The sequence below is a fragment of the Marmota flaviventris genome, chromosome 12, assembly GCF_047511675.1.
Source record: "Marmota flaviventris isolate mMarFla1 chromosome 12, mMarFla1.hap1, whole genome shotgun sequence".
Taxonomy (NCBI): domain Eukaryota; kingdom Metazoa; phylum Chordata; class Mammalia; order Rodentia; family Sciuridae; genus Marmota; species Marmota flaviventris.
Window position 1 is genome coordinate 98,284,861 of NC_092509.1, and position 72,089 is coordinate 98,356,949.

Consider the following 72,089-nt stretch of genomic DNA (forward strand, 5'->3'; position numbering starts at 1 on the left):
CGATAAATGATTCTATGAGAAACTTGGTATAGTTACAACTGTAGGGACCTTTAGATTAGTAAGGAAATTCAAAGGTCTTATCCATAAGATGCTGTGAAGTAATCCTGTGGAAGTTTAAGTGGGGGCAAAAGATAGAATCTATTCGCCAAAAACAAGGAGGAAACTGGAATAGAAAACATTGGTAAAATCCTGAAAGTCAGGAAAAAAGATTCATAGGAAAAGATGATACCCCAATATTTATTAAAATCTTTTATTTTCAGCATCAAAACCCATAGAACACATTAGTTGTATTGTGTGGTGTCTTACCAAGTACATCCTCTATTTGTGCAACAGCTCTGAGAGGAAATCCTTGGCAGATCAAACATGAGGGTAGTGATTCTTACACCTCCTTTTAAGCGAATAAATTAGCTTCAGAGTAATATTTTGTTTCCCCCAATGTTCTGTTTCTGAAGAGCACAGTACAGTACCCAAACCCTATTCTCGCCCAGAATGAAGGAGTGGAAGGAAGAAAAGCTGCCCCAGCCCTCACCTCCCAACCCCAAGCAAGCTTCCGGGGGACAGGTGTCCCCACCTGGCTTACCAGGCCTGCCTGGCAGGTGTGTGCAGAACGGATGATCTATGTGTTACTGAAGGTCCACGCACAGAGACTGAGAAGAAAACATTTTATAAACTTCAAGTCCTTCGGCAATGTAAGCCAGAGTTTTCCTGTGTCAAAATAAATACATTTTCCTTGCTAGAATTATGTGACTATCAAATACAAACAACTTCACCCATGTTTCCTGAAGCTCAAGATCATAGGACGGCTTGCACAAGACAACTCACCAAGGGAGGCGTTACCATCCCCAAAGGGTGATCAGTTACTTGGCAAAGAGAATAGATACGGGGAAGACTGGGAAGGGAGGCTGGGGGAATACAGTGCATGGGAAGGAAAGGCCAAAGTGCTTTTTTCTTTTTTAAAGAAAAGACGGATTTCTGTGGAAGAAAATGCTGCCTTCAAGTGACATTAAAAAATTGGCTTGTACAGGATTTGACTTTCCCCAAAATAATATGCAAAAAAATGTGCTCTACTTCCTCCATTTTCTTCTTACATTTCATCTGACATATTAACCCTGAATGCCAATAGGGAGAAATGCCTTAAACTATATTCAACAATATTAATTTTTTTTGCACAGAGAATTATTTATACCTTTCCTGCCAAATCACAATTCAGTCTTATATCATTAAAGAACAGTTTAAAAATGAAAACTATATGCCCAAATTTCTACAAATTTTGGAAAACACATTTTTAAGAAGTGGGAGGAGAGGAGGAGAGCAAAAATGACAATCAGTTCTGATTTTCCTATTTTTATAGTATTAAATATATCTGCATCTATCTAGATGTTCAGTGGGCATACCTAACTTAGAGCTGACAAAAACCCTCCAATGGTTTGACTGCAATAGCTCCAGATTCTAATAACAAATCCAAAGGAGGCCAGTGTTACAAAACTTTTAAAAAGATTTTTTTTAAACAGAACATAGTATTTGTGTTTTAGGGCTATAAGCTTATGGTGAGTTTTCTCTAAGATTGACCTAAACACACTTTTCCAGCTTAATCCAATTCTAACTTAGAACATAAATTTATGTTCTCAGCATGTCAGCTCAGTTCTAATTCTGACCACTATGGCTCTGAACACATTTTAAGAACATGAGTTTGAAAAGAATGAAATGGTATAATTTCTACAAATGCTCTGAAGAAAACATGTTTTGTTTTTTTTTTTTTTTTGCACAGTACTGGGTACAGTGGCACCCTTCCACTCAACTACATTCTCTGCTGTTTTTATTTTGATACAGGGTCTCCCTAAGTTGCTGAGGCTGGCCTTGAACTTATGATCCTCCTGCCTCAGTCTTGTGAGTAGCTAGGAATACAGGCATGTGTCAGATAGAACATTTGCCAAAAAAGCTTTCCCTCCTGTTTTTGCCCTTAGCAGAATCTTCTGCCTTTGATGTTATGAATAAATTTCCTGTTCTGAGAACAATTCTTATTCATCTCATTGTTGTACACCAAAGGCAGCATATATTTGAAAAGAACACTAATCCATAATTTAGTTCCATGAACACTCCTGAGCAGAGTACAGCAGAGCATACTGGTGTCCGTTCTATTGGCTCTTAGAAGTTTGAGGTTAAGCATCAACCAAGGTGGACTGTGAAGTTCCTGGGCTCACACAGCAAGTGGTCTTACAACTGGGATTAATACTTCTTTGTCAACACTATTTCAGCGTTGTTTGCTAACATCTGTCCTCTTAAATCAATACCCTTTTAAAAACTTGGTCTATTCTTATAACCACCTCAAGATGTATATAAAAAGTATAAAAGTTTCCTAATTCCATGTCATTTTAAAGTACTTACAAGTACCCAGTTATCTTTCAGTGTGAGAAAATGGGCATAAATTTGAAAGCTGTTTTTGGTCACCCAAAATTGGTCTCCAATGGCTGTCATGAAATGTGTTCGACCACTCTGTTTAAATATTAGTGTATGCTTGGCAGCGGTACAAAACTTCAACAGCATCTGGTCAAGATGCAGCAGGGCACTGGTCTCTGAATGCACAGAAGCGTGAGTGTCCCAGGCCTGCCCAGCTCTGCTCGATTAATTTTCTATAGTTGTGGACACTCCAGAATCTGCATTTCAACAGTCTGAATTGAGAGTGCCAAGAGGAGATTATATACCATGGGTTAAAAAATCCAAATGAGACTAAGCAATGAAATCAGGATTTGATATAAACCAAAATCTTCAGGCTCCTTCTGTCAACCTCCTTAATTTCAAGGCTCAGAAGGCTTACAGTTTTTTGATTCCAGTCTTTTGTGTGGCCCAAGTCACAGCTCTGTCCAGCCACCACCAGGGTGTACACTGTCCTCTGCAGAAGAGCTGCCTTTTCTCACGAAAACATCAATTTCAATGACCAAATGTCTTAAAGGCAATGGTGGAAATTCATTTCAAGAAAGAAGTGAAGATGACAGAGATCACAGGCAGCCTAACTTATTCAAGGTATTATTTCAGTTAGCTTTGTTAATTTGGAAAGGATCTGCCAGCTGCTTTAGGCAAAAGAGGAAAATAAAATTCTCCATAAAGAGTCATGTTTGAGTTGTAAAATAATTTTCTCTAGAGACCTTTTTTTTTTTTTGGTTAATTTGGACACAATTGTGGGAATGCAGATTTTACCTAGGTAAAAGTCATATTTGCTTTTACACACCTAAGAACTTAAATACAGGGAAACCTGTCATCTTCCAGATTCTGGTTCTACCAGGTGTCTCTCTACTTCCCTCCATTAAGATCATCAAAACCATACTACCCAATTGCTCAAAAACCTGAACTTCTTTCCAATTTTGCCCTTCCCTTCAATCTTATCTTAAAAACATATCCCCTCCAACAGAGAATGCTATTTTGGCTCAATAGACAAAGTTTTATTTGCCGCCACTCCGTAGGAGGCAGTAAGCTTTCAAATTAGACTAGTCTTGGTAAAAAAGACACAAGAGATCTTAAAGTATTTCCACAAAATTCACAGGTGTGGAGAAAGGACTACAAGGTTCTCCTCAAAACACACACTCTGGAAGCAATCCCAGCATTCACTTATCCAAATGTCACACCTGTTTGTCCTTTGGTATGGGAACACAGACTGACCAATGCTGATGACCACTGCTAGAAATGGGCAACTGCCGAGGACGCTGGAAGGTGTTTCTGCAGGAACATCCCAAGCTCTGACACTTGTGGTCTTTGCTTTTGCTTCCACTACAGAAAAAAACAAAGACACCCAAGGCCACCCTGTCCTCCACCACCAGAACTTGCTGCTGGCACTTCCAAAGCCATCTCATACCATTTGGAATTGATTGTGCTGTTTCTCTATCTTTGTAAAAATAAGTTTCACTTATTTTCTGTTGACAGTTACAAGTGGGACAGAGGCATCCTGTCTTCTACCAGCACAGTGTCCATCCCAAACTGGTCAGTGCACTGCTTCACGGTGGCCAGGACATTCAGGAGCCGCTGGTCCACAGCGTCCAGGTGAGGATCAGAGAGCACAGGGGAGATGGGATCATGGGCCATGGCAGATTTTAAGGCAGACTTTAGCACTCCATTCTTTAGGTAGTTCAGTCTGTTCCAGGTGGAAACCCTAATGCTGGAAGAAAAAGTTTTAGAACCAATTATATAAAAACCTCTCACTGTCAAATGGAGTTATCTTGCTTGGCAGCAAAAGTAAAAGAAAAAAATTATGTATAATATTTTAACTAAAACAACAAAAAAGAAATCACTTCTGTTTTGGAATTACCTCTATGTTAGCAGTAAGCCACATTACATGTTGGCTTTTTACACGTGTTTACTGCAGTGCTATTTGTAACAGGAAAATGTGAACCAATCTGAATGTCCAACAATTGGGAAATAGTTTAATTATTGCTCAACCATTCTAAGAAATACTAGGCAGCTTTGAAAATTTAATAGCATGGAAAAATGTTCATATGCTGGGTGGGGAGAAAAAGTTACTCCAAGTCTGTGGGGAGCAAAAATGTGTGTGTTATGAGAATTATTAGACTATATGCTTAGAAGCGTATAGTGTTACAGTGTTAAGAAAATTATCTTTAAATGTTCATTGATCTTTTTAATTTCCTTCTTTTAATTTTAAAAGTTTCACAATAATATAAATAGAAAAAGAATTATTTTAAGGATACCTACTTTCCTTAATTATCTCACCAACTACTATGATTTTTTTTTTTTAGTTTTTTTTTTTTTTTTTTAGTTGTTGACAGACTTGTATTTATTTTTATGTGGTGCTGAGGATTGAACCCAGTGCCTCACACATGCTAGACAAGCACTCCACCTGTGCCCACAACCCCAGCCCAACTTCTATGGTTTCAATGTTTATTCCTTCTGAAACTCATGCTGAAAGCTGAACTGTCACTGTTAAAGTATTAGGAGTTGAGACCTTTTAAGAGGTGATGAGGCTGTGAGGGCAGAGCTTTCTTATGCTGCTATGAAAGGTGGCCCTCTCTTCTCATTGCCTTTCTGCCTTCACCATATGAAGACACAGCAAGAAGGCCCTTAATAGATGCCAGTGCTCTGACACTGGACTTCTCAGCTTCCAGAACTGTGAGCCAATACATTTCTGTTTATTATAAATTACCCAATCTGTGATATTCTGTTAATAGAAGCATACAACAGAGTAAGCCACCAATTAAAGAAGACCTTTTTTTTTAATTTATTTTTTAGTTTTAGGTGGACACAATATCTTTATTTGTTTTTATGTGGTGCTGAGACTCGAACCCAGCGCCTCACACATGCCAGGTGAGCGCGCTACTTGAGCCACATCCCCAGCCCAAGGAAGATCTTTTTTAAAAAAATAGAATTTTTTCTCTCCAAAATCACCAATACCCTATTCCCCAACGTAAGTATATGAACAGCTTCAAACTGGAAAATGGCTCCCAGGGGCTCAGAAAGTACTGACTTGGGGCAGATATAAAAATGGCATTAGCAGTAATTCAGAGTTAGGAAAGGAGAGCTGATGCTGGAAAAACTTCCAACCTTTTATTCTTTCCCCAGCTCATCTTAACAAATGGAGAGACAACCCACCCACAGTACAGTGCAGGCCTTCCATTATTTTTATTTTTTAGTTGTAGTCGAAAGCAATACCTTTATTTTATTTATTTATTTTTATGTGGTGCTGAGAATTGAACCCAGGGCCTCGTGCGTGCTAGGCAAGCGCTCTACCACTGAACCACAACCCCAACCCCAAAGAGGATCTTTTATTTATCTCAGAAGGAAAGTTCTTACCACCCTGTGTGTGAAGTGGAATTCACTAGGTAGGCAGTAGGCAAGAGGCAGCCTGCTCTGCAACTAATTAGAAAAGTAAGAAAATCGATCTCTGCACTAAGCACAGAGGGACTGTCAAGCTCAGATGCTGGCCAGTTTACTTACTCAGAATTATGCCACAAATGCCCAGAGCATAAGAGCTTCCCATCCGCCATTCCCTGACCCTCATCTCAGGATCTTCTAAGGGTTCTGGACTGAAAAAGTATGAAAATCACTGCTCAGGGAGCAGGAAGTTTTAAGGCCAAGAAAACAGATCCACGGTTCTGACAGCCTGGAAGGGAAGGCACCGCAGGCACCGTGTGCTAGTGTAACTTACATGCAGCACTGATAGAGAGGGGCAAGGATGCTTCTCTCATCCAGCGAGGGGTTCCCAAAGCTGAAAATTAAAGAAAACTGAGTGAATGAGGCAGAAATACCAGTTCTCTTCTTAGGTTCAAAGCATCAGCAAATTTTATAAGAAACTCAAATGTGACTCTAGATAATTTCATGCTCCAGCAACTCAAATCACTTAAATTCAAAAGAAGTAGGGTGTGACCAATTAGACAAGGATCCGTAACAGCCTGTACCAAAGTAGGAAACAACAAATAAACTCATTTACAAGGATACTTTTTCCTGCCAACACACTGCAAGGTGCTGGATCATAACCATGGTAACAGAGCATGGAGGTCACAGACCAAAGGGAGGATGTGAAAATCCCTAAACTTGCAAAGCTTTTAAAGGGTGGTGAGAGACATAAAGGCTGCTCATATTAGGTTCCCTCAAACAGGCAGATGACGATTTGTCCTACTCCAAAATCAACAATACCCTGATCCCCGCAAGTAAGTATATGGACAGCTTCAAACTGGAAAATGGCTCCCAGAGGCTCAGAAAGTACTGACTCGGGGCAGATATAAAAATGGTATTAGCAGTAATTCAGAGTTAGGAAAGGAGAACTGATGCTGGAAAAACTGGCAACCTTTTACTGTTTCCCCAGCTCACCTTAACAAATGGAGAGACAACCCATCCACAGTACAGTGCAGGCCTTCCAATAACAAAAGGAATAGCGGCTACAAAGGTAAAATGTTTTGTCTTCTAAACTCAGGGATACCTAACGCCCAATGCAAGAGGGGGTCCTTTATGATTAATGGGAATCTCATGAATGGATCCGTACCCTCATACAAAAGGTCTGGGGAGCTTATTCACCTCTTCTACCCATGAGGACACACAGAAGGCACCAGCTATGAGGACCGGCTCATACCAGACACCAAATCTGGGGCACTTTGTTCTTGGACTTCCCAACCTCCAGAACAGTGAACAATACATTTCTGCTACTTATAAATTAAGAGATATAAGGTATTTTGTTATAGCAGCTCAAATGAACTAAGGAATTACTCTGATATATATCAAGCACATGTATTGTAATACGTATGATCTTTTGGAGGGCTACTGGGGGTTGAACCAAGGGGTGCTTAACCACTAAGCATAAGATTTTTTAACAAAATGTTCATTTTTAAAAAATATTTTTTTAGTTGTACATTTGGACATAATACCTTTTTTTATTTTTATGTAGTGCTGAGGATTGAATCCAGTGCCTTCCACATGAGGCAAGTGCTCTACCACTGAGCTACAACCCCAGCCCCAAAATGATCATTTTCACAAGTAAGAACAAAGATTTTTCAGGAATATAGACAGCCCTGGTCACTACTTGCTTTGCTGTGATAGGTTTACAGGGTAAGGCAGTGTTTGCTGGCCTTTCACTTGGGTAGCTGTCACCATTTTCAAGGAGCATGAGGTACCTGTTGTTCAACATAATAGATAGTGTCATTTGCAAGTTCTGGCCAAGCACTCTGCCGAGCAGCCACGTCTCAATTTATTCCTAGCATCCAGTGTTAACAGCATGGCCCACTCTGGACAATTCTGGGGCTCCAAGGAAGTTTTCTATTTACTACTTATTAAATGTAACTAAAAGTATGGTACTGAGCCAGCCACCATGGAAAATACATCCAGTGTACAAAATGAAAATACAATATGCTCTCCAAAGAGCTTAGGCCTAAAAAATAAAAATAAGGACATTCTATTTATTCAAAATGAATAAATTTGTTTTATTCAAGACAAAAGTCATCTGTCTTTACATATCATCGCCATGCAATTACTCTTCCCCTCGTAACAGCAAAAGCCTGGACCTAGCTAGCCACAAAAATAGCAAAATATCCTATCAAATAAATTTTTAAATTGCACAAACCTTGGGATAGAATTTAATAGTAAATACATTTCACTTTCTAGTAGAACTGCATTTCTCAGATTTGATGTTCTATAAACATCATAACCAAGAAAGAATGATGTAGGCAATGACAAATGAATAACCATGACTTCCAGTTGTCTGTGAAGTGGACCACAATTTCCATTTTTTAAAGTCCTGAGGGTGTAGGGAAGGACAGTGTCTATCAATTGTCTTCTGGATATTTTCCAGGACACCAGCTATAGTTGGATCTGAAATGTTCCCCCAAAACTCACTGGTTGAAGGCTTGGTTTAGCTGGTGGTCCTCCTGGGAGGTGATAGAAACTTCAGGAGGTAGGGCCCAGTTGAAGGAAGTAGGTCACTGGAGATGTTCCCAGTGCTTGTCCGGCTGTCCCTCCCTCCCTCCCTCCCAGATACCGTAAGGTTAGCAGCTACCCTCCACCACATGTTCCCCATGATGTTCTGCCCCTCCACAGGTTCTGAAGGAATGAAGACCATGGAATGATACCATGAGCCAAAATAATCCTATCTCTTTTAAATTATCTCCAGTATTTTTTCAGAGCAATAAAAAGCTGACTAGGTGGCCTGCAAGGGTGCACATGCTAAAGGAATGCCAACTGGCCTGTGGCACTGTTGGAGAGTCAGGAAAGCATTAGGAGGTAGGGCTTAATGGAAGGAACTGAGGTCAACATTGGGACCCCAGCCTCTTTCTGTTTCTTTGTTTCCTAGCTGTCACAAGCACCTTCTTTCCAACATGTGTTCCCACCACAATGCTCTACCTCATCATAGGCTCAAAAGCAACAGAGCCAGCAAACCTTTCTGAAACCATGAGCCAAAATAGATTTTTCCTCCTCTGAAGTTGATTTATCTCAGGTGCCTGTCACAGTGATGGAAAGCTAACACAATATGCTTGAAAATATCCTTTTATGCATGGAAATGAACAAAAGATAGTCCTGCTGGCCTTACCTTTTGGCATTATCAAGAAGGATGAGCATACTAGCGCCTTCATCATCCTGAAAGCTCTCATAGTGATGGCGGTCAGCATTGCCAATCAGGTAATCAAAGACAGAGGTGTCAATGATGTCCAAGAGGCGTGGGCCTGAGTCATATGGGGATGTTTTCTTCACAGCATCACAGTAGCTCTCATCATACTCCCACCTGATGGCAAGCAGCATCACAAGAATTACTGAGTGCCAACAATGTATCTGGCTGTTATGATCTTAAATGTCCCCCAAAGGCCATGTATTGAAAGCTTGGTTACCAGTCTGTGGCACTATCAGGAGGCAGAGCCTGGTGGAAGGAAGCCAGGGCATCAGGAGTGTGCCCTTAAAGGAGATGTCGAGGCTCTAGCTCCTTTTACTCTTTTGCTTCCCAGCTACCATGAGGTGAGCAGTTTTCCTCTACAACTTACTCCCCATCATGATGTTATACCTCCCCACAGTTCCAAAAGCAATAGAGCCAACCAACCATGCTCTCTGAAACTGCGATCATGGCATGCAATCATGGCTCTGAAACTGTTAAGTCAGAATAAATTTCTCCTCTTTCCAAGTTATCATCTTAGGTATTTTGTCACAATGATTGAAAACTAACACGGAGAGCTGGTACCAAGAAGTAGGGTCGCTGCTGTGACTACACCTTATGATATGGTTTAGAAACCTTTGGAATTGGTTTGCAAGAGGAGTTTAGAAAACGTGTGAAGAAGCAGGCTAGAGAAAGTTTGGAATGCTGAAAGCAGGGATTAATGGGAGATTCTGGTAGAAACTCACAAGACAGACAAAAGGAAAGTAAAGGTTTCAGAGGGAAACGAGGACTGTGTTGGGAATTGGACTAGAAGCCACTTGTGTTAAAATTTTGGTAAAAACTTTGTCTACATTTTGTTCATTCTCTAAGACTTTGTGTGAAGCTGGGTTCAAAGTGACAGACTAGTTTATCTGGCAAAGGAAACTTCAAGGCAGCACAGCATTTAGAGAGCAATATGGGCATTACAGGCTGCTTTTAGCCAATTTTACTGTGAGAACTGGTAGCCAAAAGCAGATAAAAGATTTCTTAATTTTGCAGTTTGTCCAGAAAAGTGTGAAAAGTGCAGGCCAAAGAGGGTATAGATGCTGAAGACATCAGTGCCATTAAAAAGAAGCCAAGTACTTTGAACCTGAAGAATATAAAAGATGGAATCAGCCAGACCCCAATAATCACAGGTTCAAAAGGATGAAAAAGTATAAACCTTTCATTTGAGAAGAGACCACTGGGGCTGGGGCTCCCTGTTCACACAGGGCCTAAGGAATTGTTTCCCTAACATTCTGTGTTCAGCCATCAAAGCACTTAGAGGCCACTGCAACTACAGATCAAGTGGGTCTGGCTACTGCTCAAGGCAGTGGCAGACCATGGTGTCATATAAGTGATTCTGATTTTGCAGGCATGCAGAATCTAAGAGTTGGGGGGTTACAGTCAAATTTCAAAGGACAGCCTGAGAGGGGAATACATAAAGGTATGAGAGTGAAACTGAAGCTTCAATGGAGACCCCAGGAAATTAGAGATGCCAGGAATAAGCAAGAGAATGGTGGGACTAAGACCCAGGTACTTCATGCCGTCTCTTCCACTACCACCAAGCCATGTTGGAGAAGCCCAAGGAGGGAGTGAAGATGGAGAATGACACATGAACCTGAAAGTGGTGGGGGAGGGTGGCTCAGTGGCACAGTTCAAGACCAAGATGAGCAAGCTGATGAAGGCCTGTGAAAAGACCTGTCAATAAGTCTGGTTACATTCAGGTTTGATAAGCAAGCAATGAATGACACTTCAGCTTAGCCGGAGATGGAAGATACAGATGCCTTTGAGATGTTCTAGCAGCAGATGGGAGGCATGGCCTTCAGAAGGACCACCCTCACACCATGCCATTGTCCTTGCCTTTGCTACTGAACGGTGAATGGATAGCCATGCTTATCACAAAGGAGTCTATAGAAGCCATGGAGAGTCACCAAAATGATCTTCCTCTCTGTTTCACTTTAAGTGCAGCACAAAACTGTATCTGCAGTGATGAACCTAGAGTTTAAATTGGGCCAGATTGTTTTGTTTAGGTAAAATAAATTATGAGGTTTGGGATCTGCTCTTGTTTTCATTTGGTTTAATTCCCTGCCCCCAAAACATTTTTTCCTTGAAACTTGTGGCCAAATGTTGGCTCTCAGTCTATAGCAGGCTCTCACCCTTGAGGCACTTGTCTTAAATTATGTGGAATGTTCATGTTCACACAATGGCATATCTGTATGACAATGTGGGGGGCAGAATTCCACGATTTGTTGTAGGTACAGGTTATTAAAATGCCAGAATTGCAAGCTTTGTCAAGCACATGGTAAAGCTGAAGAGACAATACTGGAATGCTTCTGAAAAGAAAAAAAAAAAAAAAATACCAAGTCCTTCTGTAATATGGCCCAATTGCTTACTCTTTCTCTGCTCTGGAGTGTATGCCCTGAAGCCTGAGGCCCAGGATTCTACCACTCAACTTAGTGGCCGGTATGGATATTTGGGGAAAGATCAGCACAACAGAAAGAAGCTTTTGCCCTTTTCAAAACATATAAGAAAATAATTTCCATGTTTCTCATGGTAATTATATTGAAGCCTCAAATTTCTTCTAGTATTTACTTCTGTTGAATAATTATGATCTATATAAAAAGACTAAGAGTTGCTGAACTGCCATGATGTTGTGTAATAGTTACTTCAAAGCGTGCCTGCAAAAGAAAGCAACGGGAAAGGTGACTTAGTGTTCTTATAGACTTGTGTTCTGCTTTCTGAATAGGTACTAAAATATGTATTAGTATGGTGATTCCAGTTCTTTTTTAACTTTATTTTATGGTGCTAGGGATCAAACCCAGGGCCTCATACATGCTAGGCAAGTGCTGTGCCACTGAGCCACATTCTCAGCCCAAGATTATTTTTGTTTATTTGTAGTGCTGGGGATTGAACTCGGGTCTCATGCATGGCACATGCTGTGCCACTGAGCTACACCCTCAGCTCCTGGTGATTCTAGTTCTATGAGATATTTGGGGGTCTACAGCAATTAAAATGTTTATATTTCTGCTTATTGTACTTCTATAAGGATCCATTGCTGCTTGATGGCCATTTTCTACCTTTTATAGTCACCTGACAATGACACATTATCTCACTTGCTTAAAATCTTAAAGAAAATGTTCTAGTTTGCTTTGTTTTGTTGTACTGGCTGCGGGGGAGGGGGGATGGATGTTTGTTGGCTCCATTATGTTTATTCACAGTCTGTACATTATTTGTTGTACTTTACTACAGTAAACAGCAAAACAGTTTGGCAAAAAAATGAGGTGGGGAGGGCAAAGATACCAGGAATAGGGAATGCCTGCTGAAGCTGAAGGCAATGATCATGCTTTGAAGAGAGGCCAGGTGGGCTATGCGGCAAAGCAGTAAGGGTGGGGCTGCCCAAGCCTATTGAAGCTAGATCATGTATGCCCCAGATGCCAGACATGGAGCTAAACAATTTAATGTTTGTGCTGCTGGGAGTTTGGTCATGCTTTGTTCTGATTCCTTCTTGCTATTTTTTCTATTTCTCTCTTTTAGAATGGGAATGTTTACTCTGTGCCACTGATCTTGGAAGTGTATTACTTGTTTTTTTTAAGCTAAGAATTTGCCTTGAGTCTCAGAGAGACTTTGGACTTGGGCTTTTCAGCAATGCTAAAATAGTTAAGACTTCAGGGATTCCTGGAAATGGACTGAATGCACTTTTCACCGTGAGATGGACACAGCCTTTCAGGGCCAGGAGCAGAATGTTATAGTTTGGATCTCAAATGTTCCCCAAAGGCCATGTGTTGAAGGTTTGGTTGCCAACATGTAGAGCTACTGGGAGGTGGTATAACCTGTAGGGGGTGGGGCCGAGAAGTTAAGCCACTGGAAGAGCCATTGGGACCCCAGCCTCCCTGCCCCCTTTGCTTCTGGGCTTCCTTGAGGTGAGTGTCCTCCCCTGCCATCTACTTTTTTTTTTTTAATATTTATTTTTCAGTTTTTGGTGGATACAACATCTTTGTTTATATGTGGTTCTGAGGATCGAACCCGGGCCACACGCATGCCAGGCGAGCGCGCTACAGCTTGAGCCACATCCCCAGCCCCCTGCCATCTACTTTTAATATGAGGTACTGTGCCACCACAGGCCCAAAGCAATGTGGCCAAGTAACCATGAATAATTACGATCTATATAAAAAGTAACAGAAATATTTAAAATAAGGGCCAAAATACACCTTTCCTTCTTTTAAATGTTGATTTATCTCAGGTTTTTGTCATAAGGACACAAGCTATTATTGAAACACTGGCATTGCCTTCTGCCCTTAACCTGACAGTTCTTATTTTTTTTTTTTTAAACTCTTGGACAGAATGAATGACTGGCTCCTATGCAGGATTGGCACCTGACGAGGCACAGGGGAGAATTAAGCTGTGGCTCAGAGAAGCATTTACCTGGCCAATTTGCCTTCTCGGTAAGTCCTGCCCCAGGGGTGTCGGTGTTTCTGCAGAGGCCACACATCTGGAAGCCAAAGCGTGACAGATCCCTCCATTGTGTCTCCATCTGCACAAGCTGGCTCTGTTTCTCGGCAGTAATAGCACTTCCCATAGAAACAAGTATTGTTTCCTAAAGGACAGAAAGGAGTCAAATACACTTAAGGAAAAAACAAAAGATTCTAAATTCTTCCCTAAATAATGGGGAAAAAATCAGCTAAGAGGACACAGACAGCAAAGATCCTGAACTTAATATATTTTACACATTTATTTTTTTGAATAGATAAGAAAAGCATATGGTATAAAACTTTACAAGGTCCAGAAGGATTTATACTAAAAGGTAAACTGCCATCTGGTGTAGCAGCACACACCTGTCTGTAATCCTAGCAACTTGAGAGACCGAGGCAGGAGGATAACAAGTTTCAGGCCAGCCTCAGCAACTTGGTGACATCCTGTCTCCAAATAAAAATATAAGTAGGACTGGGGAAGAACTCGGGATATAGCTCAGTGGTAAAGCATCCCTGGGTTCAATCCCTAGTACCAAACAAACCAAGCTTCTCCCTCAACCCGCTCCTCTCCCTTTCATCCTGCTCCTTTTACCTAGTTTCACTCCCAAGAGTCAAATACCACCTTATTATTTTCCTGAACTAATTAAAAAAATTTTGTTCTTCGTACCATACATACATGGAGTATAACTTCCCATTCTTTAGTTGTACACGATGTACAGTTAAACTGGTAGTGTATTCATATATGAACACAGGAAAGTTATGTCTGATTCATTCTACTGTCTTTCCCATTCCCATCTCCCCTCCCTTCCCTTTATCCCCGCTTTGTCTAATCCAATCAACTTATATTCTTCCCTCCAGCCCCTTTATAGTGTGTAAGCATCTGCACATCTGAGAGAACATTCAGCCTTTGGTTTTTTGGGGATTGGCTTATTTAACTTAACATGATAGTCTACAGTTCCAGCCATTCACTGGCAAATGCCATAATTTCATTCTTCTTTGTGGTAATATTCCATCGTATATATGGAATTTTCTTTATCCAATCATCCGTTGAAGGGCACCTAGGCTGGCTCCATAGCTTAGCATTGCGAATTGAGCTCTATGAACATTGATGTGGCCATATCACTATAGTATGCTGCTTTTAAGTCCTTTAAGTATATGTTAAGGAGTAGGATAAATAGGTCAAATGGTGGTTCCATTCCAAGTTTTCTGAGTAATCTCCATATTGCTTTCCAGAGTGGTTGCACCAATTTGCAGTCTCACTAGTAATGTATGAATATACCTTTTCCCCCACATCCTCCCCAACATTTATTGTTGCTTATATTCTTGAGAATTTCCATTCTGACTGGAGATAAAATCTTTGTGTAGTTTTAATTTGCATTTCTCTAATTGCTAGTGATGTTGAACAGTTTTTCATGTATTTGTTGGTCATTCATATTTCTGATGTGAAGTGTCTATTCAGTTCCTTTAACCATTTATTGACTGGGCTATTGGTTTTTTTTGAGTTCTTTATATATCCTGAAGATTAATTCTCTGAGGTGCAGGTGGCAAAGATTTTCTCCCATTCTGTAGGCTCCCTCTTTCTATACTTGTGTTTCTTTTGCTATGAAGAAGCTTTTTAGTTTGATAAAAATCATATACTTAAAGGACTTAAAAACCCATTTATTGATTCTTGACTTTACTTTTTGCACTTTAGGAATCTTATAGAGGAATTCAGTTCCTAAGCCAACATGATGGCGATTTGGGCCTACCTCTTCTTCTCCTAGATGCAGGGTCTCTGGTTTAATTCCTAGGTCCTTGATCAACTTTAGAGTTTTGTGCAGGGTGAGCGATAAGGGTGTAGTATCATTTATTACACAGGGATTTCCAGTTTTCCCAGCATCATTTGTTGAAGAGGCTATCTTCTCCAGTATGTTCATGGCGCCTTTGTCTAGTATGAGATAACTGTATTTATGTGGATTTGTCTGTCTTCTATTCTGTACCATTGGTCTTCATGTCTGTTTTGGTGCCAATACCATGCCATTTTTGTTACTATAGCTCTGTAGTATAATTTAAGGTCTGGGCTGGGGATGTGGCTCAAGCGGTAGCGCGCTCGTCTGGCATGCGTGCAGCCCGGGTTCCATCCTCAGCACCACATACCAACAAAGATGTTGTGTCTGCCAATAACTAAAAAAATAAATATTAAAAAAAAATAATAATTTAAGGTCTAATATTGTGATGCCTCCTGCTTCACTTTTTTTGCTGAGGATTGCTTTGGCTATTATGGGCCTCTTATTTTTCCAAATAAACTTTATGATTGCCTTTTCTATTTCTATGAAGAATGTTATCAGAACCTTAATAGGAAGTGCATTGAATCTATACAGTGCTTTTGGAAGTATGGCCATATTGACAATATTAATTCTGCCTATCCAAGAACATAGGAGATCTTTCCATCTTCTAAGGTCTTCTTCAATTTCTTTCTTTAGTGTTCTGTAGTTTGTAGAGGTCTTTCACCTCTTTTGTTAGACTGAATCCCAAATATTTTATTTTCTTTGAGGGTATTGTGAATGGGATAGCTTTCCTAATTTCTCTTTCAGCTGATTCATCATCGATGTATAGAAACACAATGATTTATGGATGTTATTTTCATATCTGAACTAATTTTGATTACAGAAAATGTTTTCCTCTGTAGCAGGACTGAAGTTGTGGCCAGTGTGCCCAGGGAAGGGAGAGAGGGAACATGCTTAGTTTGGTAACATGGGTTGAGGGTAGGTAGTTGAGGAAACAAGTAAACAGACCAAGGACAACTGGAACCAGGTTTCTCATAGAGGGAGAAGGAAGTTAAATACACAGAAAAGGAGATGGTCAGAATAAACTCCATCATGAATTAGAATTGAACCTACGGGTTTCAATTGACGTTTTCCTTTTTAATATTTATTTCTCTAGTTGTAGTTGGACACAATATCTTTTATTTTATTTATTTTTATGTGGTCTGAGGATCGATCCCAGGGCCTCACATGTGCTTAACAAGCACTCTACCACTGAGCTACAACCCCAGCCCTTAATGGTCTTAACACATACATAGAAACATAAAAAGTCATGTATGTATGTGTATATATCTGTGTGTGTACATGCATACATACATTTCCTATGTCTATACTTCAAAAGAACCCCAAAATAATGATACTAGGTAGTAATGAGCACAACCATATATTGGTTTCTAAAGACCATTCTACATTAGCTGTCTCCAAGGTAGGAGCAAGGAACAACATGCCAGTTGTAAGGAAATGCTCAGAGAATGATGAACTATTCCAAAAGCACACAAGAGCTAGTTTGTAGGGGCTCCCTCTGGCCAAATAAAAATAAAAATAAAATACTAATAAATCATAACTGGGTAAATTAAATCTGTAAATTCATAGTGACATGACTAAAGAAACGTGTGTGTATGGGTGGGGAGGGGAGTGTTGCAAAGGTCTACCCTACAATAGAATGACAATAGAGAAGCAAGACAGAAAATTGCCATTTGGCAACTATCATAATAATTCAGACAAAAATTGTCAATAAATGCTAAAACTGGTGGGTGAACATTTGATAAGGCATGGGATATTTACATAATTCTAAGGTATTTCCCTATAAACGTACTCATTAGTAAATACAAAATAATTATTAACTTTATACTGGAGAAACCCTGCACTTCAAAACCCATCATCTTGAACAAGTGATAAAAGTTGTTATCACCAGAAATGGGACTTATCAAAAAATCTGTATCATGTACCTTAGCACACATATCATCTCTCTGGTATTTTGCCAAAATTTTTAAATCATGAGTAAATATTAGATAAACCCAGATTGAGACACTTTAAGTTCATAAAATCTTAGGAGAATAAATAATTGTTAAAGACTGATGGAGTTGGGCTGGGGCTGTAGCTCAGTGATTGAGTGCTTGCCTAGCACATGTGAGGCCCTGAGTTCAATCCTCAGCACCATATAAAAATAAATTAAAATAAAGGTATTTAAAAAAAAGAGAGAAAAATTGATGGAGGCTAAAAAGAAGTAATTGACCATAACATGTGATGCCAGAATGAATTCTGGATTTATACAGAACATTCCAGAAACAACTGGCAAAATCTGAATAGAGTTCATGGATTATATGGTGATATTGTGTCATTGTTAATCTCTTGATTTTGATGGCTGAAGTGGTTATGTTGGAGAGTGTCCTGGTAGAAGGGAATTAAGTTTTAAAGGAAGCATCCAATGGAGTAATGGGCACTCATGTCTGCAACCTATTCTCAAATGGTTCAGAAATGTTAAATGAGGGATCTGAGTGACTATTTCTACTACTTTTATATAAGCCTAAAATTCTTTCAAAATAAAGTTTAAAGTTAATATTTCCTTTGCCCACCCTCAATTCCATGAAAAATAGCCATCAAATATACCAACCTTCTATACCTCAAAAGCCTCATCTATTCTTTTTTTTTTTAAATAATGAGACCAACCCTTTTGAAAGAGTTATTTATATATAAAATTTTAGTCGTTGATGGACCTTTATTTTATTCTTTTATTTATACATGGTGCTGAGAATTGAACCCAGTGCCTTACACATGCTAGGAAATTGTCCTACCACTGAGCCACACCCCAGTTCTCACCTATTCTTTTAATAACAATATTATGTGGGTGTATCCTTTAGGAGACAAACAACATTCACAGTTATTTGTATTTCTAACTTCCAGCAGAGTACATAGAAAACAGAAATGAATCAACTAAGTATCCACCTGCAAAGCTGATTATATCGCTTTCCTTCACCTTAAAAACCTTTTCAGATAAAGAAGATCTGATCTGTTTAAAAAGTATCACATTTAGAATGTTTAAAAATTATAAAAATAACATAAATTTGGGCTGGGGTTGTAGCACAGTGGTGGAGCGCTTGCCTAGCATGTATGAGGCACTGTGTTAGATCCTAAGCACCACATAAAAATAAATAAAATAAAGATCCATCAACAATTTTAAAAAATTGGTTTTTAAAAAACATAAATTTATAAATATAATTGAATCAGGAATATCAGTAAATCTTTCAGAGTGTAACCATACATGAAAATTTTAAAGACCATAGGAAAAATAACTGCTAGAAAGCTCTTTTTTTCCTCCCTTCCTTTATTTCTTGGTTGTACAGAATACCTTTGTTTATTTATTTTTATGTGATACTGAGGATTGAACTCAGGGCCTCGCACGTGCTAGGTGAGCACTCTACCGCTGAGTCACAAACCCAGCCCCTCTTTTTTTTTAATATTTTTAAATTATAAATGGGCACAATATTTTTATTTTGCTTATTTATTTTTATGTGGTGCTGAGGATTGAACCCAGTGCCTCACATGTGCGAGGCAAGCGCTCTACCACTGAGCCACAACCCTAGCCCATAGAAAGCTCTTAAAATAACAGAAAACTGGAATAACATGTAAGCCCATTAATAGACTAGTTAAATAGAAATTATGGTAGATCCATAAAATGGAACACTTTAGTTGGTGAAACAACAGAAGAATTAGGAAGCTTTTGACATGTAATATGAAAAGATTGTTAAGATATTAAGTAAGAAGAATAAGATAAAGAACTACTAATGTGTCATGTTGTATAAAAATGAGTTAATCATAAATATATTCATATTTTATACAAAAAACATACAAATTACTAATGGAGGTCACCATTGGGAGAAAGGAAAAAGAACTGAATGTATGCAAGGAAAACTTGCACTGTAGTCCTTTTTTTTTTTTTTTTTTGATTTTTTTAGTTGTACACGGACATAATACCTTTGTTTTTATTTATTTTTATGTGGTGCTGAGGATCGAACCCAGTGCCTCACACATGCTTGGCAAGCACTCTACCACTGAGCCACATAATCCCAGCCCTGTAATCTTTTTAATACTTGAGGCTCAGTGGTAGAATGCTCGCCTAGCATGTGCAAGGCCCCGGGTTCAATCCTCAGCACCACATAAAAATAAGTAAATAAAACAAAGGTATTGTGTCCAACTACAACTAAAATATAAATAATTTTAAAAAAGAATCATAACTTGGAGTGTGGCATGTTTAAGAGTTTCTAGGTCAGGTTTCTGGAGTTAAAAATATCAACTTCTTCTTCTTCTTCTTTTTTGGTGCTGGGATCAACCTAGGGTCTCATGCTAGGCAAATGCTCTATCACTGAGCAACACCCCCAGTCCATAAAATAAAAACTAGTTTAGTCAGGAAACTGAAAGACTCTGGGCATATAATTTCATTTCTCTACACATCCTCTGTAAAATGGAGATAACAGTTCCTCCACTGTCAGATTATGAAGGCTAACGAAATAATCCACAGCAGAATGCAGCATAAGCCTGACACTGTCAGAGACTAATCAATGCCAGCTATTTATTATTTCCTGATGGTAGAAATGTGGTTCTACCTACCTTTTGTGACTTCATGAGCCTGAGGTTCCAAGACTTTAAACTACTTCCTGGACATGCTAAACTTTTGAAACTGATTTTCTTATCACTTCAATTTCCATGCTTTCTTTGGGTCAACTATCCACTTTGATAATGAAAACTACACTTCAACCCAGACGTCAACATGTACTCCTGGACGTCCCGGCATGAAAACAAAATACCCCAAATTAAATGCACTCTTTTCCTCTGCTCTACCTCCTTAAGTTGGCTTCTTTCAGTTATGAATTATGTAATTAACAGCTTCGTTATTCACTAGAAGTCATTCTTAATTTTGTCTTTTGCTCAACTACCTTTCCTGGCCAAAATGTTCATCAAATTCTTTCCATTCCAATTCTTATCTCAAATCTTTCCATCATGTCCTTACTGTATATGAATTTACCCCAACAGTCCCAAGTGCATTCTGCACTCCCATGCTTATTACAGCACTATTCACAATAGCCATGACAATCAACCCAGGTACCTACAGATGGATGAACAGATAAAAGAAAATTTATCTGTTCATGAAGTCACAAAAGGTAGGTAGAACCACATTTCTACCATCAGGAAATAATACCATTTAGCCATAAAAAAGAATGAAATTTTCTGTCATTTGTGGCAGCATGAACAGAACTGGAGGACATTTGGGAAGGAAAAATTATGAAGACAATAAAAAGACCAATGGTTACCAAGAAATGAGTGGTGGGGAAGCATAAGGATTTTTAGAACAGTGAAAATATTGCATGATACTAAATGATAGACACATGCAATTATATATTTGTACAAACTCACAGAATGTACAAAACTAAGACTGAACCCTAATATAAACTATGAACTCTGGGTGACTAACATGTGCCAATCAACTTTAACAATTATACTACTTTGATGTGGGATGTTGATAATGAGGGAACCTCTGATGTGGGGGACAGGGGATGTTTAAGAAACTTCTTTGTTTTTTAATAATTATTTTTTAGTTGCAGTTGGATACAATACTTTATCTTTTTTTTGTGTGTGTGGTGCTGAGGATCAAACCCAGGGCCTCGCACGCACTAGGCGAGCACTCTGCCGCTGAGCCATAGCCCCAGCCCTGTTTAAGAAACTTCTATCTTCCAGTTTCACTGTGAACCTAAAACTGCTCTTTAAAAAATAAAGTCTTGAAAAATACGACAAGAAGATTGTGCGAAGGTGAGCCTGTTGTTAAAAACTATACCCCCAGTCTAGTCCTTCTACCTGCCCCATGCTGGAGGGTATCTAGAAGATCATCACTCCCCAAATGCACCCATCAATCCTGCATTATCATCATGTGTGTGTGTCCTTGTTTCCACTATTCTATCCCATTACTTTACCCAATGCCCTCTCTTCCTTGATGCTTAGGAAACTCATACTGACTCTTCAACACTTGGGTCAAGTGTTAAGAACTTCCTCTATAAGCTTTTTTCTGGCATCTCACCTCCCCATACTTCATACAATATAAAGTTAATCTTCTATGAGTCTCTGAGGAGTGACACCTTGGCTTTTTCTCGTCCCCCTCTCTATCCTAAACCCACAGGATTCAAGTTTGTCTAGCACAAAACTGAACAACCAAAGGTAATTAGAAAACATCTGAAACAAGTCAGTGACACCACATGCTTTTGGCTTATCTGTAGAAAAGCATAGCCTGTGCCTTATAAATTTAAACTCTGAATGTTGATTCTCACAAGTCTTTAAAACATTCAGTTTTACCTCATTTTATACATAAATCCATTCATTCTAGCAAAAAGCAAGGTGAAGGCCACAGACGCTGCTGCCCTGCCCAGAGGCCTCTTCTCCGGGCACAGCCTCAGTTACCTCAGATGCGAATTCCAACACTACCTTCACGGTAGCTGCCGCTGAACCAGAGATCTCCTGTCAACCACTGACTGCACCACTATGGCCATTGCTGCTGCCTCTGATTCCACAGCTGCCAACCTGAGATCACCTGAAGGTCTTCTTCCTGGGTGCTGCTGCCACAGAAGAAACCACTACCCTGGATGCAACTGAAGCTGAACACTGCTGACCCCAGAGATCGCCTGGTGACACTGCCCCCACAGCTGTAGTTGCAGCTGCCGCTGCAGCCACCACTACTGCTGACCCGCTGCCTGCTGCCAACAACCATGGCCACTACCACTGCTACCACAGCCTAGAGGACTGCTTTTGGGGAGACTCCAGGTTTGGTTGCACGTGGCTGCACCCATTTTGGGACACCAGCCAGGGCCTGGGGCCTGGGTGCCAGCAGGTTTACCACCACAAGAGCTTCTGTCTGGGGACTGCAGCTGGGAACTTCAGGTCCAATGTGGGGGTGCCTGCGGGTTTGGAGGAGCCTGGGGTCTTCCTGCTGAGAGTGCTGGTGGCCCTTGTCTTGGTGCTGCACCTCAGGGGTGCTCTTTTGCATGAATGTATCCTCTGGTGGTCTCTCTGCAAGTAGGAACAGCATTGAGATCTTGGGAATGCAGTGTGGCTGATCCTGAGGTATCTGAAGCCCAGATCGGTGGGACAGAAACTGGGTTTGTGAGAGCTGATCTGGGTTTGGTGATCCCAAGAGATGTCAGAGACAGGGCTGAAAAACTGTTGAACACTGACACAGTTGTACTTTCCAGCAAAATTTATTTTATTTTTTGATTTACTAATTTCTCTATCATATTTGGAACAGGATGTTTTTTATGCATCAGTGTGTGAAGGACAATGATATATGAATGGTGTTTTGTATTTTTGTTGTATTCTTATATCTTTAATTTTTTCTCTTTGTTCATATTCTTCCTCTCTCTTGTCTATTTTCTTGGATTTTTTCCCCCAACTTTTCTCCAGCAGCCAATCTCTGTCAGCTCCTCTTCCACTCTTACTGTGAATTTTTACTTCTAGCTTCTCTCTTCCTCCCTTATGAATATTGCATACTACACTACCTCTGTTCTCTCATCCACCATTTGAATTGTAAATCAAATCATTTTAACAAATATTCTGTTTGTACTATAGATAGTTACTGAACTCATCATTTTGGTTCAATGCAAGAAAGCAGTAGACACCTTAGTGGGAGTTATTAGGTTTAATGCTATATACTGCTGATATTGGTCTTACCAGTAAAGGCAAAATGCTGGAAACCTTCAGGGAGACTGTAGGTCTGCAGGGTAGAATTTATCTTGCCTTACATCCTTACTTTCAGATGGGAACACACACTAACAACATGAAAAAATAAGGGAATAAAGCACCCCAAACAAATCAACATGCTTCAATAACAGAAGCCACTAATAACACGATAGAAGAAATATCCAAGAAGGAGTTCAGATTGTATACAGTTAAATTGATATGTGAAGTAAAGGATAGTATAAGGAGCAAAAATCAAAGAAAAAATACAGAAAGTGAAAGACCATTTAACAAAGAGTTGGAGCAGAGATACAAACCAAAGGAATGCACAATCTTTTCAATGATATAATAGCAGAAAACTTCCCAAATCTAAACGAATGGAATGGAAAATCAAATACAAGAGGTTTACAGGACCCCAAATGTACAAAATTACAGCAGACCACACGAAGACACATTATAATGAGAATGACTAACACAGAGAATAAAGATAAAATCTTAAAGGCTGTGAAATTAAAAAAAAAATCAAATTACATATAGGGAAAACCAATTTGGAACTCAACTGGTTTCTCAGCCCAGACCCTCAAAGCTAGAAGGTTCTAGAATAATATATTTCAAGCTCTTTAAGAAAATGAATGCCAATCAAGAATTTTATATCCAGCAAAATTAAGTTTTAGATTTGAAGATGAAATTAAAACATTCCATGATAAAAAAAAATTAAAAGAATTCACAACTAGAAAACGTACACTACAGAGCATTCTCAACAAAATATTCCATGAGGGTGAAGTGAAAAAAAAAAAAGTGAAAACCAAAAGGAGGATCTACACTAAAGTGAAATTCAATCAAATGAGAAACTAAGACAAATCAAAAACTAGAAATAAATCAAAATGACAGGGAATACAAATCATATCCCAGTAATAATCTTAACTGTTAATGGCCTAAACTCATCAATCAAAAGACACAGACTGGCAGATTGGATTAAAAAGCAAGCCAACAAGATGCTGTCTTCAAGAGACTCACCTCATGGGAAAGACATCTACAGACTGAAGGTGAAAGGATAGGAAAAACTTATCACTCATAAGGATTGCATAAACAAGCAGGGGTTTCCATTCTCATTTCAGATAAAGTACACTTCAAACCAAAGTTTATCAGAAGAGACAAAGAAAGACATTTCGTACTTCTTAAGGGAAGTATATATAAGCAGGACATAACAATTATAAGTATTTATGCCTCAAACAATGGAGCATCTATGTACATCAAACAAACCCTTCTCAATTTCAAGAGTCAAAAAGACCACAATACAATAATACTGGGTGACATTAACACACCTCTCTCACTACTGAACAGATCTTCCAAACAAAAACTAAATAAACTATAGAACTAAATAATACAATCAATAATTTAGACTTATTAGACAGAATATTTCATCCATCAATGAGCAAATATACTTTCTTCTCAGCAGCACATGGCTCCTTCTTATGCCACAAAGCAACTCTTAGTAAATACAAAAAAAACCCCCCAAAAACCCAGAGATAATACCCTGAATTCTATCAGACCACAAAGGAATGAAATTAGAAATAAACAATAAAATAAAAAATACAAGTGACTGTAACAAATGGAGACTAAATAATACACAATTGAATGATGAATGGATAGTAGAAGAAGTCAAAGATAAAATAAAAAAAATTCTTAGAGGTAAATGAGAACACTGATAGAACATATCAAAACCTCTGGGATACTATGAAGGCAGTACTAAGAAAAAAGTTTACTGCATTGAGTGCATTCATTAAAAGAATAAAAAGTCAACAAATAAATGACCTAACACTACATCTCAAAGCCCTAAACAAAGAAGAACAAATCAACACCAAAAGCAGTAGAAGATGGGAAATAATTAAAATCAGAGTTGAAATTAATAAAATTGAAACAAAAGAAACAACTGAAAAAACTGACAAAACAAAAAGTTGGTTCTTCAAAAAATAAATAAAATAGATAAACCCCTGGCCATGCTAACAAAGAGAAAAAGAGAGAAAACTCAAATTACTAAATACAAGATGAAGAAGGAAATATCACAATGGACACGTCTGAAATACAGAATATAATTAGAAACTATTTTGAAAATTTATGTTCTAATAAAATAGAAAATATCGAAGACATCAACAAATTTCTAGAGACATATGACCTACCCAAACTGAATGAGGAGGTCATACATGATTTAAATAGATCAATTTCAAGTAATGAAATACAAAACACCATCAAAAGCCAACCAACCAAGAAAAGCCCAGGACCAGATGGAGTCACAGCTGAGTTCTACAAGACTTTCAAAGAAGAATTAACACCAATACTCTTCAAAGTGTTCCATGAGATAGAGAAAGAGGGAACCCTTCCAAACTCATTCTATGAGGCTAATATCATCCTGTCACCAAAACTAGACAAAGACACATCAAGGAAAGAAAACTTCAGACTAATATCCCTGATGAACACAGGTGCAAAATTTCTCGATAAAATTCTGGCAAATCGCATACAAAAACATTAAAAAGACAGTGCACCATGACCAAGTGGGATTCATCCCAGGCATGCAAGGTTGGTTCAACATAAGGAAATCAATAAACATAATTTATCATATTAACAGACTTAAAAGCACGAATCATATGATCATCTCAATAGATGCAGAAAAACCATTTGACAAAATACAGCACACCTTCATTTTCAAAACATTAGAAAAACTAGGGATAGTAGGAATATACCTCAACATTGTAAAAGCTATATATGCTAAATCCAAGGCCAATATCATTCTAAATGGAAAAAAATTGAAGGCATTTCTGCTAAAAACTGGAATAAGATGATGTCCTCTTTCACCACTTCTATTCAACATCATCTCTGAAATGCTAGTTAGAGCAATTAGACAAAAGAAAGAAATTAAAGGGATACAAATAAGTAAAGAAGAACTCAAACTATCACTATTTGCCGATGACATGATTCTATATCTAGAAGAATCTAAAAAATTCCACCAGAAAACTTCTAGAACTAATAAATGAATTCAGCAAAGAGGCAGGATATAAAATCAACACCCATAAATCAAACATATTCCTGTACATCAGCAAAGAGTCCACTGAAACAGAAATTAGGAAAACTACTCCATTCACAAAAGCCTCAAAAAAAACCCTGGGACTCAATCTAACAAAAGAGGTGAAAGACCACTATAATGAAAACTACATGACACTAAAGAAAGAAATTAAAGAAAACCTCAGAAGATGGAAAGATCTCCCATGTTCCTGGATAGGCAGAATTAATACTGTCAAAATGGCCATACAACCAAAAGCGTTATACAGATTTAATGTAATTCCTCTTAAAATCCCAATGACATTCTTCATAAAAATAGCAAAAGCAATCATGAAATTTATTTGGAAAAATAAGAGATCCAGAATAACTAAAGCAATCCTTAGCAAGAAAAGTAAAGCAGGAGACCATCACGATACCAACCAATCACAATAGCAGACCTTAAACTATACTACAGAGCTACAGTAATAAAAACAGCATGGTATTGGTATGTAGACTTGTAGACCAATGGCACAGAATAGAGGACACAGAGACAAACCCACATAAATACAGATATGAGATACTATACAAAGGTGCCAAAAACATTCACTGGATAAAAGATAGACGATTAGGGTTAGGTGCTAGTAAAACTGGAAATCCACACATAACAAAATGAAATTAAACCTTCATCTGTCACCCTGCACAAAAATCAACTCAAAGTAGATCAAAGACTTAGGCACTAGAACAGAGACGCTATGCCTAACAGAAGGAAAAACAGGCCCAAATCTTCACCACATTGGCCTAGGATCTGACTTCCTTAACAACACTCCTAAAGCGCAAGAAGTAAAATCAAGAATTAAAAAGTGGGATGAACTTGACTTAAAAAGTTTCTTCTCAGCAAACAATAAAGTGAGGAGAGAGCCTACTGATTGGGAGAGAATCTTTACCACGTGTACTTCGATGAACTCAAAAATCTTACCACCAAAAAAAATAAAAATAAAAAATAAACCCAATCAATAAATGGGCTAAGGGCTGAGCAGACACTTCATAGAAGAAGAAATACAACTGATTAACAAATATATGAAAAAGTGTTTAACATCTCTAGCAATTAGAGAAATGCAAATCAAAAATACTCTTAAGATTTCCTCTCACTCCTGTCAGAATGGCAATCATCAAGAATACAGGCAACAATAAATGTTGGCGAGGATGTGGGGAAAAAGGTACACTCTTACATTGCTGGTGGGACTGCAAATTGGTGCAACCACTATGGAAAGCAGTATGGAGATTCCTCAGAAAACTTGGAATGGAACTACCATTTGACCCAGCTATCCCACTCCTTGGTTTATATCCAAAGGACTTAAAATCAGCATACTATAGTGACAAGACCAGGTAATATCCCACTCCTTGGTTTATACCCAAAGGACTTACAATCAGCATACTATATTGAGAAGCTCAATTCACAATAGTTAGACTATGGAACCAACCTAGGTGTAGATGAATGGATAAAGAAAAGGTGGTATATATACTCAACGGACTATTACTCAGCTTTAAAGAAGAGTGAAATTATGGTATTTTCCAGTAAATGGTTGGAGCTGGAGAATATCATGCTAAGTGAAACAAGCAATTCCACAAAACCAAAGGCCAAATGTTTTATCTAATATGCATATGCTAATTCACAATAAAGCGGGGGAAGTGGCACCAGGGAAGAAGAGATTACCCTAGATAAAACACCTTAGATTAGGTAGAGGGGAGGGGAGGGGAGGGGATGTGGGGATAGGAAAGATACTAGAATGAAACAGACATTATTACTGTATGCATATATATGACTACATGACCAATATGATTCTGCAACATGTACACTCAGAAAAATGAGAAATTATATGTCATGTATGTATGATACATCAAAGTGCATAAATAAAAACATTCTACTGTATAACTAGTTAAAACAAATACAAATTTTTTTTTAAAAAGGACTTTTATAATATCTGTCTCATTTTGTAATATCTTCTCAACATTCATGCCACAAAGGAGAATACCACATCACTGAAGAAGAGTCACTATGAAGAGGTTGAAACAAGAAACCATAGCACCTCTGATTTTTTTCCCATTCTCATCATGCCCACAAAGGGACTGGAAGTGAGAATGTTAGATCCCTCATTTCAGAGTGAGATAATGGAAACCAGAGGCATCATAGCTAGCTTCATGCACAATGAGTTAAGGTGACCCTTGCAGAGTAGGAGGAGGTGGTGGTGATGTTCCAGGCCCAAATGCAACCCTACAAGGGAATATCTGATCCCCTTACAGAGTTACCTTAAAGTTTCTTCAATTATAAGAAGACAGCTGCCAAGAAAACACATGTATATAAAAAATAAGTGAGCCAATGATATATAATAGTAACTTATTTAGGCCAAATTTTGATTTTGAGACTTAACTGTGAGACCAAGTGGAAGAAATAAAATTATCACTGCTTTCACTATTAGTAACTTACCTTGCTTTCTACTTCAGAGGCAAGAAGGTATGCACTGGGCAACATTTCATTTCCATTTACCTTTAAATCTGTTTCCCCCACCAACCCAAGACCAGGTTGTTTATTTGGTTTGTTTATTTATTACTGGGGATTTAACCCATGGGCATTTTACCACTGAGTCACATCCCTAGCCTTTTTATTTTGAGACAGAGTCTCACTAAGTTGCTGATGGCCTTGCTAAATAGCTGAGGCTGGCCTTGAACTTGTGGTCCTCTTGCCTCAATCTCCCATGTCACTGGGATTACAGGCGAGTGCCATGGCACCTGGCTCTGCTTATTTGTTTTTGTGTTCTCTCAAGTTCTTCAAGTCCTAAGAAATGTGAACCTCCTTGCTGATGATGCCCCATTTAACTTATTAACTGTTCCCCTATCTAAATGTCCTCTATAATCTTCTTACCTACAGCTAGGAAGGTGCTCAACAGCTGCTCCGTAGCAACAGGCTTGATCTCTGTCCGTAGATTAACAAACCTGCCAACCACCAAGGGGGCTCGGCGGAAACCCAGAATCCTGATTTGGAAGGTTGAAGAAGAGAAGAAAAAAATTCTTAAAGATGTATTTTAAATAAATAACAGTCTCAAAAATTATGTTTATCATGTTAGATGTGTGAAGAGATTTAGGTAGGCAGGTAAATCTTGTTTTTTAGAGGTACATATATTTAGGAGTTTAATGTTAAGATTGATGTAATTTATTTTCCACTTCAGCAAAAAGGATTAGGCTAGCTGGCCAAAATGTGAATAGCTGTTAAGTCTAAGGAATGAGTATATCAGTTCATTATGCTATTCTCTCTACTGTTAGAAATTTTTCATAATAAAAATTAAAAATAAAGAAAGTATTAAAAAAAACTGGGCCTAAACTCATACATGGGTTCAAAACTTTGAGTAAAATAGCACACTGATAAAACTATGCAAATTGACCTATAAGAATAAACACAGAACAACTTAAATACAGAATATCTGGAGGTCTCTGTCATCAATGGTCTAAAAAGCACTACCTTATGATTAAAAACAATCATTTTTCAAATAAATTAATCTTCCTGGCTAATAAACACACACTCCCTGAAGAAAAATTAGAGGGGCAGAATTTGGAACACAGAAAAAATTAATAATGAAGAAAATAAAGATCATCCATAATTCCACAACCTAGAAATAACATTTTGGCATGTAAGCATTTTTCCTTTCCATGAATGTATAAACACATACTACACATATGCACACACCATTGAGCTCATACTTATATAGTTTTAAATGCATGTAAAAACATATTCTGAGTTACATATGCTCACACATGTATGTATAAACATTCTTACATGTATGTGCATATCACGGAGTTACACTGTGTACAGCTTTGCATCCTGCTTTTTACTCATTCTTGCATCACGAACCTTCCCCATATCATTAGAAAGACTTTAAAAGTGGTTATGTAATAAATAATCCACTATTTAGGCTGCTGATTCTGCCCTAAACCTAATCTTAGAAAAGCCACAAAACCAAAGAGACCAACAGATCTGCAAAGTAACACAAAAATTGAGAGAAAACCCCTAAGGCACAAGAAGGTATCTAAATCTGAGTGTAATAGAAAAACAGCAAAACCAAAGCAGAAGTGTCAGGAGCGATGAACAGAAGAAAAAGGGTGGGATGTAGTCTTTCTCCCCACTGACCACTGCTGGCCAAAGGACAGCAGGCAGTTTAGTGCTGAAGGGCAGTATCACAGCAGCACTTGGGGCTAGTTAGGAGCAATTAACAAAGAGACAGGGGTTGTCCAGAGAATATCTGGCTTTAAGGTAGGAAAGAACTTTCAAATACAAGACCCCAAAGCACAAATCATAAACTACAATATTATGTTCAATTGTTATCAAAAGTAACTATTTCTGTACGAAGAATATCTCACTCTATGTTCACTGTGTGAAAAATTAAAACTTGTCAGAGCTGGAAAAATAAAAAATAAAAGAATAATGAGATACCTCTTTATATATATTAACAAAAATTCCCATATTGGATAATATAAATATTATTCTGGAAATGGGGAAATGATGTTCTTCATGACCTGCTGGTGTTCAACAAATGGGAAACAAGAAAAGAGCTGGGAATGAAGAAAATAGGCAAATAAACAAAGTCTTGGACAGCTTGATTCCAGTGTGCCATAATGTGAGGAATAAGATTTACCCAACTCTCAGTCATTAGGTCTTAAAAGATGTTGCCCAAATTCATGGTATTATAAACATTTATTTGAGTTTTTCCATATTAGTAGGTGTTTAGTTTGTTACCAGTTTTTTACTACTATAAAATGCTACAGCTAAAATAACTGTACATATATCTAATTTTTTTTATTATTTCTCCAGGGTACTTCTTAGAAATACCTTAGATATATGCATAAAAAGGTAATTATTTGTTCAAAGGGTATGAACATTTAATACTTTGATACAAAATGCCAGAGTTCTTAACAGAAAGATTGAAATTAAGAATTTTATTTTAAAGCATATCTATTCCTGCCAATAAAGTATTACCCTTTAAAAAAAATCTTTAGCAGTTGATAATTCCTATTCAGTTAACTTCCTGTGTTCTTGACACATTTTCTAATAAAATTTTAGGGTATACACAGATTTGTAGAAACATGTAAAAAATCCTTCCTAATAGAAAAAAAAAATTCACCCTTATTTCTTTATGGTTCTCTTATAGATTTATTTTTAAACAAATATTGTGAATAATTTCATTTAAAGTCAGTCAATATGCCATAGAACTGGTGAGATGAGTAATTGGAATACTAGACACCTCAGCTAATAGGTTCTGACTAGAAACCTACTGAGAAAAACCTATTAATTTTTCTGATTATAGAATTCATATCTATTTTTTAATTACTGTTTTTTGAGGCAGTTAATATGTTTTTCATACATGTATATATATACATACATACACACATACATATTTATATATACACATCAACACACACACATATATTTGTATATCTATATATATAAATTTTAAAAATACAAGAGAATATATTTCAAGCTGTATGTTGCTAGTATGTGGGGATGAGTCAGTATGACTTACTTTAATGACCAATAATAATTCAGACATCTGAATTCAAAAATTTGGTTTTCATCCTGCCATTTTATTTATCAAGATCTTCACTCATGATAATGACAAACGGAATGCCAGGAATGTCATGAGGTAAAAGGAAGTAAAACTCTGAAGTTAAAATTTACTTTGGTGTTCCTGGTGTCACCCATATGAGGGACTCACACAAACATAATGGAATTTAGTCAACCAGTTATTTAAAATAGGTAACAAGTCCAAGTTATTAAAGTGTCACACTTAGGAGGAGTTCACAGTTCTCTTCAAGAGAGATTCTGAAAAGGAAACGGAGTGAATATAACCCATTGGGATTACACGTACCTGTCCAAATGAAAGGCTGCTACCTCTGCGTTGTGTCTATCATAACCAGCATATGGCTCCCCTTCCACCACATAGTCTCGGCTATACCTACAAAGGGAATGGGAAGCACAAATGTTGACATGAATTATACCAGTATCAGAAGTGACAGCACAAGAGGTAGAATATAGAGTCAGAGCAAACCTGACTGTGCTCCTTTGACACCTTCTCTGTCAACCTCAAGAACAATTCTGGGCTAGCACCAATTATTGGTAGATGGCTTAAAGATCAGGTAAAGAAGGAAACCAGAATTCCCTATCTGCCCTAGCAATCATTCAATGACCAAAACATGGAAGATGTTATTGTTACCCATCTAACAGGCTTTCAATGCAGTTAAAATACAGCTACATAGTAATTTTCTGGAAGGCAAGAACCATCTGTATATTGCCAGAATAGTGTTAAACCTACAGTTAGTGCTTAATAAACGTCTACTAAATAGCGAACTAAAGAAATAAAGGAAAAACTTCAGCTTACCAGAATGGCTGTGGTAAGGCTTATAAAAGAAGTTTAAATTTCTTTGGGAAAAATAGTCCTGACACTGCTTAATTTTTTTTTTAGTGAGAAGGCAAAAGTACTTCTGAAGAAAGCTGCTTGAATAACCATTCTGGCCTGGCAGCAAGAGCTGAAAGTGGCTCTTTGTTACTTGATTGGGTAACCTTGAGTAAAACCCTCTGTGCTCCGGGTCTCAGATTCCTTATCTACAATATTAGGGTTGGAGCAGGAGACCATTTCTTTCTTTCTTAATATATTTTTTTCGTTGTAGATGGACACAATACCTTATTTTATTTATTTATTTTTATGTAGTGCTGAGGATCAAACCCAGTGCCTAACTCGTACTAGGCAAGCACTCTACCACTAAGCCACAAACCCCAGCCCCGGGAGGTCATTTCAAAGGTATCTTTCATCTTAAACTACACTCTGATGAATTTTAAACCACCTACATGACATAAACAAAGGATAAGAAAACCAGCATATTTATACTAATCATCTTAAAAGAATTTTTAAAAATTGTTTTAGTTGTAGAGGGACACAATATCTTAATATTTAATTCACCTATGACTTCTACTGCTCACTTGCATTCCTGAATCAAAGGGGACCTAATAGATTTCACAATGGAACTGTAAAATAGAAATAAGAGACTGAAGTGAAGGAAAGCAGTTCCACTAAGGACAGTGAAATTCCCAATGCTGAAACAACTACAAGTGGAAAATGGCACTATAAGGTAGTGGCCTCCAACTTAAATGACCTTAGAGTACAAAGTGAAATCGCATCACAAAAACATGTCTTCAAGGCAAAGTGAGGAAGCATTCAAGTTAGAAAACAGCATCATCACTTGGGTGGGCACAATTTTTCTTAGCATATTCCACATGCCACATATTTTTTGCTCCCCATACAAATGATCGTTTAGGTTTCTTAGGTTTACACTGGCTGCCTCTAAATTAAATTTCAATTTTTAAATACTACTACAACACTTTTCTCTCTATTACAGGTAAAGTCTATCCATAAAGCTGGGGGACAGTTCTTGAATACTTTATTTTTCAGGACTTCAGTGAAGTCCCAGGAAGCTATGTGGTGATATGCAGCACATTCCAGGAAGTGAAGCATTAAAGAGCTTCCCAATACATCTAAAGGCTACTGCAAAGAAATGTAAAACCCTAGAGGAATCCAGGGCTGGAGGAGAAGGGAGGGAAGGAAAAAGGAAAAGAATAAGAATCAAAATGAAAGAACTGTATTGGAGTCAGGCATCTGAATCCTCAGCTCATATTTTGGCTGTGAGAACATGGAAGTTCAGAACTCTGAATCTCATTTTCCTCATCTATAAAATAGTTTGGTTAGCTAATCTTCAAGGTCCCTTCCAATATGTTCTAAGATCATTCATTCACTTCTACCTAGTTCTGGGCTCCTGCCTTCTTATTCCTTTTCTACTATAACTGCAGCTTTTGCCTATAAAAATCAATTTACTTCCAGAATAAATACAGCTATGTTGAAAAAAAAATTACTTTGGTAGTGTAAGGGAAAATGTGTATATAAGTGTCACTGTATTCCTATATATGTCAACTACCTACACATACCTTCTATGTCTGAGAGTAGGACATGGACAACCAGGCTCCAGAAATGCTGAAACCACAGTGGCTGCAAAGAAAGGTGCTTGTCTCAACTTGGCAGATTCAGACCCTCCTCTCTGCAGAGTGATCCATCTTAAGTCACTGACAAAACAGCAAAATTCATACAGTAACTGCCAATAAATCACTCCTATCCTTCTAGTGAAGGACATCAGAGTTTGACCAAGGACATCAATTTACACTTACAGCAGTTCTAAATAGCTTGTGAGGCCCTGGAGGTCAGAACAGCATTTTGCTGGCTGTTTAGGGACGAAGTCAATTTCTAAAAGTACTGAAACCCTGCCAACCACCTTCCCCAACCTTCGATAGTGCCTGGTGTAAAGAAACACTGGTCAGTATGTGCAGTGACTGAGTTCACGCCTTCTTCCAGGGGCCATGCAGAAGCTGGGTGGGCAAGGGAGTAGGCTCGGGCTACCCAGTGGATGGTGGGGGGAAACAAGGACCCAGTTTGATAGGAACAAAAAGCAAAGGGAGATAAGGCATAGCATATCAAGGAGGACCAGACTGTGGGGCCCTTGATCAGTAGGCTATAGAGGCTAGGTGTTATCCAGTGGGTCACCTCACAATAATCATTTGTGCCAGGGAAGTCCTTGGATGTTTTAAAGTTAAGGAGCACAGTGATAATTTAAGTATTTTAGGGAAGAATTTTCAGGACGATCTGGAAGAAGAAAGTAATGGGAAGGCTGCAGGGGCAATAAGACCTGAGACAAGCAAGTAGTGACTAGGCTTTATGCCTTTTTCTGTTGCTACCTCCTTTACTTATCATTTTGGCCTCTCTCCCCTTCATTTATACTTTGTCTGAACATGAGTTCTGTCCATACTGCACATTATCACGAACATCTATCTTCTGACACATTCCATCTCAACCTTAATTCTCTAATGTACAAACAGTAGGTGTGGAGAGGACCTCCTCTTCTTTAAACACAAAATACTCATAACTTATCTCTTTCTAGATAAATATGATTTTTATTTTCAGTTTGTCTTCTATCCATTACTTTGTTCAAACAGCTAATCTCTCAAGCTATAATCTGAGAGGTCGAGGACCACACTTCAGAACTAAATTAGCAATTTTGATGATGGGTGCTCCAGGAAAGCAAAGAAAGAAGCTTGAAGAATTATGTATGTGGCAGAATACAAGCTGCTCACAATTCTGACAGATCTGGGTTCAAACCACAAATGATTATTGTGAGGTAACCTTGTCAAGTCACTAAGACTGTTTCTTATTCTACAAATAAGAACTGTTATGGTTTATATATGAGGTCATGTGTGAAACAATGCAAGAAAGTTTATAGATGAAATGACTGGGTTATGAGGATTTTAACTCAATCAGTGAATTAATCCCCTGATAGGGATTAACTGGTTGGTAATGGTAGGCAGGTAGGGTATGACTGGAGGAGGTGGGTCCCTGGGGGCATGCATCTGCAGTACATATTTTGTCCTTGTTGAGTGGAGCTCTTTCTGTTTTCTGGTGCCATGTTCTGAGCTGCTTTCCTCTATCACACTCTTCTACCATGATGTTTGTTCTGCCTCATCTTGGGCCCCAAAGAATGGAGATGGCTGTCTATGGACTAAGCCTTTTGAAACAGTGAACCCCCAAATATACTCTTCCTTCTCTAATTGTTCTTGTCAGGCCTATTGGTCACAGTGGTTAAAAAAGCTGATTAAAACAACAAATGAAAGCATTTACAGATACAAAGAGTACTTGGTATAATGCCTGGCAAATGGTGTACATTCAACAGAAATCAGATCTACCCATGTAACCATACTTTTCCCACATTACCAGCCAATCAGACATTTCTGTTCTCCAAAAGTTTACCACATTTTTCAACTTGCCTAATTTCTACATCTTTCATACAACATATACTTCCCAGTTCCAGGCAAACACTGATCCCTTACATTTCTGGAATCCAAAAATCTATAAATCTACAACTGCTCAAACACAAAACTATGTGAAAGGATCAATACTTCAGCACTGAAAGGGGCTCTGGTTAGTCCCCCACAACTCTGGGTAACTCCTACTCTACAGCATCACTAACATGGTTATCCAATCTTTAGCTGTACATTTTTTGGTGATAAGTTGCTTATTTCCTGACCAATTCATTTTGTATCTCTAACACCTGACTCACAGTAGTTATCTGATAATTAGAAATCAAGGATAACTCTAATTGTTAAAAATTTCAGTCTTTTAAAGGAACCAAAACCTGTTCCTATATATTGCCTCTACTCAAAAGAATCACAGAACCTTCACAACTAGACACAACTCCAAAGATATTCTAGTCTACTTCCTTCATTTTACTGAGAATACAAAGAGGAGAAATAAACACTCTTACATCTCTCTCTCTGGTTAAGTCAATCAACCAACAGCATGCATAGCTTCTGAGATGAAGACTCACCGCTTAGGTTTGAAGACAACTTTCTGTCCTCCTTCAAGTATCAGTAAGGCTTTCAGCTGAGTCCCTTTATAACCTACATCGGCTTTAATGATTTTCTTGGTGGCCATGGCATGCATAATTGCCCCCAGCTCTGGTGTCTCTTCAGGGTACACTTCTCGGGGTACTACCCACTGGGCTGCAATCTCCCATGGTGATTGCAAGGTGTGGTCCAGCTTGGGTGCCAACTCCACCCGCAAGCCAGTCATCATTCGGTGAAAAGCCCTCTGGTCCTCCCGGTTGGCAGCTGATGTATCTAAGTTGTCAATCAGGAAAACTTTGGTGAAGATAAAGATGACAAGGAGTATTGCTAACAGCACAACTCGCTGCTTAAGCTTCATGGTGACCTCTTTTCTTCCTCCCCTAACCCACTCTCTCACTTATTAAAGAGAGCAGGTGGTGATGGTCAGCAAGGAGATTCCATGATTACACACACTCGTCCACTTCTTCACTGGAGTGCCCCCACAATTCCTGCAAGTCAAATACAAAGCAAAATTTGGTCAGGAATTCTGTCCTACCCCTATATAAGACTCTAGCATGTTATTTACCCTTCTGGAATTGCTAATCCCAAACTTAAGAAGACCCAATAATTTAAAATAAACTACTCTTGAGAAGGACCTTATTTACAAGTAAGAACTGGGTACTGAAAGTGAGGAAATATCCCTGTTTTAATTGGGATGCAGAACCACCTAGGAGTTCTTTGGGTGTACATGGCTAATAATTAACAAAACGATGAGGAAAAAGAAATACAACAAAAGCAAAACTTTCAGACGTGCATAGTTTCTTAACTTTCATTTTTCTCTTTTCAAAATCCATTATGGATTTCTGAATATTCAAACCCACCAGTTTTTGGTTACTTTTCCAGTTCTTATCTTCTTCAAATACAAATTGTATGATACTTTGTAGGACAGGAACTCATAAAAAATGCCAAAGAGGTTGCAGAGAATAATAACTCCTCCAAATATCCATTGCCAGCAATCCTGAATAGATTAGAACTGTTACTTATGTATTTAAACCACCCACAGACACATATCTCTACTTAATTAGTCTTTCACTAATTGTTTTTCAAAATTAAAATCCCTGCAAAAAATGTATAATCAAATCTGGATAAATTAAGGAAAAACATTTCCCTATGTCATCTGGCCATTAGAATATGACAGAAAACTAATGAAACCTGGCACTACAATACTACTAAGTCTAGAATGGTCAGGTGCACAAAGGATATTAATGGTGTTCACCTAAAGAAGTGTTGCTTCCAGTATGAGCTGACTGCACTCTGGGAAATTCTCAAGCTAGAAGATTCCAAATACAATATTTTTGCAAGGGTGTCAAGAACATATAGTTCAGTCTCATTTGCATACCGAGAGGTTGCTTTTCACTCCACAGGACCATTTACAAACATGCACAAGCATATTGCTCTGCTATATGTCTAAAGAGAATGCGGCACTGCGGCACTGGGGTAAGAAGATGATGACAAGAAGATAACAGGGTACTGGTTTGCTCTCCAATCATTTAACAACTCAAACCATTAATCGAAGAAATAAAATCATAACAAATGATAGAGCAAAGGGCTGAGGCTAAGATACTCAGCCTGTCTAGGGCTGAGGTTATGGCTCAGTGGTAGAAAGCTTGCCTGATGTGTGTGAGGAACTGGGTTTGATTCACAGCACCACATGTAAATACATAAATAAAATAAAGGTCCATTGACATAGATACTCCATCTACATTTGAGATTGCTACCCTGGTACGGTAACAACAGCTGTTAACAGTCTAAAAAACATGTTCTAAGGGCAACACTTTGTCATAACCCAGCTGATGTGAAGTTTATTCTCAGTGATTAACCACTCCTTTCTTGCTCATTTTTATGAAGAAAGCATAAAGTGAGAGTCAAATTCTAATTATTCCCAGCCACCTGTTTTGCTTCATCATCAACTCCCAGGAAGTAATTATTAGCTGAAACAAAGACAATTCAAGTGCATCTAAAATGTAACTGTGATGGTATCAAATTTAGTATGGAACTCAGTACAGCAGTTCCCTGTGACTACTGATAACAGCAGTGTCACGATACTGTTGCTAGTTCTAACCCAACCTAAACCACACAATGTTTTCAATTATTTGTTCAACAGTACACTTCTGAGGCAGCAGTGACAAAAGGCAATATGGAAGTCTACCTGCATCGGCAATGCAGACACCTACAGATGCATACGGTACAGTTCTGGCGTGAAGGGGTTAGGTAAGCAGGCTTATCCTTTCTACAAAACATTATCTAATGGTGTGGTGCATTTCATGCAGAATAAAGAAAATCCACTCTCAAACTATGTAAACATATAGTATACAGGTTCAGACTGTGTTTTGTTATGTTTCTTTTTGTTTTGTTTGTGGTGAGGAGATTGAGCCTAGAGCCTCATGCATGCTAGGCAACAGCTCTATCACTGAACTACACCCAGAGCCCTGATTTTGTTTTGTTTAAATTATCAATGCAATGAAAAGTTCTAGTAGTTCCAAAATTCATATAAGACAAATGAACTGATTTTGCAATCAAAGTTTGTGTGCTTTTAAGTTTTGAAATATTACCTTATGAATAGGCCTCAGAAGAACACACTCACCAAGTCAAGGTTGCAAATAATTCATTCACTCAGCTAGGACAGATATATTACTGGAACTGAAGAATTTGAATGTTACATTATATCACTATTTACCTCTGAAGACTGGTAGTAAGGGCAGGTTAAAAAAAAAAAAAAAAAAAAAAAAACAGGCTGAGCAAGCATTCATGTTTGTGATTGATTAGTCACCACATCCTGGTAGAAGAAGTAAGATCGTGATTTTGCAATGTTCTTTACCACTGCCTTCCATTTCCAGACACCAACTTACTGCAGTGTCCCCATCATCTCCTACTGGACTCCAGAAAGATCTGGCTTCTGGCTTCCAGGCTCTCAATCCAGCTCACTTACTACAGCCAAAATTAGGTTTCTGATCACTCAACCACCTTTTGACAGTGCACATTCCTTAGCAAGGCATCAAAGCCCTACCCTAAATGGCTTTAAGCCAGACATCCTTCTCATTGTTCTTCTTCTCAGTTTACACTAAATGGACCATTTGAACACAACCTTCCCGTCATGTGTAGTTGCCCCTTTGCCCCTACCACTCCTCACTCCTGAAAATCCTCAAAATCCCTTTCTCTGACCTTTTATTCCCATCTCCTTCCCTTTCGAGGCTCATCTCCAAGGCTGTTTTTGGACCCTCCTGCACACTCTATGGTAAATTCTCCCTCCTTTCAGCCAGTACATAACTACTTTGTGCCATGTATAATACCTTCTCATATACAGTTCTTAATACCCCTTGCAGAATCTAGCTCCTTAGAAGGGTCCACTTTATTCCTTTATGTTCGAGAGAGGATGCCCAAGACAAGGTATCCAGGCTATATTATTGTCCTTTCTTATTGAGACAAGCAGCATACTATATAATCTGCAAACCAGATTTGTAGGGAAAAAAATCCCCATTTCAGATACTAAGGAAATAAAAGCAAGATCATGGGTATATTCCAAACTATTCATAAAAACCTCCCTAGCATTCCCAGAGGAGTGTACCTGCTATATTTCATGCCGCCCTGACTTCCTACTATAAATGTCTCACATTGTTGCACAATGTCCAGTTATATTATGGTCATTTATTGTCATGTTTCTGTTATATGGAAAAAAAGCCTACCTCAAAGGACAAGTAGTTTCAAGGTAGTAACACAACTCAAAAAAAATGTTACAATATAAAAAAGCCAGTGTAAATGATACATTTGTAAATAGCTTTCACACTAAAAGCTGGCTTCAACTGGGAGTTCTGGAAAGTAGACCTTTACAAGGAAACTTCCTACTGAACCCTGGCTTCACTCTCAGCTCCACCAGCTACATAGGGCTCCCCACGCAGCTCTTTTACTCTAGTTCTTCACAGACACACACACCACCATCCTACACGGGTGATAAACATTTTTATAAAGGACAAACATGACCGTAAAGTTGTTTCCAGAGAAGAGATATAGATTCCACGGGAAAAAGTGAGATCTTAGTGTAAAATTCTCAAATTTAAAAATCTGACTGATGTTGGAGGAACAGATACACAAAAATATGTCAGTGCAAAGGTCTAGAAATCACGTGACAAAATCCAACATATATGACTGCTAAAGAATATAACAATACCTGTCCAATGCTTACTACTTTACTGGGGATATTATGAGCCACTAGTGGGATTCTAAGCCTCACTAGTACCAGAGTCCCTTTGGATTGCCCTCTAATTTTGGTTGACGATTTCACACTTACTACTTCTGAAGTTACAGAGAAGAAATCCCAACCTTTGTTCATAGCAACTAAAAGTGGAAATCTCAGTAAACAAAAAAGCTTCACTTTTTTTGCATTTCCAATTCAATGTTCAAGACAGGCTCTTAATACATAAGTGGTATACAACAAACACCCTTTTTGATTAAGTGCCACAAGGCAAATCAACGTTCAGTTACAAGTATTTCATGCAGAGGACTAGTATCGGAGATCTGTGGCAGAGGGGTAGAATTCACTTAATAACTACTACATGATAATATTTATCTCCCTCCCCTCCATCCTGAATAGAAACTACAACAAACTTCTTTCCTGCTAATTGCCAGTTTCAGCAAAATTCTGAAGGTTTGGTGAGTATAAGAAGTAAGATCTGGGCTGGGTCTGTGACTCAGTGGCAGAGTGCTTGCTTAGCATGTTTGAGGCCCTGGGTTTGATCCTCAGCACCACATAAAAGTAAAGGAGGGCTGGGGTTGAGGCACTGAGTTCGATCCTCAGCACCACATAAATGTAAATTAAAGATATTGTGTCCACTTAAAAAACTTTATATATATTAAAAAAAGGAAACAAATAAAATAAAGGCACGCTGTCCATCTACAACTACCAAAAAAAAAAAAAAAAGATCTGAATTTATTAAGAGCTTTTTGTTGACTGTCTACAAAGATAGACACCAACAACTCCTCCCATTAAGAGGTAGAGCCTACTTTTTGTCCTCCTGAATTTGGGATGGTTTGTAACTTGCTTTTTTTTTTTTTTTTTCCTTTTTTTAATTGGTCATTTTTAGTTATACATGAAATAGGATTCATTTTGACATAATTATAAAAGCATGGAATATAATTTGTTTTAATTCAGTCTCTAGTACTTCCCCTTTCCTTCCTCCTTTTCCTTTCCTTCTACTGATGCAACTTTGCTGTGACCAACAGAATGCAGTGGAAGTAACTATGTGCCATATCTGCACCTCGCTGCTACCTCTAGTGGCTTCCATTTTTACTCTTGGGATCTAGCCACCATGTAAAGAAGCTTGAGCTAGACAACAAAATGAATGACCTATACAGAGAGAAGCCTGGCTGGCTCCTAGCTATCCTGGCCACTGCAGCTGAAATGCCAGACAGTGAAATGAAGTTATCAAGGGCATTCTAGTCTTAGTTGAATTGCCTGCTGAATAGAGCCACACAAGTGACCCCAACTTATATCACGTGGACAGGAACCAAGCAGCTGAGAGCAGCTGACCTAAAAATCTGAAGCCTCTAAATTTGGGAGAGCTGTACAACATTCTTACATCTATTCTCATCTATCGACTCTTTTGGAGATATTAAATATACCAGGAGAAAGGACATGGGACTAAAAACAACTCTTTCAGGGAGGAAGAAAACATTAAATTAACTATTAAATGTAAATAAAGATTCAAACTGTTAGGTCATACTTGTAAATAATTTAACACCATTTTTTTTTTTAAGACAAGTCTTGCTAAATTGCCCAGGCTAGCCTCAAATTCTCAATCCACCCACATCAGTCTCCCTGGTAGTTGGGATTACAGGTGCACACCACCACACCTGGTTTATTAATGCTTCCTGTGGAACAATATACTCATAATAAAAGTTATATGACACTTCTGTCTTTCCAACCATCACTGTAGATTTTTAGGAAGATACATAATTAAGAAAGTCTCAATGATAACACAAGGGCTAGGGATGTAGTTCAGTGGTAGAGCACTTGTCTACCATGTGCAAGGCCTTGGGTTCAATCATTTAAAAAGTTTAACACAAGAAGAAATAGATTCTTGTGTTAACAAGAATCTCAACAGGATTACTAAAATGGACTTATAAAACTTTAGAGCTCTATTCAGACATATGTAGCTCAATCAAGGCTCACCTTACACAAAGTATACATACTCAGTTGATAATGCTTAATCTTTATATTTTAGCCAATTCATAACAGCAAAACCACAACCCTTCAGTATGAAAAGTAGACACACACATTTTCCCCCTGGGCTGAGTCTTTTTTGCTTTTTAACTGGTGGTGACATTACAGCACTGTGTTAATTATTAACTATTATGAATTTATATCCCTTGCCCCTTAGATATAAATGTAGTTTCTCCTGATTAGTGTCAGTGGTTATAAGTAAAATCAAGAGCATTCAACAATCTTTCCACTTAGCAACGTGTTCTTCCTTCCAGGAAATCAAAATCTCCAATACCAAACAGCAAGTTTTTATTACCTAAGTAAACATCAAGTACCCCCAGAAAATGAGCCCACTTCTGCTCTGCTACCTACTTGCCTGCCACAACAGCACATTCTTCTCCCTCTTTCTCTTTAAATGGAAGTCTTCAACTAAAATTCAAAACTAATACAAAATAATTAGATAGTGTCTATAGGTATTTTTCCTTTCGTTGCCAATTCTCCACTTAAGAAATAGCTTCTTAATTCACCTTCTTATTCTAAATAAAAGCTCTCTATAGCAGAGGAGAAAAGAACATATACTATGGATTCAGAACACCTGTGTCTGACCAGGCACCATACAGCATGCCTGTAATTCCAGCTACTCAGTAGGCTAAGCAAAACAATCACAAGTTCAAAGCCAGGCAAACTTACCTTTTTAAAAAAAAGGGTTGGAGTACAGCTCAGTGGTAAAGTGCCACTGAGTTTAATCCCCAGTATCAAAAAAAAAAAAAAAAAAAGGAATGCCTGGGCCTGAATGCATGGTTACCACCTAATGTGGGACCTGGGACTCAGTTTCCACATGTGAAAAATGAAAACAGAGAACACTACTACCTAACTTACAGGGTTTGTTAAAAGTGAATGATAGGGCTGGGGACGTGGCTCAAGCGGTAGCACGCTCGCCTGGCATGCGAGCGGCCCGGGTTCGATCCTCAGCACCACATACAAACAAAGATATTGTGTCCGCCGAAAACTAAAAAAAAATTTTAAAATTCTCTCTCTCTCTCTAAAAAAAAAAAAAAAGAATGATATTACCATGGATACTGTGCTGACTTGTGCCTAGAAGAGCCATACTAATCACTTTAGTCACTGTTATCATATAAAAAATCCAAAGATGACCTCCTAACAGAAGAAAGAATGGCAAAGAAAATAACCCTCACTGGAGTCAAAATCCTATAGTATTTTATTTTCAGTTACATAACTAGAGGCCTAAAGAATGTGTGTGTGTTTGTGTATCTAAAATTAACAGTTTAGTAGTAAATAGTAGTCTTACATCCCTGAACCAAATTTCTTCTCAAATCTGTAGAAGTAGATAAAAAATGTAAGTGAATAGGTATCTTCAAACTACAATGTGAAGCAAAAGACTGGGAATCTATATCACCAATTTAACCTGTTTCTTTTCTCTACAAAGTTCAATTCTACTATATTCAATGTAACCAAAAGAGACACTCACTCTATTTCACACACAAAGCTGAAATCAAATGTCTTTCACAGTATTCGTCGGTTTCAAAAACTAGTTTTAAGCCAGACAACTCTGCATGTCCTAAAGCTCTTAAGACAAATCTTGAGGGCCAGGGTTGTGGCTCAGTGGTAGAGTGCTCACCTAGCATGCATGAGGCATTGGGTTTAATCCTCAACACCACATAAAAATAAAATACAGATATTGTGTCCACCTAAAACTAAAAAATAAATATTAAAAAAAAAGATAAGCCTTGAGAAAGTTGCAGGCATATAAAACCTAATTCATACATAGTCAAAAGTAGTTGGAGTGTTAGATTTACCTTGTTTTCTCGACCACTTAAACATTCATACAGTATCTATAACCTGACACTCTTATGTAAGGTCCTCTTTATCAGCTCCTTGTGAAGGTAGTCAACTAAAAGGCATTAACGATGTGTTGAGGCAGGTTTTTCTTCTTGGGTGTGAAAGTAAAAATGAAATAAATAGGCAAGAGTGTTTTCTCTTTTTGGAAAAAAACCTGCAATCTGTCCTGTGTAATCTTTAATTCAGGGAAACCCTCTAACTTTCCTTGAAAACTGGAAAAAAAAAATCAGCACATACTGCTAGCAATAGGATTTGTTTCAAAAAACCAAGATAGTCATTGTTCAGTGATCTAGATACTCAATGGAAATGAGTATGAATTTGCATGCTTTAAATTAGCCAGGTATAATGAAGTTTCTTATGTTTTAGGTATTTCACTCCTCAACTGCCAATGCATAACCACCAATTAAGGCTATATTATAGAATGCAATTACTATACAGTGTAGGGATATGGAATTTCAAATAAGATTTTCCTCCAGCTTTTTATATCCTTACCTTTTGTGTGCATGTGTGGTACTAGGGATTGAGCCCAGGGCACTCTACCACTGAGCTACATCCCCAGCCTTTTTTATTTTAATCTGAGACAGGATCTTGTTAAGTTTCTCAGGCTAGCCTGGAACTTGTGATCCTTTTACCTTAGCTACCAGAGCAGTTAGGATTACAGGCGTGCACCGCCTCACCAGGCATACTTTCATTTTAAATGTTAAATTTGCCAGTTCTTGGGAAGGTTATAAGCTCTATGTAACAACTGTACCTCAATTTTTTCTGTTGAGATAAGGTCTTGCTATGCTGCCCAGGATGGCCTTGAACCCATGGGCTCAAGCAACCCTGCTGCCTGGGACTATAGGTGTGCCATTGTGTCCAGCTAGCACTTCAATGTTTAACCTTATATTCTAGGGTATGGCAAAGTGAGAGTCCACGGGAAAACACTTTCAGAAATATCTGAATCTCAAAGAGGCCTGTACTGAAGTGATAGCTGGGTGCTTTCAGGAATGATCTCTTTGTTAGAATACACAGCACACCTACACTTTTTGGCATACTTGTCTCTCTAGTATATTGTGAGTCCCTTGAGAACAGGAAATATATTTTACTCTCTCTTTATATTTTCAAGAGCTTAGCACAGTGCAGGGCATGTGAGTGTCACTTGATAAATGTATGTTGAATTAAGAAAAGTGAAGAGCAAGGAAGAGCAACTTCTATGGTTATAAGCATTTCTTCTGAACAAGCAACACTGGGGTGTAAAGATGAACTTTTACAGATATAGGGAAATAAGCCCTGGAGGGCTGAGGATGTGGCTCAAGCGGTAGCGCGCTCGCCTGGCATGCGTGCGGCCCGGGTTCGATCCTCAGCACCACACACAAACAAAGATGTTGTGTCCGCCGAAAACTAAAAAAAAAAAATAAATATTAAAATTCTCTCTCTCTCTTTAAAAAAAAAAAAAAAGCCCTAGAAAGAATTCAGATAGTACAGTAAAAATAGAGAAGTATTTAATACATTTACCAATTTTATACACTGATTTTTAAATTACTGAAGTTGCTGTCTTCTGTATACCCTGATCCCACCTTTCTAGGCTACTGCTATTACTAATCTGGTTCCTGATGATAGCCTGGATTAAGAGTAAAGATCTGGGAATGCTAAGAGGAAGAATGGAGACTGCTAGAGAAGACACTGCCCAAGAATGATACAACACAGGACTGAAACCGTATCTTCAAGTATCACTGCCTGAAAAACTACTGCTTTCATACTATATACTTTTTAAGACAGGAAGAAGTACACAAACATACGCATCTATACAAGGTGCAAATTCACTGAGCCAAATAAGAAATGAATAAAAAAGGTCTTTTTGCTGCCAAATCATGGTTATCAAGTTCAAGTACTAATAACTCAGAAGAGCTGCTAGAACCTCATGTAGCTGCTTTACATTCAATCTCTGGAAGCAGCATGATCTGGGTTTCTACTCCCCAGAAGATTAGAAGTTGTACACAAGCTTTCCTGCCCCCGAAGGAAAGGACAAGCTGACTAATTTAAAGCAGATTAAATAATTCAAAAAGCAGAGGGGCCAAACACGTACATTTCTCAATCACCCCAAAGCCTTGCTTAATTACTGTCAGTGATGTATGCTAGTAATCATAACCTTGAGATAATAAAAAAGGTTAAACTATGTTGTTTAAAAAGAAGCAAAATATATAATACAGTGTAAGAAGTTTTCCATAAAAAATATGGCTAAAATAAGAATTTTTGAATACAATACCTTATTTTCCGACAACATTTGGCAAACAAGGTATTGCCACACCAGAGCAGAACATCAAGAGTCCAGAGCATGAAATGACAGATTTTACTACCTCACCCTATACATGATTCTATCCTCTTGACACATTTATAATTTTATATCCTTGACATCCTTTTATAATGTACTCAAATTAGCACACTCTTCTCAAAGGGGCTATTTCCTTGCCACAAAGTACTGAAATCAAACACAAACCAAAGCACAATGTCTCCTTTCTTTATCAGTCTCCATTTCTTATATCATACTGGGATAGCAGATGCACCCCAACATGTTTTAGGTCCACAGATAGGCATTTCTTCATTTGTTTTTGGTAAGAAAGACCAAATCAGAAGCAAGACCTTTACATTACATTCTCTTCTAGGCATCTCTATGTTAAACATTCTGTCATGCTGATATTTTAAGTTGGTCAGAAGCTGGTTTCAGCAGTAAAGTAAGGCCTTCTGTTCTGTACCCCAAGCCCACATGCATTAGGCTTTAGGAATTATGGAGGCAGCTAAACGAAGGCAAAGAGGGAGAGTGAACAGGTGTGGAAGGAGGAGTTGCCCAACATAGGGCATGAGAGAATGTCATCAGTCAATGCTGCTAACATGGTCATTATCAAGAACTCTAAGGCTTTTGTTTGTTTGTTTGTTTTTGGTACTGTGGATTGAACCCAAGGGCACCTAACCACTGAGCCACTTCCCCAGCGCACCCCACCTTTTTAAATTTTGAGACAGAGTCTCACTAAGTTGCTGAGGCTGGCCTCAAACTTGTGATCCTCCTACCCCAGCCTCCTGAGCCACTGGGATTATAGGCATGCACCACCACAAGTGGTTCTAAACTCTTTCAGTAATGCAAAAACACTGACTACTCATCTAACTGCTCAGTTAGTCACCCTAGCCATCACAGGCTGGAGGAGCAAGTCTGTGAAGATGTACTTGACTGAAACCTGTATAGGCTGCAACTAGCTAGAACACTATAAGGACCGAGCTTCAAGACAGCTCCAGCAAATAACACCCTTCACAGATACGTACCTCCACAGCATATTTCTAACAGGAAATCTGAAACACATTTTTCTTGACTTTTTTTCTCTTCATAAAAAGAGGAACTAAACAATTTGGCATCTATATTAGGCTATTTCTTCTTCCCTCAAACAATTCAATTCAGTCATTCAACAGATATTTCTTGTACACCTATTATGTACTAAGCACTGCTATCTGCCTGTTACAACAAACTGTAGGGCCTCAGTATAACTGTGCTCCCCACCCCAATTCACAAAACTACCTGGCACTCAGTCTAGGTTTACAAGACAGTCTCCCTTTTCTCCTCTGCAAATGTGCACACAAAATGCAAACAGAAGCCTCCTCCCTCTATTATCAGAATATAGCAATCACCAAGAGGGGACTACTGTGGTTAGCTATTTTAAAAAGTTGTCAATTTAAGAAATGAAGTATCTGGATTCAAGGTTTACACCACTGAAATGATAGTCACACAAAGCACAGGAAGCTGAAGTCTGTCCTGAGAGTAAAGGAAACAAAGAAAATTTCATTTAGGAACTCAATAGTCAAAAGAGAAAAAAACACAAGCTTTAAGGCTGTGTGAAAGAAAATCTAAAAATGAAAACCAAGAGAACTGACTAAAAGTGAAGGAATTATCAATTTAGCATAAAATAATTCTATGACACAAAGAATTATAATAAAGATGAAACTGACTTGTTTCCTAATCCAAAGCACCCAGAAAGAAAAGAGGGGCATGAGTTTTTATTCTTTCAACAAAATGCACCTATTACTATTTCTAAAGAAACAAAGCAAATCAACCTCACATCTTCATCAGAAATGTGATGAACTCCCAAAGTTCTTGATCATCTTTCACCTCCGTCCTTTTTTGTCACTGTATTTTGTCATGAATGAGGGGGATGAGTCTGAATTACTTGCAGTGCCTTGTTGTTATTCTTTTGACAAGCAATTTCAAATGTGGAAGACCTCCTGTTAACTGATTCTACTGTATGGTTCTGGGAGCCAAAGATCAACATCTTCACAAATTTTTAAGTTATTAATCCAGCTTCCCCACCCCCCACCCCCAGTGCTGGAGATCAAATCCAAGGCCATATGTGTGCTGGACAAGGGCTCTACTTGAGTTATAGCTCTAGCCCAATAATTTAATTTTAAATCTACCTCAGATTGGTTGAGTCTAGGCAACTAATTTAGTATCTTTAACACCTGTACCAGTTCTCAATGTCATGTCTGGTTGATAAATAATATATGTGGAAGCGCTCTAAGCTAAGCTCAAAGGTGCTGCATAAATTCAAGGAATGTAACACATAAGCACAATGAGGTCGTTAGCCCAATTTAAAAAAAAAAAAAAAAAAACAAGCACAGTAAAATTGATGCACGACTTTACATTACAAGGATGATAGGCAGGGTTAATAAATGGCAATATTAACTTTACCTCATCACAGATTTATAAAGTCCTAGTGTTTAATTGCGAAAAGATTCCACATCATTGCTACTATGTCACTACCCTCCAAGGTGAGAAATCAAACCTCCAGAGGGAAACCGGGTAAGGATGGCACTGACACCTGGCCTTAGATCCAAGTGGCAGTATCAAGCACCTCCCCTACTCCCAAATTATAAACTCCTTACCCATCCCAATGGTGATGTGGCCTTTAAAACGGCTAATTCCATAATGACCATCCGTGGCCCGTGCCCTCCACTTTTTCTCCAGTACCCTCTACTCCTCTTCCTATACGAAGACTGGCAGATAACAAAAATCTGATTAAAACCAATGTCTTATCACTCTCCACAACCAAGGACACGGCTTGACCACGGTTCTCGTTCAGCATTAATGGCAACCTTTCGGTTAGCCCGTAATCGGGGGCCGTCACGCCCGGAAATGAAATCTCCAGCACAACCCACTGGGGACTACCGTATCATTTCCTTAAGTTGTGCCCGTCGCCAGCGCGGCGCGCACGACCCCGAGGAGACCGCGGGCCCCGGGCACGGCTGCCTAGCCTCGGGCCTGCAGGTCACCCGCGCCGCTCAGCCACGCGGCGGGCCCGGTAGGATCCCCGCGAGCGCGCCCTGCTCCAGGGCTGCCGCAACGGGCGCTCGGCACTACACGAGGCGGCAGCCGGGCCAGTCGCCTCTGGGGACCGCGCTCGGGCGCGAGAGCGTGTCACCAGAAGGACCCCGGGCGGCCCCAGGTAAGGCTCGCGCCTCAAGCGGGCCAGGAGGCGGCGGCCGAGGCCGCGTCCCCTCAGCAGCGACCGCCCGCAGGGAAGCACGGTCCTGCCTGCCTCCGAGCGGCGGCCACCGTGGCCCCCAACCCGGGACCCGCCCGAGGCGCCCCGGGACCGCGGAGGCACCCGCGCCCGGCCCCGCAGGGAGGCGCCCCGCCCCCGGCGCGCGCCACGCACCGCGCCCCGCCCGCCGCCGGCCCGCACTTTCCCGCCGCGCCGCGCCGGGCGGGGGTCGCGCGCCCTCTCCGCCCCTGCGCCGCTCACCTGTCGGGCCCTAGGCTCGCTCCATGGCCGCCCGCGCGGTGCGGTGCGGCGCGGCCCCGGCCGCCCCCGCCGCCTCCGGGGAGGGGCAGCCCCACGCCGCTCTCACCGCCCCCAGCCGCCGCCGCCGCTGCGGCTCCCGCCCACCTCCGGCCCGGCCATTCCCTGGCCACCTCTCCGCGCCCGAGCCGGCGGTCCCACACCCACCCCCCGCCTCCGCGGCCCCGACTCTTGGTACGGTCCCAGCGTAACGCCTTCCCCGCCGCCAATCCCGCGGTGCCCTCGGCGCGGCCCCGCCCCCGCCCCCGGTGGGCGGGGCCTGCCGGACGAGCTCCGGACCGCCCCGCGTAACCCCTTCGGTTCCGGGCGGGTCCCGCTTAACTCTCTCGGTCCCGGATCTCGTCTCGGCTTTCCTCCCCGCCCCGCTTACACAAACTGGCCTCCCGCTCTCTGGCCTTCGCTTTTTCTTTCCTGCTCTTCTGCAGGTGGGCAACCAGGCAATGGGACTGGAGAGTTGCAGTCCCATGATGAAGTTCTGTTTATGGGAAGCAGTCTCCTTTCTCCTTTTGGCCCTTTTAATCTGTCTTTCCTTGTGCTTGGAGGTTCTGCTCATCTAAAGGTAGCCTCCTTTGATGGAAAGAAGCCAGCCTCATCACACTGAGCACAAATCGCTTTTTCTTCCGACCAGTGCAGAGTTCCCTGCTACACACTTTGAGTGGTATTTAACCGAATTGTGAATCGTTTGCTGTAAAATTAGTTGTTTTACACGTGTACCTTGCAATGGACTGTAATCCTCATGAGGGCATGTCGGTGGCGTCTTGGACCCACATGCTCTGCAACCAGAGGTCCTGGATTAATGAAGGGAAGAGTCTTCCTCCCCTTATGGTATATGCTTTCCGCTGACTTCATGCAGCACATCGACTGTATCATTCATTCAATGTATCTTGCATTTAGTGTGCCTGACTCTGATGTAGGACGGTATACGTTGCTCCATGGAATAGTGCTTATGTGTCTGGAGGGAAGGTACTGAGCTGCTACTTTTTTCAGGGAGGAAAGACTGAGCTGACTACCCCTCCCCTCACCACCCCCACAACAGTTCATTCAAGGAGCAAATTGTATTGGAAAGAACTCTCCTTTGTTGGCTGTATATTGAATGTGCCTCTTAATCTGTCTGAACATTAATTTCCTTATTTGGAAAATGGGAGTTAATCATAGTACCTGCTTTTCAGGGTTGTTGTATTAAATTAGGAAACGTGGGGAGAAGTACTTGCAAATCATTGTGTAAAGTTAGTTGTAATTCAGGTGTGTATTGAGCACTTTCTATCAGGAGATCCTAGATAAATAATTGGATTTGACACCCACCTGGATAATTTGGCTAGGGAGGAAGAATTAATCACTGCAAGGAACATACTGTCTAATGCAGAAGGCGTTGTATCTGCCTTTTACAGGATGTATTGAAAAGTTTGAGGGTCATTATCTGACCATGGAATATATAATTCTTGAGAAAATGAGCTGGGTGGTAATGAGAATCTACCTTATTTCTCTACCCAGGAACATAGTTCTGTCTGCAGTCAGCTAATCTCCCTGAACCTTGTTCAACTGCATAAGAAAATCATAAAGCAAAAGGGTAAACCAACAGTTCTCTAAGACACTTTACCCAAAAGTGTCCTTTCTTCTGTGCAACTCTGGCAAGGACCGTGAGGGTAGACACTCCACCTGTCACTACTCAGGAGAAGGTCAGCTCATCCTGCAGTCTCGGTTTCCTGGACAAATGGTCCCCTCTGTGTTTAAGGATTTTTCAGAGAGGGAGGGCTCATGGCTTCTGGCAGCAACTCATTCCAGTGCTTAATTTCACATCCATCCATTCCACGTGCTGCAAGACAGATAATTTCTCCTCTTCTGTCCTTAGATATATAGAGCCCTGAGTTCAGGGCCTCTGTGTCAAAAGCTTTCAGACAGCAAAATTGTTCTGTCTTCCAGATTTCTTTTTGCCAGAATACATTACCCAGGCCTTTTGTGACTGTGTGTGCAGCGCCAGCACCATGTCCAACACTCCATGACATCAGTGTCTGCCCACTACTCCAGTGACAGCATAGCAGATAATATATTTTAAGTGTCATGAGTGATGCAATCACTTTAGAAGGGAGGCTGCATGACTAGCACACAGCAAGCAACTGCGAGGAATACAGGATACTTAAATTATGCAGCACAGACTGTCATTACTGAAAGACTCAGAGTCCAGGCAGACAGTGTGGGCTGGATATTGTGAGGGAAGGAGAATTGAGGTGAGCAAAGTATGGGTAGGAGAAGAGGAACAATATGAACCAAAGTTAGGCTGTGCCATGTGAACTTATAACAGACATCCTGGGCAGATAATGCTTGGTAGGAGAAGTGTTCAATCATTTATTCATTAATTTATTTATTTAATGAATGTCTACCAAGTGTCAGGCACTGAGCTAGACCCAGGCCACGCATAGATAAAGAAGGCCTAATCCCTGTTCTTGAAAATTCACAGGTTAGGTAGAACCCCCACTTGGAAGATCCGAGCACTTTGTCAAGACTTATGTGATTCTCCTTTCAATACTCGTGGGATGTACTGTGAGCGTAAGTGTCTGAGCTCTTTGCATCTCTCTCCCCTGTCTGCAATCCACAAGGTTCTTAAAGATGCAAACTGAGACTTTATTTCATCCCCACCCCCAGTAGAGTACCAGCTCTGCACTGACATGTTGCAGTGCATTGAATTGAAACCTGAGAGGGAATTTAGATGTCCCTCTCTAACTCTGGGCAGTGGAAATCTTCAACAGAGAAGTCTTGATTATTAGCCTTTGGGCCCCAGAGGCTCATCCACAACCTGTGGAATTCAGGAGGCAGGTATAGTCCTTGTATGCCTGTCCAGACCCACTTCCTGTGAATTCCTTATCCTCCATCCTAAAAGGTCACTTGCTCTTTATTTCCTGTGCCCAGATGTGATCACACCAGTTCTTCACTCAGGTCACCCCATCACCTCCACCTGGAAATATTATGTGTCTCTAGTGCCACTTGCTCAGAAGCCTTTCATGGCCCTTCCAGTGGCTGGTGCTTCCCTCAACTTCTGAGAGCCAGCACTTCATTTGTACCTCTCTGGTGGGAGGGTTTGTGTTGAAGTCTTTGGGGACTGTCTGATGCCATTCCCATGGGTTATAAAGCCTTTGATGCCAAGAACAGTGTTGTTGACATCTGTCTCTATAGGGCCAATGCTGACTGTAGCCAGAGTAGACACGCCACTCGTGGAAGGGGAGCATGAGGTCAGTAAGGTCCTGCACAGGAGGGAATGGAGCGCTGAGGCTCCTCGCTTGCTCCCTTCATCATTGTAAGAATTTTCTAAAAATAGTTTCAGAATTTTCATGTCTCTGCCAATTTGTCAAGCCCCAGAACTCCAGCGACAGTCCCACAGTCCCAAGGCAGAAGGGGAGTCTCAAGATGCCTGCACACATGAAGGGAACACACACGCTTTCTTTGAACCCACCTAACATACCTACAATGATGGATCCCCTTGAAATTAATTAAGAGAATTGTACACCAAGCAGGTTGAGGGAGCCTAGGAAGCGCGTGCCCATCCAAAGTGCTAGGAGCCTTGGAAAGGATGACCCGGAAGGTGAGTGAAGAAGGGCTCCTGTTCCTCCCTTCCCTGCCAGGAACACGTGCTCTGCCTCGCTGCCTCCCGGGGACATTTGTTCTCTGCATCAGGCTCTCCGTGGAGAACAGCTCCTGCATCTTTCCCAATGGAACAAATGCCTTTCTTTCATTTTGCCACCAGATCTGCAGAGCTACTCCCAGCACCCCCTTGCCTATGGCAATGGATGGCCCACTTAAACCTTCATGTGGCACCTCTGTAAATGCCATCTGAGCAAACCACTCACGTCCCAGCCACAGCATCACATAGCCCTTACGTGCACAGGCACACCCAGCTCTCTGCAGAGACACTCTGCCTTGTGTTCTTAAAGTGGTGGAAATCTTTCAGTGATTTTTTTTCTACTCTAGTAACTTATTTTTTTTTAAAGAGTGGCTTTATTGAGATATAACTTACATACCGTAAACCTCACTTGTTTAGAGTTACAATTCAATGCCTTATAGTATATTAACAGAGTTAAATAACCACTGCTCTAATCCAATCTTAGGATATTTTTTGTCAACCCCCAAAGTAATATAGACCAGTTTCTCTTTTATTCTGAAAATAGATTTATCTGTGGAGTTCTATTTTTTAAATGTACACATTAAAAGCAAAAAAGAAAAATACAATTAGGGGAAAGTTAGACTCCTAGAATTAATGAGAATGTAGAGGAGAGTGACCCTCAAAGCTGCCCTTAACTGCCATGTTTGGGAATAGTCATTTAATTAACCACTCCAAATTGTACACTTGTTGTGGCTTGTACTCCTCAGTAAATGTCTGGGGTCATGTCTTTGAACATTTCCATTTGTCATGGCTCTCTCTATACCACATATGCCTCCAAATGGATTGAGCAGAGATAACACTTCAAATTGCAGTTCACTAATTCTTACAAGGCAGTGACTTCGTAATGTGCTTAGGTATGGGGCCTCTTGCACATGGGTTATACAGATTCTGTGTGTGTGTGTGTGTGTGTATGTGTGTGTGTGTGTGTGTGATGGAAGCTCTTTAATTTTTATTAACTCAATTTAATCCATGAAGCAGTTGCAGTTACCCAGAAATTCTGTGTCCTCGAAGACTTCACTTTAAAGCTGGGTGTGGTGGTGCATGCCTGGAATCCCAGAGGCTCCAGAGGCTGAGGTAGGAGGATCACGTGTTCAAAACCAGCCTTGGCAAAAGCAAGGCTCTAAGCATCTCAGTGAGTCCCTCTCTAAATAAAATACAAAATAGGGCTGGGGATTTGGCTCAGTGGTTGAATGTCCCTGAGTTCAATCCCTGGTACCAAAAGAAAAAAGAAAAAAAGGCTGAGGTTGTGGCTCAGTGGTGGAGCACTTGCCTAGCATCTGTGAAGCACTAGGTTTGATTCTCAGCACCACATGTAAATAAATGGATAAAATAAAATAAAGGTCCATCAAGAAGTGGAAAAAATTTAAAAGACTTCACTTTGAGACCCGGCTCTGAAAACCAGGAAGCTTCCCCAGACATAGGCACTGTAGTGAGGAGTCCAGTGGGAGACTTTTTGAGCCTCTCCCATGGCCAACCTAGGGATGTACAAGATTGGCAGTTCTCACACCAGCTGCTTGGGGGAGTGGTTAAGTATCTTTATGTCTGCACCCATCCTCATAGATTTGAATTCATTGTCATAGGGTGGTATCCTAGCAAGGGTATTTTTTGGGGGGGGTGGGTACTAGGGGTGAACTCAGGAGCACTCAGCCACTGAGCCACAACCCCAGCCCTATTTTGTATTTTATTTAGAGATAGGGTCTCACTGAGTTGCTTAGTGCCTCAATTTTATTGAGGCTGGCTTTGAACTCGCAATCCTCCCAGCAAGGGTATTTTTAAAAAGCTCTCAGTTTATTCTAGTTTGCAAACAAAGCAGAAAATCACTGTCCTACTAGCAACTGAATGAGGATCACATTAATAGGATCATGTGAAATTTCCATCTATAAAAGCAAGAATCAGTTGAACATTTCAGTTTTATATGGTTTAATCTTGTATGTGGGTGTTTGGTTGTTATTTTCAGGAGGAGGTGCATCCAGCAGTGAGCAACGATGAGAAAGAGCCAACAAGAAAGTCAGCACCTCGTATGGTCATGGCCCTGGCTTTTCTTATGTCTTTCCTTCCAGTGAAGCCTAAAGATTCAGAATTTGGAGCTGCCAGTCACAAGGGGACATGAGCAAAACAGACCAAGGGTAGGACCACCACAAGTGTCAGGAAACATGATAAATCATAGAACACGCCCTTTCTTCAAAGGTATTTACACTTAAGTATAGACACACACACACACACACACACACACACACACCAGCCATGCATCATGTAACGATGGGAACACATTGTGACAAATGCATCATTAGGCAATTGTTTCATTGCACAAACACCATAAAGGGCACTTACACTGACTAAGACAGCAACATCACTAGGCATTAGGAGTTTTTCAGTCCCATTATCCTCTATGGGGACCACCATTGCATATGCAGCCCATCATTGATTGAAATATTATTATGCAACTTATGTCTATGTATATATTTATTTATGTATATATTTATTTAAATATAGAGCAGGCCTAATAACACACATGTATGGATTGAAATCTGGCTCTCAGTCTCACAGTTTGTGACCCTATCCCAGAAGGTAGATCAGGGAGGTGACCCAATACAGAGGAGGACAAGATGCTTGACACAGTGTGACCACAAACCCATAGAGAATGGAGCTAATACCTCACGGCCATGCCTGGTGCGCCACTGGGGAACTCTGTGGGGAGAGTGGAGAACATGACATGTGGGCAGACAGGTCTCTGAGGCAAGGGAGTGTAGGGGACCCGGGAAGGGTGTATGCAAGGATTTTCAGAGAGGTGAACAAAGCCCTGGCAGAAATGATAATCCCAACTGATATTTATTCCATGGAAAGAGCCAAGGGAAAAAAAAGAAAAATAAGGCACAGCACCCAAGACATTCTCAAACCTGTTTCTCCTCTGTATTCTGGTTCTCATTTAGTGTGGCCACCAATTATCCAAACCATAAATACCAGTTGTTCTAGACTCCTGTACTTACTCCACCTGCAATCAGCACTGACATCTGCAGTCTGGCGCCTAAAACCCGCTTGTGTCCAGCCCCTTCCTCCAGCCCCACCACCGCTGGAATGTTCAGACTCCATTTTCTTCCCCTTGGTTTAGGGCAATGATTAATTTTATGTGTCAACTTGACTGAGCCACAGGATGCCCAGCTATCTATCTGGCTAAGCATTGCTTCTGAATATATCTGTGAGGATGTTTCCGGAAGAGATTAGCATTTGAAATGGTGGACTGAGAAAGCAAGTGGCCCTCCCAATGTGGGCTTCATCCAACCTACTGAGGTGGGCTTCATCCAACCTACTGAGGGTTCAAATAGAACAAAAAAGATAGAGGAAGGTTAAGTTTGCTCTCTGCCCGGCTAGTTGAACTGAGTCATGGATCGTCCTCTGCCCTTGGCCCCTTGTCCTTTCTGGGGATCTGTGGAGAACCCTAATGCAGATTAAATGGCACAGACTGAATGTTTGTGTCACCCATAAATTTATATGTTGAAGCCCAAATCCCCAATGTGTATCTGGAGGAAGGGCCTTTGGAAGGAAATCAGGTCCTGAGTGTAGAACTCTCACAATGGTTTAGTGTCCTTTTAAGAAGAGACACAATAGAGACATCTCTTCCATCTCTGCCATGGAAGGGGCACAGCAAGAAGCAGGTCATCTGCAAGCTAGAAGTATGCCCTTGCCACACACCTGATGTCTGCCGGCACCTAGATTTTGCACTTCCCAGCCTTCCAAACTGTAAGGAGCACAATTATGTTGAAGTCACCCTTTCTATGGCAATGAAGATATCTCTTTCCTGGCTTCTCTCTCTCCTCACTTGAAACCCATGCAATCCATTCTGGATAATTCACGTGGAAAACTACAACTTGAAAGATCTCTTTAAAAGATCTCTTAATAACTGCCATTCTGACTGGCGTGAGATGAAATCTTAGTTCTGATTTGCATTTCTCTAATTACTAGAGTGTTGAACATTTTTTCATATATTTATTGATCAAATGTGTATCTTCTTCTGAGAAGAGTCTGTTCAGCTCCTTAGCCCAGTTATCGTTTGGGTTGTTTGGTTTTTTGTTTGTGGTTTTTTTTTTTTTTTGTGTGTGTGTGTGTGTGTTAAATTTTTTGAGTTCTTTATAGATCTGGAGACTAGTGCTCTATCTAACATGCATGTGGTAAAAATTTACTCCTCTGTGTAGGCTCTTTCTTTGCCTCATTGATGGTTTCTTTTGCTGAAAAGAATCCTTTTAGTTTGAGTCCATCCCATTTATTAATTCTTGATTTTATTTCTTGTGCTTTAGAAGTCTTGTTATCAGGCCCTAATCTGATGTGATAAAAATGTGGGCCTACTTTTTCTTCTATTAGGTACGGGGTCTCTGGTCTAATTCCTAGGTCCTTGATCTACTTTGAGTTAAGTTTTGTGCATGGTGAGAGACAGGGGTTTAGTTTCATTTTGTGGATTTCCAGTTCTTCCAGCACCATTTGTTGAAGAGGCTATCTTTTCTCCAATGTATGTTTTTGGCACCTTTATCTAGTATGAGGTAACTGTATTTATGTGGGTTTGTCTCTGTGTCTTCTATTCTGAACCATTGGTCTACAAGTCTATTTTGGTGCCAGTACCATGCCATTTTTGTTACTATTGCTCTATAGCATAGTTTATTAAGGTCTGGTATTGTGATGCCTCCTCCTTCACTCTTCTTGCTAAGGATTGCTTTGGCTATTCTGGGTCTCTTATTTTACAACCAGAGAAATGAAAAGTTGGGGCTAGGGATGTAGCTTAGTTGGTAGAGTGCTTGCCTGGCATGCACAAGGCCCTGGGTTCAATCCCCAGCACCACAAAAAATAAAAAAATAAATAAATAAAAAGTTGTGCTGCAATTGTTTACTATGAATCAAAATGCATTCTGATGTCATATATAACTAATTAAAATAAATAAATTTATTTTTTTATTGGTTACACATGAGAGTACAATGATCTTGACATATCATACATTTGAATCAATGGAGTATAATTTCTCATTTTTCTAAGTGTACAGGTTGCACAATCACATTGGTCATACAGTCACGTATATACATACAGCAATAATGATGTCTATTTTATTCTGCTGTCCTTCCTATCCCCCCCTTCCCCTCCCATCACTTCTCTCTACCCAATCTAATGTGACACACTTCTTTTTTTTCCCCTTCACATCATCATACATGTAATCTGTATAACGATGAGGGTCTCCTACCTTTTTCTGTGCAACTCCCCTTCTCTCTCCTTTTCCCTCCCACCTCTCTTCCCTATTTAGTGTAATCTTCTTCTCATGCTCTTCCTCCCTATCCCATTTTGATGAACCTCCCTTATATCAGAGAAGACATTCGGCCTTTGTTTTTTAGGGATTGGCTAACTTCACTTAGCATAATCTGCTCTAATGCCATCCATTTCCCTGCAAGTGCCATGATCTTGTTATTTTTTAGTGCTGAGTAATATTCCATTGTGTATAAATGCCACATTTTTTTTTATCCATTCATCTATTGAAGGGCATCTAGGTTGGTTCCACAGTCTAGCTATTGTGAATTGTGCTGCTATAAATTTATTTTTTTAAAGGAAATCTGAAGCATCTCATATACAAACTTACAATTCTTTTAGTGACCCAAAGAATAAAACTCAGCGTTTTCAGCAGAGCATATGAAATATTAAGGGACCCACTTGCTCCACAGCTTTCTTTCCTCTTTCCACACACTTTACGCTCTGGGAAAACTGAACTCTTCTAGCTCTCCTGTAATCCTCATACTAGTTCAGTTCTATTTGTTCTTGCTCAAGCTGTTCTCTCTGAGGGAATTCCCTTCCCAGCTTCCTCCAGCCTTACTCATCCTTTAAAATGTCCCCTTTGCTGGAAAACTAAGTGCCCCACCTCTGGATTCCCATTCCTCTTATATTGACCTGAGATCTTTCTTCCTTTTAAAATGTCGGCATTTTACAGTGCACTGTTTTAGCTACATTCTGTACATTTTGGTATCTTGCGTTTTGTTTTCATTCATCTTGAAGTATTTTCTAATAATTCCCCTTTGTAACTTATTCTTTGATTCATTGGTTATTTAGGAGTGTGTTGTTTAATTTCTACACATTATGCATTTTCAATCTTTTCTTTTGTTGTTGATTTTTAAGTTCATATCATTGTGATTGGAAAACATACTTTGTATAATGTTAGTCCTTTTAAATTTATAGAGTCCTGTTTTATGGCCTCACACAAGGGCTGTCCTGGAAAACATTCCTAGGGCACTTGAGAAGAGATAGTTGGACAGACTGCTTTACAGAGCTCCAGCTATAGTTGGTTTAGTGTTGTGCATGTCTCCTATTTCCTGTTGACCTTCTTGTTGTCTAGTTGTTCTAGCCATTGTTAAAAATGAGTATTGAAGCGGGCTTAGGGAGGGCAGCAGAATACAACAGACAGTAGTATTGCTGTATGTATATACATGGCTGTATAACCAGTGTGATCCTGCAATCTGTACGCGTGGAAAAATGAGAATTCATACCCCATTTGAATCAAATGTCATGTACATTATATATTTATATAATGTATATATTTATACATTATGTGCTCCACAAAACAGATGTGCACTCACTGTTTTCCTCTACTTTATATTAAACTCATCTGTGTCCCATATCAACTGAAAGCCGTCTGAGGGCATGGGTTATGTCTAATTCATATTTGTATACCTAGAATATGGCACAGTATCTGGTATACATTACTTGATAAATATTTGTTGATCAGAATGAAATAACATTGAACTAGCCAATTAGGTCTTTTTCAATGGAAAAAGACACAAAAAGTAACCAAAAAAGAGCAGGGAGGGCGGGCTTTTCCCAGCTGTCTGAATGAGGAGACACAGTTGGTCAAACTAATTTCCATCATTATGAGTTGCCATGGTTAGCATTCCTATCTTTTGGCATCAGTGAGTAGCTAGGTAATTAAGTTATTCTCAGCCAAATTCATTTCTTTACAAGTTCTAGGAAACTAATGGTTATGTCGAAGCATTTGATGCCGAGAGGCCTCTGGTATCTGCTTTGCAGCCCCATCAGTGGGTGGAGTATGGAATCCTCTCTGGTTGGGTCTGATAGGTGATGGTGGGGTGAAGGGAGGATTGGAAGATGGAGAGTTGTTAAGAGAATGGTGTTTTCAAAAGTGCTCACAGGGGCTGGGGTGTCGCTCAGTGGTATAGTGTTTGCCTAGTATGTTTTTTTACGAGTCCCTGTGTTAAATCCCCAGGACTGGAAAAAAACATTAAATAAAAGTGTTCTCAGAAAGAAGTGAATTAACCTCAAAAATACCCAAATAGGAAAAACGTTTAATAATGACAGTTGGACAACATTATCTGATGTCAGCAACGAAAGAAGTTCAATGTCTGTCTCCCAAGGACTTCAAAGTAATGAAGTCTCATGCAAGAATGAACTGACCTTGGATTTAGTCCAGGGTCCTCATGTTACTGATGGAGAAACAGCTCCAGGATTAAGCGTGCCCACAATAACACAGCTGATAGATTTAGAATTAGAGAATTCTAACATGGATACCAAGGCTGGTTCAACATGGTACCCATTGAATGTGACTGTCTCGTGACCTAGGAACACCTTCTCACCTCACTAACCCTCTCCATCAGAAGGAGTTAAGAATGTCTCTGGTGGTACATGCCTGCAATCACAGCAACTCAGGAGACTGAGGATCACAACTTTGAGGCCAGCCTCAACAACTTAGCAAGACCCTGTCTCAAAATAAAAATAAGAGGGCTGGGGATGTGGCTCAAGCGGTAGTGCACTCACCTGGCATGCGTGTGGCCCGGGTTCAATCCTCAGCACCACATACAAAACAAAGATGTCGTGTCCGCCGATAACTGAAAAATAAATATTAAAATTCTCTCTCTCTCTCTCTCCCTCTCTCTAAAAAAAATAAATAAATAAAAATAAGAAAGGGTTGGGAATATAGCTCAGTGGAACAGTGGTAAGTTAATGTGTTTAACTTGCCTGTCTCCTTTTGAAACAAAAACTTAATCATTTTTGGCTGGGTGTGGTGGTCCTAGTGGCTTGGGAGGCTGAGGCAGGAGGATTGAGAGTTTAAAGCCAGCCTCAGTAATAGCGAGGCATTAAGCTGCTGAGTGAGACCCTGTCTCTAAATAAAATACAAAATAGGGCTGGGGATGTGGCTCAGTGGATGAGCGCCCCTGGTTCAATCCCCGGTACCACCCTCCCCGCCAAAAAAACAGTGCTTCTCTGAGTATTTTTCTGCTCATGGAAGAATACTTGGGTCTACCTAGGAGTGGAATCACTGGGTCACTAGGCATTCTTATGTTCAGCATTACAAGATAGCACCAGTTTTTCAAAGTGGTGGTCCCACTTGAGCATGGCAGGGGCATATGAACAAGCAGCAGCGCCACATCTTTGCCACCCAGATCCTTTCTGAGATACTGAATAACCAACCCGGAGCTGTCGACCTCCAACTTGTGTTCACTGTTTAAGCGATTGCCAGTCAGTTTCTGTTACTTGCAGCCCAAAGCTCCCAAGGGTTCTTTGGTCTGAAAGACTCCCCCTTTAGAAGCCAGAAGCCAGCTTCTTTCTGACCCAGCAGGTGACCCCGGCCATGGCAGCTGTGACGGAGGCTGGTGGGAGCAGGGCCTCAGCATCTTCTTCAGCAGTGGCACATTGGTTTGCTCGTTTCCATCGCCACAACAATTTCTCAGTTTTTTTTCCTAGACTATTGCAACCCTCTGCTGAGGGATAGTCTCATCCAGTATATCATTCAGACCACTCACAATGTGAACTCCATGCATACATCACAGCTGAACTCCTGAGATCTTCTGCAAAACTGAAAATCAACTGAAATTGTCTTCTTTGATAATCCATTTAGCTTCCCATGAACACACTGAAAAGCATTTACTAATCGCTTAACTAATCACCCATTATAGCACCACCACTGGGAAGGCATCTTGGTGGACAAGCCCTGTACGAAGGCATCATGTACATCACCTCACTTTACGCTCGTAATGATCCTAGAAGGTCTTTGCACCAGTTACCAGTTTATAGCTGCTCAGCTCCAAATCTACCCTTCATTACCTACTCTGTAAAAATTACATTGGGTCTTTGAAATACAGTCATCCCTAGGTATCTGCAGGAAATTGGTTCTAATAAGGAACTCATCTGGGGCTGGGGTTGTGGTTCATTGGTAGAGTGCTTGCCTAGCATGTGTGAGGCACTGGGTTTGATTCTCAGCACGACATATAAGTAAATTAATAAATAAAGTAAAGGTCCATCGACAATTTAAAAATATTTTTTAAAAACTCATTTTGTTGGGGCTGGGGATGTGGCTCAAGCGGTAGCACACTCACCTGGCATGCGTGCAGCCCGGGTTCCATCCTCAGCACCACATACAAACAAGTGTGTCCACCAAAAACTAAAAAATAAATATTAAAAAATTCTCTCTCTCAAAAAAAATAAAAAATAAAAAAACCTCAATTTTGTTGAGTTAAAAAATACTTTTGTTGCTGGGCATGGTGGCTCATGCCTATAATCCCAGTGGCTCAGAAGGCTGAGGCTGGAGGATCGCAAGTTCAAAGCCAGCCTCAGCAACTTGGTGAGGCCCTAAGTAACTCAGTAAGACCCTGTCTCTAAATAAAATACAAAAAAGGGCTGAGGATGTGGCTCAGTGGTTAAGCACCCTGGATTCGCTCCCCCGTACCAAAGGGAAAAAAAAAAAAAAAAACTTTTGTTGTTTTAATGGGGCTTGAGGAGCCAAAAGTACATACAGGAGTTCATTGTGCCATCTTTTCCCAGAACTCTTTTGAAACCTACTTTTTTTAACTTATTTCTCTCTCTCTTTTTTTTTTTTTAATTTTATTTATTTGAAGTGCTAGGGATTAAACCCAGGCCCTTGTACTTGCTGGGCGAGCCTTCTACCCAAGGAACTACACCCCACCCTTAAACTCTATTTCTGATGCTTCAGTGAACATATATTGCAAACAGCCTGCCACATTATTACATATTCTTTTGGTATAACATTTTCTCGAATTACCACCTTTTAAAAGTCTTTAGTATTCTGTGCTGAAGATATACTGTGATTAATTTAGCCTGTGTCCTTTTGTTGGACATTCAGGTTGTTTGCATTTGTTTGCCATTGAGAATTTTTATAAAGGTCGCGGGGCAGCCTGCATCATGCGGTGGAGGTGCGCTCCCAGGACCCTGACAGCGGGAAACTGGGCTGCTTGTCACACACAGCACCATTACAGTCCCAGGGGCTTCTGAAAAATTCATAACAACTAAAGTTATCTGATTTGATGACCCACCCAGCTGTCAAGGGCAGACCATCCTGGCTGCCGTCTTAGCTAGCTGCCTGCTTCTCTGCAGTTACCCAAGAAAAGGCAAAGTGTGTCGATTGGTCTGCAGTTTGTGTCTTCTCTCTTTCTTACATTTTTCTCCTAATTTTGCCTTTGATATAAGACTGATATATGGGTTTCCTTTGTACACAAATAAATTTACTAATTAGTTTTGTCTTTGACCCTGTTATATACAATGCTCCCTTATCCTCATCCAGGATGGTTTTCCAATTTCTGGTGGACGCTGGGTGGGTCCTGGACCATGTGACTCCAGCATACAGCATGAAGGAAGTAAGCGATCCACCTTCGGGGTAGAAAATACACCAAAGAGTGATGTAATGACACAGGAATAAATAAGAGTGCCCAATGAGAAGTCAAGCACTGGAGAAACCTACATGGAAAATTAAGACCGTTTTGACCTTGTGTCTTTTCCCTCCTCCACACACAAATACAGACGGCGATTCACAAGTAAATGCAAGGTTTTCAACGCGCAATAGTTTGTAGTAGTGAAAAAAAGAAAAAAATCCAAAGTAAAACACCTCATACAGTGCCTTCCCTTGTCCTTTTTAAAGCTCAAAGCTCAAACGAGGTCATGCAACAGCATTTGAGTTTGGGGTTGGAACCAGCAGGGGCCGAGGCTGCCTGGGACAGTGCTCCTTTGTGAAGGCCCATGAAGACGGGGCTTGTTCAGAGGACGGGGGCCTTGAGACCAGGCCCTTTCTGGGCACTGCCTGCTGATCTGCACAGGAGGCTGGGCCTTGACGGGATGGCTGACCTCTGGAGGGCAGTATGGGTGGTGATTTTGAATGGAGCTTCCTCTGTGGGAGGCACCCTGAGGTGGCAGCTTGGATATCAGGTCTGCCCTATTGCTCTTGAGAGACTTTCAACTTACATTTCCTGAGCTGCTGCCATGTCCAGGGCCTGGGGACAATACAGGCCACCAGGGTGGCCTGAGGAAGGTCTCAGTTCAGGTGGGAGATAAAAGCGTAGACCCAGAGCCACGCGGGCTGTCAGCAGCAGCGCCAGAGTGTTCCTCAGGCCCCCCTGCCTTTGTCAGATTTCAAGCTTTAGTCATCCTGGTGGAGTCACGGCCTGAAACAGTCAATGGTGGAGAACCCCAACCCAGCATCATCGGCATTCCTGAGTGTGGTTCAGAAGGTGGCTGCCGCTACTTCACAATTTCCCTCCATAGTATTCATCTCCTGCCATCTAGAAGTTGTGGGGTGTTCGACCTCACAACAAATATCATCTAGGAATTCTACCCACCAACCAATGGCAACCTTGAAATTGCAACTGAATTTATAAATCAAGCACAAACAAGTACAAGTAGAATCTTTAAATAGGTTGGATCCAGGACTTGGCATATTCTCTTGGACATTTTAAAGCCAGGTTGGCCTTTGCTGAAGACAAACCACATAATTCACATTTAAATGGGCCCAACACTGTGACTAGGACATAGGAGATGCGCTGTTAGTTTTCACTAGTAAAGGGGCATCATAGATTACATTCTAGATATTGGAGATAGTTGCTTCAAGTAACTGAAACACTAGTCTTACAAATATCACCAAGTAGAACTGCCCTACGGACATGCCCAGCAGAAAATCATCTGAGAGTCTTCCCCCTCTCCAAGCTTCAGGAGTAAGTATCCACGAATATTACAGAGGGAATGGTGCTGGCCATAGGTTCTGGGTATACATGTATCTCTGTCTCTCTCTCTCTCTCACACACACACACACACACACACACACACACCAGTGGTTTCGGAAGGAGAGGAATCAGGACATCTAAACCACAACCATCCCCCCCAGCAAAACCCTCTCCTTCACCATTTCAGTATTGCATGCTGTCTCTTATTGAGATGGTTTTCCTTTTCTGTCCCTGGGAAGTGTAGCATCAGGACAAGGCACAGGAGTGTTATTCCCAGACTGCTTGGGTCCCCAAATCCCAGCTCTGGCAAAGCACAGCTATGTGAAGTTGCCATGTTATTAAATCCCTCTTAGCCTCTGTTTGCTCATCTGTAAAGTGGTCTAATACAAGTGACTATTCCCAGGATGGTTGCAAGAACTAACTGCAGTAGTGCACATGGTCATTGGAAGCTACCATTGTGACAGTTATTGTTATAGTGACTTGCATGGATCAGGTCTTACCTATTTAAAATTGTTGGAGAGTAAATTGGAGTAAATGATTCTGTCTTAGTGATGGACCCTCTATGCATACTATTCCAGAAGTTCTTGCCACGTTCCTTTGTTTAGCAATACCATAGCATTCTCCACCATTCTAATCTAAGCTGCATGAGGTTAGGAAGTCTATCTGTCTTGTTACTGTTATGTTCCCAATGCTTAGAACAGTACTAGATATATATTGGGGGCTCAGTAAATGTTTGCTGAATGAATGAATGAGTACTGCTAAAGGACACTGTCTATCACTGTTAATAAATTTAAAGTCATTAGACCTGAGTGTGGAGTAGAAGGAAAGTGGCTGGGAGCTAGATGAGCCACCAGTGGAGATGTCCAGAGAAGGAGAACAGAAGGGCCGGAGCCTTCTGAAGGCAGAAGGAAGAGAGGATGGAGCAGCTGGCAAGGAAGATCCCAGGTGCACATGTGGGAGGTCCAAGGCAGACACAGTGTCCATGGGAAAGCCTGCCCCTGATGACCTCTCTCCCCAGACAATGAGGGCTTCTCACTACTTTGCTTATTTTGCTGAAGTCTGCCTTGCCCACCTAAAATCAGGCCCTAACAGCCAGATTTCAGGTGAGACTAAACTTCCTCTTAATGGAAAGACACAGAAGGTTTGTTTCTCTACAGTCTGGATTTTGCAGTGAGGAAAAATAGACATAGTCCCATTAGTGACCAGGACTTCACGGAGGCCACCAGATGTGAGCTGTGGTTGGCTTCCCACTGAAAATAATCCAGTGATAAAGTCCCTCATTACTGAAGCTTCAATATCCCCAAAGCTCAGGAGAACAAGGGAGTTATTAAATGCTACCTAAGCTCACTAACCAGGATAATGATGATAACATGGAATAGGAAGGAGCTCAATTATTCATCCCAGCTTGGAGGCAAAGCAAAAATCAACACCATTTCAAGCATATTTGTTTCATTCACTGATTTTTTTAAAACATTGACTCAGCACCTCCTTCAAGTTAGAGAGTGTACTAGAAATGGTGTATAGAAATGACGGAGATGCCAGGCCTCACCACAAACGTCTTATAGTTTAGTGAAGCCAGCCAATGTCTGGGCACAGCATCACACAAGTGTGAGTTTTGCCCCTCTGGGTCAAGGGTGTGCATCAAGATCTCCCTTGCTTTCTTGTTGTCAGCCTCAGGAGTTTTGAACTTGCCAAGGCGCATCTTGATGGCCCTTGTGCTTTGGCTCTCCTGACCTTGACCCCACCTTGATTTTGTGACTCTGTTGATCCTGTGTGTCAGGGTGACATGGCCTGGAAGCTTGTTCCTGTTGGGGGAACCAGGTGACCCCTCTTACCCTCCTATCCCCAGGCCTATCTCTCACACACATTAACGGGGCTCCTCTGGCTCCTCTGGCTGGGGAGCTTACCATGTTTGCTTCAACTTGCCCTCCCACTGTAGTTCTCATGCCTTTGGATGACACCACTATTCAGTCCATTTTTCAAGCCAGAAAACTAAAAGTAATGCTCCTCTCCTCTCCTGCTGTCCCCTGCCACTGACAGAAAGGAGACCTCAGAGTGTGAAGGCAGCACTGGATCTGAGCAGATGGAGGTGGGCGCTGACGTGGAGAATGGCTCACCCTGCAGTCCTGGGTTCTGGTGTTGACTGGCGTTGTCGCTGTGCCGACACCCAGGGTTCTCGAGGACCGCCTTTAGCCTCCAGTCCTAACTTCAGTCCACCTAGAATGGGATCCAAACAGCTCACCATCTCTTCCACTGCCCTATTCTCTCTTCTTTCTTTTTGAGGGTCCCTCCTCAAAACAAAGTAACCCTCCCTGCCAAAAAAACCTATTTCTGCGCAAAAATCCCTCAAGCTTTCATTCGAATAAGCTCATGCAAATAGGTTGGAGAAGAGGTATCTCCAACATGGAAGACTGATCCAAGCTCAGACACCGAACTAATATTAGGTAAATGAATGAATGGATGGATCTCTGCTATTTATGTTCTGATAGCTTTGAGTCACATATCCATTCACCCTCACCCTTCTATATGGAAGCCGTTCCATGTCTAAATTTGCTTTCTTCTTAGCAACTGATGTTGCTTTTTTCCAGTGACAGTAAGTCTTTACTTACCATCACAGAGGCTTTCTAGGAGCAGATGCAGCCCAGCTCGACATAAGCATGGGTTGGTTTCAGCATATATTTTCCACAATTCATTTCTTTTCTATCAACTAATGTAACCTGGTGGGATTCTCATTCAATCATTGAACAATGTTGAGAATGTCCTCTGTGCCCAGCACTGTGCTAGAGGCCAGTACACAAAGGTGAACAAGCACAGAACAATCTCAGCTCAAGGACAAAGCACAAGGCAGTGCCGGAAGGGCTAGGATGGGGGCAACAGGGCAGATGGGAACTGTCACCTAAAGAGGCACATGAAGAGGTGTCTAACCAGAGGTTTCTTTTCTTTTTAAATATTTTTTATAGTAGATGGACACAATGACTTTATTTTACTTTTATGTGGTGCTGAGGATCGAAGCCAGCGTCTCACATGTGCTAGGCAAGCACTCTGCCAACTGAGCTATAGCCCCAGCCCGAGATTTCTTTTCTTAAACTTTTTATTTTGGATTGAGAGGACAATACAATGAACTTTCGTGTGTCTGTCTCCCAGCTTCAAAAATTGCCAATATTTCGCCATTCTTGTTTTATCTATCTGCTGCTCCCCCTCTTTGAATAGAGTAATTAAAACAAATCCCAGACACCATATGATTTTACCTATTACTGTATGTGGCTCTAACAGATGAGGCCTAACCAGTCTCGAAGGGGGTCAATAAAACTTCCTGCAGGTGGGGACATCTGAGCTGAGCTCTGGAGAAGTAGGTTTGGCAAACAGGTGAAAGAGACAGGTGCTGGGGAGGGGGAGTGAGAGAAGGGGGAATGTTCCAGATCAAAGGAATGGTTGTGCAGAGGTCAAAGGTGAACCTGTTACTCACCTGTGGTCTGTGGACTCAACAGAACTGGCTTTATGTGTGAGCGAGTTACACATTCAGAACCAGAGTCCTGCTCCAGGCTTATGTTTTATCAAAGTCCCGGCACATCCAGGTCTGAGAGGGTGGCTGGGCAGGGAGCAGGAGAGAAGAAGCCAGAAAACTAAAGTAGTGCTCCTCTCCCGCTGTCTGGATCATGGGGTAGGGTTAGGAAGGCCTGTGTGGAAGAGACCAATGATCCATCTTTATCCTGATGCCAGAGAAGAGCGGCTGAAGGGTTTGAGTGGTGGGTGACGGGTGATGTGATCCAGTTTGCTGAGGCAGCATCTCTGTTGATGGGGACAGGGCATTGAGGTGGGCAAGGCAGGAGCTGCACTGTGCCCTGGACTGGGCAGGGACTCTGGAGCCAGCAGCCCTGCTCCTGGTATATTGTTATTGTATTGTTCAAGCCCAGCTTGGTTTGAGAGTTGTTTTAACTTTCCTGAGCCTCTCCTTCCTCCTTCCTCATCTGCCCCAGGCATGGCACCTCCTCAGCGTCAATGATAATGGGATGTCTAGAATGGGACCCAATTCTGACACACTAGGAATTCATAGGGGATCAGACCTACTACAACTGCTGGCTCTAACCTGACTCCTTCTCCTAGCCCAGACTGCAGAGCTCAGGCCTCTTTCCTTCCAGACAGGCAGGAGGTCAGAGCAAAAGCATAGAATTGGAGCTAAGGGATTCAAGCTTCTAGAAAATTCAATTCATGCTCATTCCACAGTATTAACAGAGCTCTCTCTGTTAGCAACATTGTTCTTCGGGGCAGCAATGAGTGGGAAGCGCTGTCCTCCCCTCGGCCTGTGGAAATCCATGCTGTTCTTTGTACCCCTCCCTCCTCCTCCATGGCACTTCTTCTACCCACTCACCCCCAAGATGAGCTCAAATGGCCCCTGAAGGCACACCCAATAATAGCACAGAGCTGATCATGCCTCGTGGGGACATGTCTCCAGAGGAGAACGAGTCAGCAGACCCTGGGGGGCTGGATCCTTCCCAGGGGTCCTGCACTGTGGTGAGGGAGAGCTGGCGGGGCAGGGAGGGCCTGGAGGGGTCATTTGGCTGAGGTCAAAGGGCCAAAGGACCACATTAGGTGTCTTTCCTCTTCCTCTGTGCTGCACCTCCACATGTGGCCACAGGGGGTCAGTGTCCTCTCAGGCTTGGGTTGGAGCAGCCAGACAGGCCTGGACCCCTCAGCTCTCCTGCAGTCTTCCCCACAAACCTCCCTGAGGCCAAGAGCAAGGTGGTCCTTTAGGCCAGTGGGACCGAATGACGAGGGTGAGGGAGAAGGGCAGTAGGCTGTTTGCTCCATGAGGTTATTTTCCTGAGAGGAGCTGCCAGGTGGGCATGGACCTCCTGGCCCCGCTGGCTCCCTGCACTCTGACTACTTAGAACACAGTTAAGGGCTCATTTGGGTGGATGCAGGGCAGACAGGAAATCCCAGAACAGGGAAGAGGTCTGAATAAGGCAAATTCATGCTCCTAAGGAACACCCAGGGGTTCCTGTCCACCACAGGCCATTCCTGGTGATCCTGGTTGTAGTGACTATAGGAGACTGTCCCTCAGGGGCTTGTCCTACACCAGGAGAGTAGCAGTGCTAATAGAATAGCCAACCATCCTGCCAGACAGGCTCTGCTGGGGGAAAAGCCCTAGAGGTGTAAGGGGGTGGCACCAGCTCTTGTACCCTCCTGCTCCCTCAGGGCGAGGGACTCCCAGCCTCAGGTGTTGATGGCTCCCAGGGTCTGAGACAGGAGGACCAGGACAGGGACCTTGGGGACCCCTGAGGGCCTAGACTGGCTGCTGGTATTAACCCTGGGCCCCACACTTGGGTGCAGCAGAGATCTGGGTTTTGTAGGGTTTTAAGCTTATATGATTTGGCCATCTCTTTTAAAAAAACATATAAAATTACAATAAAAAATTTGGCATAAAAGTAAGTACTTATTTAGAATAGAAAACAGATCAATCCAATAAATTTTAAAAGCCAAATGCCAAAAACATCACAAAAACCCAGAAAAAAGAACTTTTTTAAAAACTGTATGGCACACCTCCATTATCTTTTGGACTCTTTACTCTTTGATAATTACTTTGTATGCCAACAATTTTGTAATATAATTTTCTACAGAAAGACTTAAAAGATAATCCTGTTAATCCTCTAGCATGGTTTTTTGTTTTTGTTTTGGTTTTTGTTTTGGTACTGGGGATTGAACTCAGGGGCACTTTACCACTGACCTAAGTCCCGACACTTTTTTTTTTTTTCTTTAGTCAGGGTCTTGCTAAGTTATTAGGGCCTTACTGAATTGCTAAGGCTGTTCTTGGACTTGTGATTCTCCTGCTGCAGCCTCCCAAATTGCTGGGATTAGCGTGCCCACCACACCCAGTTCCTCTAACATGGTTGATCAAAGTGTGCGACCACACCTGGTAATATTGCCAGGTGTGGTGGCAC

At 40.7% G+C, this 72,089-nt stretch overlaps 1 protein-coding gene across 3 annotated transcripts; it reads right to left on the minus strand.

Annotated features, from left to right (window-relative positions):
- Positions 1-236: 236 nt before the first annotated feature.
- On the minus strand, positions 237-50,568 carry Fam20b (FAM20B glycosaminoglycan xylosylkinase). 3 transcript variants are annotated; one of them, XM_071600276.1, is made up of 9 exons: positions 49,601-49,997; positions 37,461-37,597; positions 36,582-37,088; positions 32,030-32,116; positions 29,035-29,144; positions 13,514-13,685; positions 9,017-9,208; positions 6,149-6,208; positions 237-4,147 (listed from the first exon to the last, which is right to left on the minus strand). In XM_071600276.1, the coding sequence occupies exons 3-9, from the start codon at positions 36,956-36,958 to the stop codon at positions 3,916-3,918; spliced, it is 1,230 nt and encodes a 409-aa protein (XP_071456377.1). In that variant the 5' UTR covers positions 36,959-37,088; positions 37,461-37,597; positions 49,601-49,997; the 3' UTR covers positions 237-3,915. The 3 variants fall into 3 exon arrangements, with proteins under 3 accessions (XP_071456377.1, XP_027790750.1, XP_027790752.1); XM_027934949.2 differs by lacking the exons at positions 37,461-37,597; positions 49,601-49,997 and adding an exon at positions 50,461-50,568; XM_027934951.3 differs by lacking the exon at positions 37,461-37,597.
- Positions 50,569-72,089: the final 21,521 nt, after the last annotated feature.

What these genes read in the sequence shown, in the direction of transcription:
- Fam20b (XM_027934949.2), bottom strand. Translation starts at nt 36,958, where the DNA reads ATGAAGCTTAAGCAGCGAGTTGTGCTGTTAGCAATACTCCTTGTCATC. An exon ending in GCAGCCTTTCATTTGGACAG is followed by an intron (nt 29,145 to 32,029) that starts GTACGTGTAATC and finishes CTTCCAAATCAG; the next exon opens with GATTCTGGGTTTCCGCCGAG. An exon ending in CGAGAAGGCAAATTGGCCAG is followed by an intron (nt 9,209 to 13,513) that starts GTAAATGCTTCT and finishes GCTTGCCATCAG; the next exon opens with GTGGGAGTATGATGAGAGCT.